The sequence below is a fragment of the Schistocerca cancellata genome, chromosome 5 (assembly GCF_023864275.1).
Source record: "Schistocerca cancellata isolate TAMUIC-IGC-003103 chromosome 5, iqSchCanc2.1, whole genome shotgun sequence".
Lineage (NCBI taxonomy): Eukaryota > Metazoa > Arthropoda > Insecta > Orthoptera > Acrididae > Schistocerca > Schistocerca cancellata.
Window position 1 is genome coordinate 481,509,893 of NC_064630.1, and position 72,089 is coordinate 481,581,981.

Consider the following 72,089-nt stretch of genomic DNA (forward strand, 5'->3'; position numbering starts at 1 on the left):
GGCGCTCGCTGTATTGCAGTAGTTCGAGTAATGAAGATTTTTGTGAGGTAAGTTATTTGTGAAAGGTATAGTTTAATGTTAGTCAGGGCCATTCTTTTGTAGGGATTTTTTAAAGTCAGATTGCGTTGCGCTAAAAAAATATTGTGTGTCAGTTTAAGCACAATCTTGTATAATTTTTCTAAGGGGACGTTTCATATGGTAACCTGAATATTTTCAATATTAAACTCCCGCCAAACGTTGCTATTCGCTCATTGGTCGATCTGTCACGGTTTTTTATATCTTTTTGCTAGTGTTAAGTACATTGAGAGCAGCAGAAAAATACTCGTCATCTTCTAGTATGGCCCAGGTAAGATCAAACGTTGGACACCCCTGGATTAGAGAATTCTATTTCTCCCATACATAATCTTTTTCCTTATATACAGTCTTAAACAAAAATTGTATGCACAGCCATGTGCTGTTTCGTTTTTTTTTTCCTAGTACTCGGTTTTTACAGAAAAGGGAAAGTTATGTTTATAGTTTATGAGCTTATGATTAGAATACTACTACAGAATCTGAAAGTACGAAACTTTCTAATCCTACACGTTTGCAGAATAAAACTATGTGAAATACTGTCATTGAAGGTACTATCTTCACAGATCCAGAAGAAGAACAGGTCTCTCGAACCCCGTGCACTAACAATACCAGCCGATTTACCCATTGATTTTAAGTAACTTCAATTCGCAATCACGTTTTGTTGGCTGTAACAATAAACAAGGCGCAGGGTCAGCGAGAAGGGGGAAGAAGAGAGAGAGATGGACGGGGAGAAAGTTGATATACAGAGAGTAAAGAAGTAGTTGAACAGAGAGAGGACGGAGGAGGAAGTGGAGAAGTGGAGAGAGAGATAGAGAGGGGGGGGGATAGGGACATCATGGCGTATATCCATATCTCATACATATTTAGCAATTGGGAAGAATTGCCCGCTTCGCAAGTAATTATATAATTGTGAGAACGCCAAATGCAATGAAAGAACCTTTCAGAAACATTAACCTACACTGGTCCAGAAGGAGCAAATCTTAAGTTGATTTGACGAATAGATAGATCAGGAGAGAATTTACAGGCTGTGTGTCAGCAAAAACAGCTGGGAACGGATTTACTCTTAAGCTGAATTTTACAGTGTTGTCATACACTGTTTACCACCGATATTATATCAGAGAGAACGGAGACTTACACGGTATATCGTCTGAATCGGCTGGAGCCTTGAGTGGCATTCCGCGGTGTTCATCGATGAATCTTAATTTTGTCGGTGATGGTCACATCGACGCCAGTGTTCCTGTGAACGACCTGGTGAAAGGTCACAGGCAGTAGCGATACTCTAGATCAGTGCTCATCAAACTGCGGCCTGAGGCTCGCATGATGTCCGAATGAAACGTTCGCTCGGCTCACGGAAATTTTGGAAATTTCTGGTGACATCTTACGGGACCAAGCTGATGAGGTCATCGGTCCCTAAGCTTACACACTACTTAATCTAACTTAAACTAACTTACGCTAAGTACAACACACACACACACACACCCATGCCCTAGGGAGGCTCCGACGGGGAGAGCCGCGCGGACCGTGACAAGGCGCCTGAGACCGCGCGGCTTTTACAAGATGAGTCTGAAAAGATGGTGAACAGTCTCAGAAAATAAAGACAATAAGAGTTGCAAATTACCTTTCTGGCCTTCAGAGTAATCACTATTAGTCTTAATATGCTTCTGACGTCCGTTGTAAGGCTGTTGGCAACTCTCAGCAAACGCTTCTTGTGGAATCGCTCATAGCACGGTGGTCACGCGGAACGTCTGCGAAGCGTAAGCTTTAAGGGGCTAATTTACTGAGAGACATCAGAAAGAAGTCTGCTGGTGCCAAATCTGGAGAATAAGGAAGATGTTGAAGAACAGTCACCTTGCGTTGAACGAGAAAGTTGAGAACGCAGACGTTGTGGATATTCAACTACCCGTGAGGTGCTTCGAATGGTTTCACAAGAGGTGTTCGCTGACAGATTCCAACCGCTTTACAGCAGATATCAGAAGTATGTTCTATCTGATGCTGATTACTTTGAAGGCCGGTAAAGGCATTTTGTTTGTAACTCTCCTTTTCATAGTTTTCTGAGATCATTCATAACACTCTTTCCTACCAGTATTATTAGTCCTGTCATGGGAAAAGCCGCGTACAACACTACCGGCTACTACTAAATTAGAAATGCACCGACAGTGTTACTTCTGTGAAAGGATACTTATTTCATCGCGATCGTGCATAATAGAAAGGTATCGGACTGTTTATGTTTGTCTAAGGATTTCTATTGAAAGGAAGCAGAAGTGAAACAAACAGTAATCAATCACCCTTCTATTAGTAATCACGTAAACAGTAATTATGAAAAATGTAAACAGGCGCCATCCGAATTAGGCAAAATTGTACCAAATAATAGCGTCGTTCATAAAGGAAGTTAACTACTGGGACTGACTTGTTTAATACTGAAATTCTGTTTTGCTGGTAAGATACAAGGTAGTAGCGCAAGTTAGCAAGTAATATACCAGTGATTTGACATGCACTATGCAGGTGGGATATTAATACTTTTAGGCAACAACTGGCTCTTAATAACACAAATTATCAGTATATTACAGTAGGAAGTACATTACAGTAGGAAATACATTACAGGTAAATAATTACTAATGGTGGAGCACTAATAACTTGAACAAGGGGTTCCTTTGTCAGTTTAATTATTGGAAATTAGTACCATTGAAATAGTTGCGCGCTAAACGTCTTTCTCGCTTGCATTCCTGACCTGTGCTGCTCGTCTGCTTGTTTGTTTGGTGCTCGTACACTAGTATGATACAGTATTCTTATCTGCCATACTGGATGCAGCGTGATAATATTTCGTGATAATATTTCGTGTGAGTACGACCCTGATTTTTAACTACTGATGAAATAGTAGTGCACGCAACGGATAACAAGACACACATACAAAACCAACGCTCTCAGCAACGGAGTCGGTGACCGCTAGCATTTTTTTCAGACTTACGCCCGTATTGCTACTGGGTTATCAAAAGGGGGAATGCTGGGCGATTTGGCATTATTTACTGAGGTAATAAGGGTTTTCTTACTCTTACAGTTATGGATTTGAACTTTGAGAGACGAGAGGTGATTGTCTGAAAATTCCAACTCTGTTTCCCTTAGGCGACTGAAATTTTATTACAAATTTAGGTGTTATAATTGAACATAATCTGGAATGACTGGTCCATACTATTATCGGTGCTGACACGTACTGAAATAGCTAATTGGTCTCGTATTATCAGCCGATCTATGGTCACACCGCAGGGAGGCTGAAAGGAATTCATTATCACACACCAGGGCGCAACACTTCCATGCGCCGACAAGCTGATGCACACCACGAAACACTACGGGAAAAGCCGCTACTACATAAAATAATGCACAAGCACGACTGCACAGAACTGAGAAGGTATCCACAGAGATGCTTGAGCACATGATTTTCAAGTACCCTCATGAGACGAGCCAAAGAGAGGAAGCTGGTTCGCGAACTGTGTGCACTGTGATACACTGCATTTCACATCTCACCACCTTCCAGACGGAGCGTCTCCACACTGCATCCTCTCCTCGCCACGTCCCGGCTACCTTCCTCTCCGCCATGCTACCGACCGGCCACCGCGGCCGTTATTCGAACTGCCACGTTCCTATTGGCTGAAAGCCAACCTCCGCCCTTTACACTTCTCAGTACCTCGAGCAGTCCCTTTGTTTACCTTCCCAAGTTTCTCTTTTGAGAAGCCTACCGCATCTACTGACAATCTCTTTAAACAGTCCTTTACCTTTCTAAGTCCAACACACGCACACAGCATGCCCTCATACATACTGGAAAGTTACAGAAAGGACAAGAAAGTGTGACACATTAAAAAAATAATCGAAATAAAAAACTTAGTTGCCTTCTACATGTCCATTACCTGGGGTTTTCATGCAGCGTATTCACAGTAACGCTTCATAGTTTTCAAGTAACTGTATCATTTGTACTGCTTATTATTTGTAGTCTCAAGCAGTATTCACTTCATTATACTATTTAGCTTAGATGGAACATGGGATACCTGAATCTAGTATAGTTTGAATAGTTGTAGCTGCTTGCTTAGTATAGTCCACACAAGAAACAGGAATGCCTGTTCTACTGTTAATGTAAAATGAAATTTAAATCTGGCTCAACTGTTAGGGTGGCCACCTAGAAACTAGTCTATCAATCAATAAACTCGGATCCAGTCTGAACATTTGTCACATCACAGTATTAGAAACACTGTCAGCTATATAACACATGAAGCTATAAACACCGTTATGTCCAAACCTGCACAATGGTTAATCCTTATGCTGGGCCTTCATTTAATGCTTGTGCTGGCCCTTCAATTTTACTAGCCACTAACTATTACGAATCAGCACAGTTTTTTCATTTAACTGTAATACTGTACTGTGATTTCAATAAGAAGAATCTTGAATCTGAATACTTTAAATCTTCTCTTAGTGACTGTACTTTGGTGGAACTTCAACTACCCTTTCATCAAAATTATGTGGAGTATTTCAAAACTTATGCTCACTAAATAATTATGTACTTTACAACTACACAAAGCTTATTACCTTCTGTTAAGGAAGGTAATTGCTGTTCACTTCAGTAAAATAGGATACCCGGAATTATTGTAGCACTTGGGAGAGGATCCTGTTTAGGTAAAGGACTGAGGACAAAATACGGGCACTCGTCACAAAGTTTAGAGAACACAGACTTCTTATTGATAAAGAAACCACATAATTGGTACATGCAGTTATACAGTGCTCAACTAACAATTTGAGATGAAGATGGTGCCAGTATCGATCACCTGTGCTATTAAAGAAAGGGGAGACAAAAGTATCCAAGCGTCTTCCTGTGTAAAGAGCTCTGAAAATTCTTCTCTTAGCATCGGATTTCGTAATTCAGAGCTAACCACCTTGGTTCAAAATGGTTCAAATGGCTCTGAGCACTATGGGACTTAACATCTGAGGTCATCAGTCCCCTAGACTTAGAACTACTTAAACCTAACTAACCTAAGGACATCACACACATCCATGCCCGAGGCAGGATTCGAACCTACAACCGTAGCGGTCGCGCGGTTCAAGACTGAGCGCCTAGAACCGCTCGGCCACAACGGCCGGCTAACCACCTTGTACCGATCAGCTGCCATGGTATAAATATTGACACAGAAATAACTTGAATTGCCGGCCTGAGTGGCCGAGCGGTTCTAGGCGCTACAGGCTGGAACCGCGCGACCGCTACGGTCGCAGGTTCGAATCCTGTCTCGGGCATGAATGTGTGTGATGTCCTTAGGTTAGTTAGGTTTAAGAAGTTCTAAGTTCTACGTGACTGACGATCTCAGCAGTTAAGTCCCATAGTGCTCAGAGCCATTTGAACCAATAACTTGAATACGTAAATATGCATTTGCAATCGTGTCTCGTATTGTACGATGTATTTAAATGTGAGTACAATTACTGTTAATAAACAATAACCTACTCCCACAAACAACACAGTACATCGCCAGGCAACTATAGTGTCACTATTTTGGGATCGGCCAAGGTGGCAGCAATCTGATAGAGAGAACAGTCGATAGAAAGTGTCCCGAAGAGCGCCGGCTTTTAACGATCAGTACTTGGGGGACTGCGCAAACTTTTCGCGCCGTTAGTATAGTTATTCTGTTGGGTGCTCACAACATACCAATTTACGTAGGTCATCAAGTATTAATAAGATCGGTACATATGCGGCCCAACGTGCCTTTCCACACTGTGAGTATTGCCTCTCGAGCAAAACAGTTTGACGACCACTGCTCTAGACGCAGACCTCCCAGAATAATAGTACGGGAAGGTATTGGATATGACAACAGGACTGATTTGGCAATTGTTGAAGACAGGCTGAATGCTTAACAGTAACTGCCAACCATAGTAAACACCGTTGTCATGTCATACCCTTCCTTTCCAGAGTATCAAATAACCTAATATTGCCACACATCGACATCGAGAACTCGACATTCTTTCCGATAGCTATTTATTTTGCATTATTCTCATGAGGAGCTTTCTGCTTGACACTACACCAGCTTATCTCAGTACTTTGTTTTGTGAAATTCCGGCACATCCTGGAGACGTCAACGTTTGCCCCACTTGCTGACAAAGGCATAAAGCGGGCAGGCGACCACCAGCTGCGCCCTAATGAAGTCGCTCACCGCCCTCATTGCGTGCCACGCGACTCGAGTTTTACCCGCTTCTTCGCTTCTCCCGTGTCACGCGTTTTTGCGCGTCACAGTAACCCATTTGCAGCTGCTCTCCGAGCTTCATACGGCGGCAGAAACCTTTTCTTGTGCTTCCTTTTTTTCCCTCTCGGCTACCGCCCCTTCTTCTTCCTTTTTTTACGAGTCCTCGTCACTGACGTATCTTCCCACCGCCCGCTCGGTACTTTGCCGCGTCACACTCCCCAACCCCCCCTCCGCCCCCCCCACTTCCGCCACCCCTCCCCCTCCCATGAATAGCCATTTACCGTGAAATGTTTCTTTCAGAGCAGTCTGCTCTCCAGTCCGCGACAGAGGGCCGTTGTTAATGGCACCTGTCTCCGCGACGTCGCGCACAACACTTTTTTAATTCTTCATTCGTGCCCACTTTAAGCGGCCTTCAGCGGCTTTGCTGCAGGAATTACGTAAAGAGCTCCTAGACTGGACTCCTTGTAACTAACTTCCCTCTTTTTAATCCGATTTTCAGTTTGCTGCAGTAGGACTTCTGCAGTCTTTAATTCACACAGGAGTAACGTTCGTTTTTTTGCTATTGTGACGTCATTAAATCCCGTTTAGCAACAATGACCACCTAAGAGACATTGCGGGACTCAAAATATGTTCTGACTACCGACATTACTACTGCCGTCTTGCGTTGTACGTATTGACCACCCCCGAGGACCACAGAACACTTTCCTGAGGCAACTGTTGCACTGTAGTCTAGTGTCTCAACTGTTTTCACTTCATATTCATTTTGTCAGTTTCGTTTTAGATGCAGCAGTATTTTATTTGTGCTTAATTCCGTCGAACTTTGGTGAAACATTGACTTATTAAAAAGTCAAATACACACTATTAGTGTTCCACAATAATATTTATTTCATATTTCGTTATGAAGCGGCTTTCGGGTTTCTACGCCATCCTCAGACAATTTACACAGGTAGTCCGCACAAGATCACCGAGAGTTTATAGCTGTACAAAGGTTCTTTTTCCAAATATATGTGACATTTTACAATCACAATTCCGTAAAAGAAATCGCAACACTAAGAAGGAGTTGTGCGATATTAACGGAAGTTGGTAGGCGTGTTCCTACATCTGAAAGATAACGTTTATACAAATTTTGCGCCAGTTGCGTAAGAGCGGAGCTCAAGAAAATGATGATTTTTTTGTAATTATCACCAAGGAATCATCATGACAAATAGAGTCCCATGTGGAACAAGATTCACTGCAGTGTATTATCGTAACTTCATGCAAAATCTTGTGACAGATACTCTGGAAGAAATAAAAACTGACCTCAGTTGCTAGAGGCTGGCCCACTCATTTTCCACGACATTCCTCGCTGGCATATCGGCAATGTCGTAGCCCAGAAACATCACCTGTACGGGTGGAAACTGTTGCCGTATCGTCCCTACAGCCCGGACATGAGTCCACCAGACTTCGACTTGTTCCCGAAGTTGAAGAAACCTATGCGTGCACGTTGTTATCTTTCTCTGGAAAAGCTTTCTACAACTGTTACCCGATCCATTCGACTGGTGGACAGAAGTGGTGTCCTGGATGGAATAATACAGCTTCCGAGACGTTGGGATTCAGTCATAGAGAAGCACAGAGAAGGACTGCAAAGAGATATATGAGAAAAAAGTGTAAGTCAGTGATTAACATTGCAATATCACAGGTTAATGCAAGCGCGGGATAAGCCATTGCAACTGAGAAATGCTGCTTCGTTAATAAACGACGTAACCACCAAAACGTTGAATGCAACATGCGACCATGAATCCATTGTGTTGTACAGCTGCCGGATATCTGTTTGTGGGATGGAGTTCCATACTTGTTGCACTTGGTCAATACAGAGACGGTCAATTTTGCTTATGGATGGTACTGGAGTTGTCGTCCGATGCTGTCCCATATGAGCACGCTTGGAAACGTATCTGGTGATCGAGTAGGCCAAGTAACATGTCAAGACTTTGTAGAGCATGTCGGGTTACAAGAGCCTGGAATGCTGTTCATGAATGGCAGAACAACAGGTCGAATCACCAGACTGACCTACAGATTTGCAGCCAGGGTGTATGGGATAACCATGAAAGTACTCCTGTTGTCATACGATATCGCATCCGGGACCATAACTCCAGTTCCAGGTACACTGAGTCTAGCACGCAGACAGGTTGGTTGCAGACCATCAACTGGACTCCTAATCAACACACTTGGACCGAGGCAGAACCAGTTATTATCAGAAAACTCAACAGATCTCCACCCCGACCTCCAACGAGCTCGCACTTGACACTACTAAGTCGCAAATGACGATGGTTTGGGGTCAGTAGACTGCACGATACAAGGCGTCTGGCTCGGAGCATCCTTGAGGTAACCTATTTGTAACAGTTAGTTATGTCACTGTGGTACCAACTGCTGCTGCAGATACATTACGATGCGCCAGAACCACACGCCGGACACAGTGGTCTTCCCTCTCGGTAGTACCATGAGCCCGTCTGGAGCCCGATCTTCTTGTAAACATACATTCTCGTGACCACTGCAGCCAGCAGTTATGTACAGTGGCTACATTTCTGCCAAGAGTTTCTGCAGTGTCACAGAAGGAACACATAGCTTCTAGTAGCCCTATTATAAGACATCGTTCATGCTCTGTGAGGTGTTTAATGGCATCTTTGTCGCCTTAAAGGCATTATTGACTAACATCAACTTACTACGTCAGATCTCAAAGTAACAGTCACACACTTACAGTGCTATTTAAAGCAAACCTGATTTGCATCTTCATAGTGGAGCTTTACAGTCCTTCTCTTTGCTTCTCTATGACTGAATCCCAACGTCTCGGAAGATCTCTTATTCTATCCAGCACACCACTTCTGTCCACCAGTCGAATGGATCGGGTAACAGAAAGCTTTTCCAGAGAAAGATAACAACGTCCACGCATGGGTTTCTTCAACTTCGGGAACAAATCGAAGTATGGTGGACTCATGTAAAGGCTGTAGGGACGATACGGCAACACATTCCACCCGTACAGGTGATGTTTCTGGGCTACGACATTGCCGATATGCGAGCGAGCATTGTCGTGGAAAACGAGTGGGCCAGCCTCTAGCAACTGAGGTCAGATTTTGCATGAAATGACGATAATACACTGCTGTGAATCTTGTTCCACATGCGACTCTATTTGTCATGATGATTCCTTGGTGCTAATTACAAAAAATCATCATTTCCTTGAGCTTTGATTGAGCACGTCGAAATTATTATGGACGTGGAGAATCTGAAGCTCTCCACTATTGGACCATGATTCCAACTCCATTTCAATGTCTCTAATCCACGTTTCATCAATGCGACGATTCGACACAAGAATCCTTGACCTTCACGGCCGTATCGTTGTTTGAGCAAGGTTGCAATTTCCAGGTATTTCTGCTTCTCTTCAGCAGTTAAATACTGTGAGATTCATCTCGCAGAAATGTTTCTCTTCTTCAAATCATAGATCAGATGGGGGAATTTCCTTGGCTTCTGAGAGTACCTCACAAGTCACACTGCGATCTTCTTCTAGAGCATCTGCCACAACTTTCCACTTCGTTCATCTGTTGACGTTTTTGGCCTTCCAGATCTTGCATTACTCTCTATGCTCATACGACCACCACGAAAACGATTAACCCAACGTGAAACTGTGCTGCGATCCACTGTAAACTCAGCACAAACTTCACTTAACGCAATGTGGATTTCTGTTGGGTTTTTGCCGCGTAAAGTTTCAATCTTGATGTATGATCTCTAGTCGTCAACAGCCGCAGACCCGAGACTCCTGCAACGTCCATTTCTACCTCTCGCCAATTTTATATGAAAGAACATAGCGAAAGAACAAAAACACCTGCTTCTTTCTCAAGCTCTCAACTACATCTGACATAATTTTCATTGTTGTTGCATCAAAGAACCCACAGTAACAGTAACCTGTGCACTATTTATGAAATGTTCCTCGTATCTTAGCTAGACAAATGTATACCCGAACTTTCATTACTCTTCATTAATTAGTTTTTGATGCTGCGATTTTTTTTCTTCGGTCACAGGCTCGATGAAATTCACAAAGAAACGATGAGCGAGTAAACTTATTATACATTCAAAGATTAAAAATATAAGAATGTACAGACAAAAACGGTACACAGGTAAGTACGTAAAAGGCACAGACTACTATGTAATACGGACAAAGTATCTGATCAATGTGATGAACATTCCCCCAGAAGAAGGGGGAGGAGTGGGAGAGTGAAAAAGAATCAATGGAATATGGTTGGGGAACGATTATACTACCTAGTACAAGCATATTGTCTTATGGTGAGAAAAATATATCTTATTGAGAGAAAATGCTGACTTAATCCATACCGATCAAATACGGTTACGTTATTCACCCTTACAGAAGTAGCAGCAGCCAGTTAATACGAGGGTTATTCGGAAAGTAAGGAACGATCGCTAGCGAAATGGAAACCACATTGAAAATCCAATGTAGTTTTGCACAGGTGTGTTGGGCAGTGTCTCTAGTATATCCGTCGATCGTGTTACGTTGTTCGTTTTAGTTCTGAGTGTACAGGAAGCAGACAAAGATATCTAGAAAAATAATGTCTCCCACCAAGTACGAGGGACTGGTGAGAAATTTCGCCTGAAGCTATGCAGCCAACATTTCATAACTGTCATGCGTTTTCTTCTTCAAGCAATTCTTAGATGCATTCTGCGGGGCAATGAAGATGCTCCTGCGTCGTTTTCAATTGCAAATGTTTGATTACCCACAATACAGCCCGTAATTGTCTCCTTCTGAGTTTCATCTCTGCTCACATGAACCGCTGGCTATGAAGACAACATTTTGGCACAGACAACGAGCTGTAGGCCAGTGTAGAAATGGTTCAAATGGCTCTGAGCACTATGGGACTTAACATCTATGGTCATCAGTCCCCTAGAACTTAGAACTACTTAAACCTAAATAACCTAAGGACAGCACACAACACCCAGTCATCACGAGGCAGAGAAAACCCCTGACCCCGCCGGGAATCGAACCCGGGAACCCGGGCGTGGGAAGCGAGAACGCTACCGCACGACCACGAGCTGCGGACCCAGCGTAGAGAATTGGTGGAAATCACTAGTGGCTGCCTTCTATAACGAGGGTATTGGAAAGTTGGTACAACGCTACGACAAACTTCTAAGTCGGATCGGCGACTATGGAGATAAGTAGCTCGAAGTTGCGGCTAACTGTTGCAAATAAAACCCTTTTGATTTTCACTGAGGTTTCCAATTCGCGATCTGTCGTTCCTCACTTTCCGAATAGCTCTCGTACTTTTGAACCATAAGATACACTGATTGAGTATATTATACTACAAAAATACCCTCAAGGTACCCTCGTACTGTGTGGGTGAGGGTACTTTTTGTACATACCATTTCCCCGTCCTGTTCCAGTCTCGGATGGTGTGGGGAAATAACGATTCTTGATGGGCTTCCGTGTGAGCTCTAATGTTTCTAATTTTACCTTCAGGAATTTTTTTTTATCAGGAAATACACGTAGGAGGCAGTAATATATTGGTCAACCCTTATCGGTGTTTTCGAAATTTTTACAGTAAACGACGCTTCTCTTGTAGCTTCTGCCACTTAAGTTGGATGCGCATCTCCGAGACTTTTCGAGTTCACTATATGAGCCACTCTTCTTTGGATCTTCTCTGTCTTCTCTGTCGGTCCTGACTGATGACCAATACTCAGGTATCAGTCGGACAACGTTCTGATTCTGCTTATTCTCACTCATTGCCTATCAAAGTGCGAGATTCGTAGAAGCCTTTGCAAGAAAAGGAGGTTTCATGCATGAAGAAACAGATGTTGTATTCCTTGCAGACGGTACGAGATGAGCCAGCTGTGGAGGACGGGGGCAGCTGTGGTGGCGCTGCTGGCGGCCTGCGGGGGCCGCTGCCAGCTGGTGCCGGGGGCGGGCGCCGTGCTGGACTGGGAGGCGGCGGCGCACGGACAGACACACATCGCGAGGGACGCGCTAGGGGCTGCTCTCAGGTGAGCGTCCACATCTCCACAAAAAAATCACTCACCGTACACAGTGAAACCTTCTGTGTGTATAGTTCTTCGTAGATGTCTAACGATATTATTATAAAAGACATTGTCATCATTGTCATTAGCAGCAGCAATAACATTGTCATTCATGACAACGACAGTATCGTCACTGACACCATCATCATCATCATCAACATCATCAACAAAAGAAACCACACAATCATCATCAACAACAACAAAAACTACAGTAACAGCAACAGTAACATGATAATCGTTGACAGCTGAATGTTCATGATCATCATCGTCAATGACAGCAACATCATCATTATGACCAGCAACAGCAATACCGTCGTCATCAATGACAGCAATATAATCATACCCAACATTCAGTCTGTTCTTCTGCTCAGTATACCCTTGATCCCTGGGATCTCTGCTGCCAGTAGATCTTCAAGCTTCAACATAGTACCAGATTCGTGGCATACGATTTGTTTCACACTCATACAGTTCTTGTTCTCATTTATTTTGTCTATTATATTGCATATGTGTATTTCTTTATACTTTGCTTGATTTTTCATTTTATTTATTTATTTTTTTATTTACACGTCAAGTTCCGTAGGACCAAATTAAGGAGCAACTCTCCAAGGTCATGGAACGTGTCTGTACATGAACTTACAACATAAAAGTAATAACAGATAAAAATAAATGTTCATGAACCTGAAAAAAGTCAGTCCATAAATTTAAGTACACGCTATCAGCAATACAATAAGAATCAGCTTAATTTTTCAAGGAACACCTCGACAGAATAGAAGGAGTGACCCATGAGGAAATTCTTCAATTTCGATTTGAAAGCGCATGGATTACTGCTAAGATTTTTGAATTCGAGTGGTAGCTTATTGAAAATGGATGCAACAGTATACTGCACACCTTCTTGCACAAGAGTTAAGGAAGTCCGATCCATATGGAGGTTTGATTTCTGCCGAGTATTAACCGAGTGAAAGCTGCTTGTTCTTGGAAATAAACTAATATTGGTAACAAGAAACGACAATAAGGAGCATACATATTGAGAGGCCAATGTCAAAATACCCAGACTCGTGAACAGAGGTCGACAAGAGGTTCGTGAACTCACACCACTTATTGCCCGAACCGCCCGTTTCTGAGCCAAAATTATCCTTCTAGAATGGGAAGAGTTACCCCAAAACATAATACCATACGACATAAGTGAATGAAAATAAGCAAAGTAGACTAATTTACGTGTCGACGTATCACTCACTTTTGATACCGTTCGAATAGTGAAAATGGCAGTATTAAGTCTTTGAACACGATCCTGAACGTGGGCTTTCCACGACAACTTACTATCTATCTGAACACCTAGAAATTTGAACTGTTCAGTTTCACTAATCATATGCCCGTTCTGTGAGATTAAAACGTCAGGTTTTGTTGAATTGTGTGTTAGAAACTGTAAAAACTGTGTCTTACTGTGATTTAACGTTAGTTTATTTTCTACAAGCTATGAACTAAGGTCATGTACTGCGCTACTTGAAACCGAGTCAATGTTACACACAACATCCTTTACTACCAAGCTAGTGTCACACTATAGGGCGTATCATTTATATAAATAAGGAACAGGAACAGCTCCAACACTGATCCCTGGGGCACCCCCCACTTGACAGTACCCCACTCAGATCCCACATCACAGCCGTTGTCAACATCGTGTATAATGACCTTTTGCTGCCTGTTGCTAAAGTAAGAGATGAACCAATTGTCAGCTACTCCCCTTATTCCGTAATGATCAACACAGTCGAATGCCTTTGTTAACTCAAAAAATACGCCAAGCGTTCGAAACTTTTTGTTTAGCCCATCCAGTACCTCACAGAGAAAAGAGAATATAACATTTTCAGTTGTCAAACGACTTCTTTATGAGAGTCCTTAGTCTTCAGTGATTTAATTATTGACTCACTCTCCCTCTTGTCTGTATCACAGAGGAGTATTTCAGACGTCAATCTAGGAAAGGCATTTGCTAAGAAATTTATATGATTTCCTGTAGAAACTACATCTCTCAGAGAATGATTGTTAAATACTGTACATATATCTGATTTATCAGTAACAGAAATATTATTACTGTGAACTGACCTTGTGCTGCTGACCAGACACTTCCTTCACAACTGACTATATGGCTTTAATTTTATCCTGTGAATTATCTATTCTATTTGCATACCACATACTTTTTGCCTTGCTAATAACATTTTTAAGCACCTTACAATACTGTTTGTAATGGGCTACTATAGCTTGATTGTGACTACTTCTAACATTTTGATATAATTTCTGCTTTGTTCTACATGATAACCTTATCCCACTAGTCAGCTAGTACCCCGTTTAGAATGTTCTAATGGAAAGCAACTTTCAAAGAGCATGAGAAATGTGTTATGGAAAACATTGTATTTAACATCTATATTATCGGCACTATGAACATCTTGCCACTCTTGTTCCTTGACAAGATTTAAAAAACTCTCTATTGCTGTTGGATTAACTTTCCTACGTAGTTTTTAATTAAATATGACATTGGTTTGAGTACAAAAACCTTTTAGTGTTAAAATTTGTGCATCATGGTCTGAAAGGCCATTCACACTTTTACTAACAGAATGCCCATCTAGTAATGAAGAATGAATAAAAATATTGTCTATGACTGTGCTACTGTTCCCCTGTATCCTAGTTGGAAAAAAAACACAGTTTGCATCAGATCATATGAATTTAGGAGATCTACCAACATCCTTTTTCTTGCACAATCATACACAAAATTAATATTGAAGTCACCACATATAACTGCTTTCTGGTACTTCCCACAAAGTGAATCAAGAACCCTCCTAACTTAAGCAAAAATGCTCTGAAGTCGGAGTTAGGGGACCTATAAACAACAGCAATTAGAAGTTTGCTGCACAACTTTCAAATATCTGTTCAGTGCAGTGTCGTGTCTCCGGATTCAAATGAAATACTGTTTTTTATGTACAGAGCCACTCCACTTCCCTACCCCGCAAGGAACTCCTTGAGAAACAGCCAGCTAATCTGTAGCCTGGTAAAGGAAGCCTCTGAATTATCAAATTATTTAAGTGCTGCTCTGATATACCAATAATTTCAGAGTTAACATCTATTACCAGTTCACTAACTTTATCACTAATACCTCTTATATTTTGATGTAATAAGCTTACTTGGAAACATTACATCCTCTGGAGGTGAACCCTTAGTTAGAGGCAGTTCCTTTAAGCAGGTATACCTATCAGCTGACTTCAGTCTAAAAAAGGTGCAGCTCTGACACTAACTCCCACAGGAATTTTTCCATGAGTGACATCACTACCACCACCACCCACTACACTGTCACCTATAAGCTTAGCCAGCCTCCCCTTCCCATACCTATTGAGGTGTAGGCCATGCCTAGTGAAACCCCATCTACTGATAGACCCAACTGGCACCACTGAGATGTGATCCATGCTCTCCACCATCAGTGCCATCCCCAGCCCCACATTAACGCGTCTAACAGCGCCATTAAGGTGAAGCCGATCATGACGCTGAAACAGCTGCACAAAATGCACATTAGTAGCACCAGTTTGAGTAGCTATCTTAACTAAGTCACCGCTGACATCATATTCCCCGTCCCTATCGAGACTGTTACCTGCTCCACCCATTATCACTACCTGATCCTCCTTCGTAAAATTCTTACATAACTCCCCTATGCTTTCAGTCACCTAAGCCAATCCTGCACTAGGTTTCACAATGCTGGTGACCTGGTACTCACTCCCCAACACTTCCTGCAACTGCTGGGCCACACCTCTACCGTGGGAACTACCTAGCTCCAGAACCTTCTTTCTGCTAGAGTTTGCAACTAACCTAGGCCTCCTAATTGCTGAGGACTGCTGCAAGTTACCTACATCTACAGCTACACGAGGCTCCTCTCCACTCAGCTCTGACAGTTGGTCGTATCTGTCTGAATAGCTCCTCTTCCTAGCTACCTTCTTGCCAACTGCCAGTTCCCATTCCCCACCACCCTCCACCCTCCTCAACCTATCTAGCTCCTCCTTTGCGCATTGTAACTGCACCTGAAGGGCACAGATCTTACGCTCCTGCTCCTTTATTAACTTGTTTCTACTACAGATTCTACATTCCCAGGAGAGGATCTCCCTAAAATGACCACTGGCTTCCCCAGTGCATTCCCCCCAATGAAAATACTTTGAGCAAATCCCACACCGTAATCCACTACTCACAAACCTACGACAGAGCCCACACTTTTCACTCATGGTAAAATTTTACAGTTACTGAAAAAAAACTATACGTCTACGTTACCAAAGTTCAGTTACACCAGTAGAACTATTTAAGAACTAACAATAATGGTCTCGAAATTCTCTGCCTACTAAGAAAGCAGCTACTTGTATTAATACTACTGCAACACAGCCGATACCAATAACAGCAAAACTTCACAAAATTATTAGCTAAAAGCAAAAAATTAAAACGACCACTGTAACACTAAGCGAAGTTAAAACACTGAATGAAAATTTTATTGTCACTACAACATCCATTCTGATTTCCAATGTATTTCATTTCAATCGACCTGTAGGATGTCCGGTCGTCTCGACGACTCTGTTTCGCTGTTCCGTGTCTTGACCTTGCCATCTATCACAAAGCGAAAAAAGGCGTCCAACTAAAACATTCATATTTCTTTACGTACTAAACTAATATGTAATAAAAATGGGGGTTCCTGTTTAAAAAAAAACGCAGTTGATATCCATTTGACCTATGGCAGCGCCATCTGGCAGGCCCTCCATAGCGCCATCTGGTTTCCCCCTTCAAGCTAGACGAGTTTCGTTCTCTGTAGTTTTTTCGTTTGATGCTTATTTCGTGAATTATTTGCCCGGTCACTATCAACGAACCACCCTGTAGATTCAAAGAAGGTAGTTGAGAAGAAACCATAGGTAACGGAAGCGTCACTTCAGCTGCTCTAAGAAAGAAGGAAGTACTCTAATTTTCACGGAAAGACAAGAATACAGTAATCTAAGGCCATTAAAACTGAAAGTGAATGCAAAAAGTCCTTGGATAACAGGAGGAACACTTCAATTAATCGAAGAAAGTAAAAAAAAGTCTAAGTAAAGACAGGAATACTGCAACATAAACCCCTTGGGAGCGAAATAAATAGAAAGTGCAGGGGAACCTAAAGGACAAATGGGTGCAGGAAAGATGTGAAGAAATAAAAAAAATTATGATCGTCGGGATGACTCAGCATACTGAACTTTCTGTGAAATTAAAAGCGAGCGTGGTAACATTAGGAGTGCAACAGGAATTCCACTCTTAAATGCAGGAGGGGAGGATGTATGTATTGGAAGAGTACACTGAAGGACTTTTTAAGGGGAGGGCTTGTCTGACAACGTGACAGTAGAAGAAATGGGTGTCGATGTGAAAGAGATACGGGATCCAGTTGTAGGGTCAAAATTTGAAAGAGCTCTGGAAATCATTAGACCAGGTAAAGATGAAGGAGCATACAACATTCCACCGGAATTTCTAAGACCTTTGGGGGAAGTAGCAACCAAACGACTATTCAGATTGATGGGTAGAATCTATGAGACTAGGCTTTCCGAAAAATATCATCCACACAAAAGTAAAGGTAGCAAGGGTAAACAAGTGGGGAAGCTATTGCACAGTCAGCGTAACAACTCTTGCATCTGACAAGAATAATATACTGGAGAATGGAAAAGAAAAATGAGGATCTGTTAGACAACGATCAGTTTGGTTTTAAGAAAAGTTAAGGCACCAGAGGCATTTTTGATCATTTGCTTAATAATAGAAGCAAAACTGAAGAAAAAGCAGGACGCGCTCATACCATTTGTGGCCCTAGAAAAAGCGTTCCACGGCGTAAAATGGTGCAAGATGTTCGAAATTCTGCTTAAAATAGGAGTCAGCTACGGGGACTGAAAGTAGTAATGCACACAACGTACAAGACAGAACAATAAGATTGCAAGACCAACATCGAAGTGTTCGGATTAAAGAGGGTTAAGACAGGTATGCTGTAATTCGTCCCGACTGTTCAGTCCGTACATAGAAGACGAAACGGAAGGGGAAAAAAAAGAAACTTTCAATGGTTAGATTCAAATTCAGTATGAAAGGGTATCAATGACAAGATTCGCTGGTGACATTGCTATCCCTAGTGAAAGTTATGAACAACTGCAAGACACAGTCAATGGATTGAAGAGCCTAATGACTACAGAACTTGGTCTGAGAGCAAACCGAAGAAATATGAAAATGTCGAGAAGTATCAGAGTTGAGAACAGCGAGATGCTTAACAAGTAAATTAATGCTCACAAAGTAGACGAAGTTAAGGAATTCTGCTATTTCGAAAGAAGTTCAACCCGTGACAGAGGAAACAGAGAGAAATTGAAAAGCTGACTTGCACAGGCAAAGAGGGTATTCCTGGCCGAGAGTAGTCTGTCAGTATCGAACGTAAGCTTTAATTTGAGGAAGAAATTTCTGAGAATGTGCGTTTGGGGCTCGGCATTTTATGAGAGTGAGTCACTGACTGTAAGAAAATCGGAATAGAAGAGAATCCAAGAGTCTGAGATGTGGTACTACAGAAGAATGTTGAAAATTAGGTAGACTGACGAGATATCGAAACAGAAGGTTCTCTTCAGAATCGATGAAAAAAGGAACAGTTGAAAAACACCGACGAGAAGATCGGTCAGAACGATATTACATGTGTTAAAAAATCAGCGAATAACTTCCATTGTACCAGAGGGAGCTACAGAGGGTAAAAGGTGTGGGTCGAGATAGATGTTGGAATACACCCAACAACTAACTGAGGACGTAGTGAGAAAATGCTACTCACAAGGAAACATCACCAACTTGGCTTCAAGGTATTAGGAGAAAAAGAAAACACCTGAGTGGGAAGTCTATGCAGTGAAGTGAGTAAAAGATTTGTGATGTAATGTTTTCATGTTGTTTTCAATGTTTTGTTCACTAGGTCAAAGTGTGCGATATCCATACCTGCAGCAGGTGCCAAAATTTCTTTGCTTTGAACATTTTTATGTTGCTACTCACAAATGCGGTATAAATGAATAAATTGGTGTATCACTGAAGAAGTCGAGTAGCTCTATCCCATTGCTAGCATCGCTGTTGTGCGTTATTTTCTTTAGATTGTAAAGCTCGCATTTGTGCTGTTAAGTACATTTGTAGGAGATTTACTATTCTTCAGTGTGATTAGCACGATTGAGTTGTAAATCGAAAATCATTACCCTCATTTCATAATAACTCTTCAGTCGCATAAGTTTATTCATTTTCATTTTGAGGCGCTTAATTTTATGTATTGCTGCAGAATATCAGATCGAGAATATTGTTTAAATAGTACTGAACACATACGTGCTTAAGATTTACATATTATGTACTCATATTACTTACTGTTTTTCGCGAAGAGTAGAGTGTTTCAGAACAAGATTTCCAAACACTTTTGGCAATGGTTTTCACCTCTCGCCTCCCTCACTTTCAACATCCCGTGAATATGAAGGTCTGGTGGTCACTCCAGTACCTTACGTTCGGACATTAAGTGACTGCAATGGGCCGGAGCGAGTGACAGCTGGTACGCGGGAATGTTTAGAAGCTGTACTTTCAGAAGGCCATAACTGCGTACTGGTAGAATTATGGCCCAAATTTTCAAACGGGATTGATTGTTGAGGTCTATGTAACGTCAGTTGACCAATGTGTCTAATATCACAGAGTAAAAACATAAGGAGATCTATAATACAGTGCCGGCCTGAGTGGCCGAGTGGTTATAGGCGCTACAGTCTGGAAGCGCGCGACCGCTACGGTCGTAGGTTCGAATCCTGCCTCGGGCATGGATGTGTGTGATGTCCTTAGGTTAGTTAGGTTTAAGTAGTTCTAAGTTCTAGGGGACTGATGACCTCAGAAGTTAAGTCCCATAGTGCTCAGAGCCATTTGAACCATTTCGTAATATAGCCTTCGGTGGATTCAGAGGGAAAACTTGTTAAAGAGACTAATTTCAATGTTCGCACCATGTAGTTACTATCAACAAACAGCGCTGTATGACTGTAACATAAGGGAAACAAGTTATGGACGACGCTGTCTTGCACAATATGCCAATAAAGTAAAATGTACATTCGAAATTAACGTCTTGTTAGAGCAATATAAAGACAGAAAAGACATTTGTATATATTATTGCGATAAATAAGGTGATATCAAGATTATGTAGCAATGATACAATATCAAGCATCACCAATAAAATTTATATCAACGAACATAATATACAGTGAATGAATTTTTTCGCCAAGTCACATATTAGATGAATGAATGAACATTTACGTAATAATCATAAACTAAAACTTTTTTATTATACCTTAGACATGAATTAATACAAAACAGCGAGTTCAAATTATTGTATAAATAATACAAAAAGTTAATACACAATTGTAGAAACAAAGGATGTCACAGAATTACATTAGATAATAAATTTACATTACAAATAAGTAAGACATTCTTGTAGAAAATCGTAGATGTTGGGCTACAGGTGACATGAAACTAAGACTTTAGGCCACCACTGACATAAAACGGAGACCTCGAGCTTTGGCTGAAATATGTATGGGGTGTGACTCATAATAGAAAAGAAAACACAGCATTTACATTTCCCTAATGATACAAAACAGAAATCTGTAAGTGACAATGTATACAGAAATATCATTGTACACAATTAGTCAGTTATATTAACTAAAATACACACAAATTAAAAAAAAAGGTTTGTGTAAAAATGGACCCACATACTGGCTAATCTGAACCTTACATGTGTCAAGAAATAGACCTGAAACTAAATATGGCCCAAAACTAGGATCTAGGGCTACTAACAACATGAAAATTTTGACTTTGGGCTACTGCTGAAATATACATTAGGTGTCAATGACTGTAAATTTACTACATTTAGACAGCAATAATAATACAAACACAAAAATCATATACAGTAATATCATTTGCACATCATTGTATCAATATTATAGATCAAAAGAAACTTGCAGATCAAAATCAATGAATTTCTGTACTAATAGAAATACAAATGGATCAAAAGTGAACACATTATAGGTTTAGAAAAACGTAGGTTACTGTCCTGAGAAAATTACTTCGGAGAGCATTAGATATAGCGAAGATAAGGGGTCCTTTAATTAAAATAATACAAGAAGTATATGAAGATAACATAAATCATAATTGGTAATACAGTTTCACAGAAATTTAGGACTAGCAAGGATCTGTTACAAGGTTGCCCAGTGGCACCAGTGTAGCCAGTCAGGGTTTAGTGACTCTAGATATTGAGCGCCAGTGACTGATAGGAGCAGTTCATTATTTTGTCAGGGATGGCGGGAAGGAAGCGACACTTTGTGGGCGGTGGAGTAGGCTCTTTCCTTGGCTCAGTGGGTGAGGTGTGAGTGAGACATTGGTGCTTCCACTAACAGTCATTTATTGAGACATACAACCCTTTAAACGAACAGACTAATGCATTGTGTGTTAATTCGCTCAATTTCTCGCGGCGGCGGAGCGACGCAACCGTAGCGTGGTGATTCCGGTGACAGCTGATGCGGCGACGGCTCGTGTTGGAGCGCCATGCCGGAGGCTTATTCTTCCAGCCACAACAGTGCCCATGATTCACTGCGGTGGCGGCTCGACCTTGCATTCGCTCGTTGCGTTATTAAGAAGCGGCTACGGCGTGACGTGAAGTGCTCCGTCCCGGAATCGAACCAGCGACCCTCAGGTTTGGCTTCTGACGGATTTCATCAGCTTCTAAGTTCACAGGTGACCCATTTGGTGAGGCCACAGTCCCTTCGTCCTCACCAGCCACCTGCGTTAATACCACACGAACTTCTTTCTGGTAACATCTGGGATGCCATCTTCTGCGTTGACGTATTTGCGCGGTACCGACATAATCTGTCGAGCAGAGTAGCGGCTAAGTCGTTTTAGCGAAGTATGACGTACATTTGACGTTTTTTCGTGTCTTCTTTCTCCCCTCGAAGGACCTCTTCAAAAGACCACCTCAGAGGGCCCCTCACGCCCGTTTGCCGGCTGTAGTTATTCGGTGTTTTTGCCACTCTGCGGTCGTTGATCTATGGCTTCTCACGTTGGGCAGAAACGTGACCAATGTCACACACGTGCCGGTCTTCCTTGTTCGACTGCTGCCGCTTCCGAATATTGTGGCTTAACGTGTCGAAGTCTCTAAAATGTTCATTTAACCTATAATAAGTCTTTACGTATTTTTCTGCTTTCAACAACCATAAATAATACATAATTATTTTACACAATTATTATACACTCTACATCAACGTTATTTAAAATCTATTTAGACATTAGTCTTAAGACTTGGTCTTGTAAATGAAATGGGATGTGGCTAGACATTAAAGATGGAGTTTATTTACACTGCCTACTATTTGCTGATGGTCAAGTAGTTCTAGCACAAGACGAGGAGGATGCAAATAATATATGTAATCAGTGGCATTGGAATACAGCAACAGAGGACTGAAGTTTAAGTATCAGAAAACAGCCTACCTCACAAATTATCCAGATGACTTGTACACAGAGGGAAAGAGAATTAAGAAGATCAATACTTTCTGTTATTAGGGATCTATTTTAGAGATGGAGGGAAAATCAGAGTAGAAATTAATAAACGAATTAGCAATGGAAAGAAGGTCATTGGATGCTCAACTCAATCTCATGGAGCAGAAATGTAATAAACCGTACCAAAAGAATCATATATAAATCGATACAAGAGACCATAGCTATATATGAAGTGGAAATATGGACTACTAATCAGAAACACATAAAAAAACTGTAAGCAGTGGAAATCGATGTCTGGAGAAGATCACTAAGAATTTCTAGTAAAGGGAAAATAAGAAACGACGAAATAATAAAGAGAATGGAATTAAGAGAAAGAACACATGACGTGACGGATAGAAGAAAGCTACAATGGTACGAGCATGTAAGAAGAATGGAGGAAACCAGAATACTGAAAACGATCGTGGAATGGGAACCGGGGGGAAAGAAAAGAAATGGACGCGCTATGACGACATGACTCCAAAATGTACAATTAGCAACCAGAAGACTTGGCGCAGAGAAAGAAGATATATAAGGTCGAAACACCTGGAGGGACATCCTGAGGAGGTAAATTAAGGTCTTATGTAAAGGATGTAATAATTTCCAGGTATCTATTACGTTGGAGGAAAAGCTTTGTATGTAAGAAAACTTTAATATATCAAAATGAAAAAAATAATTGGAAACAAAGCAGAAGTACTATCGTTCCAGGGAAAAGATATCGTACATTACAAAGTTCTGAAAGAAAGTACTGTTAAAAAAAACATTTATTTATATATATATATTCTTTTCTCAAAAAGTTTTGACCCACCAATAGTTACTCTAGTGGTACGAAAGCCTACATTTTCATTCCTCAAGTCGCCTATAAGAATCATCTACATTCATCTCTCTGTGCACGACGCCCCATGTAATGTGGACACCCGTTATACACGACCTGATCAAAAGTGAAACATCCAGAAGACGTGGTTGCATGTCACTCGAACTTCGCACGCACACTCCATCGGCGGGTATGTAAATTCCCTGTGACAATCGACGAAACCACCAGAGTACGTTAGTGTAGTTCGTGGTTAGTGCTGTTACCAGGCGTGGCAGGGCATGTAAGAGGTGTAAACAACATCAGCTGTTGAGTGATTGTTGTGAAGGACATGGAGATGCTGCATACACATGAGAACAGGCTTATCAGCACATGAAAGTTTGATGGGGTCTCATTGTAGGTCTTCATTCAGCCAGTTGGTCGAATCGCGCAATATCCGGGTTTTGCAGGGATTCAGATGTGATAATACCCCGACACAGACTACACGGGAACGTGAGGGACAGGTACGCTCGTCGTCAAAATTTCAGTCGAACACGAGGGAGAATCGCCGTGTGGTGTTCGCCAGGTACGTCGTAGCCCCTTCACGTGTGCGCCAGCCATCCGAGAACAGGGCTTGGACTCCCTGCAGTATTCTGTGTCATTGCACATCATTGGTTCGTTGGTCTTAGACAACCAAGAGCCGGACTAGGGAAATATCAACCCGAGCATAGGCTGCCACAAACACCACAACACAAACGGCTGCGTTTGGAATGGTGCCCTGACTAGGAAGCATGGACTGGTTATGAAACGCGCCTCATTGTATTCAGCAATGAATCATGGTTCTCCACTACCCAGAGATGTCCATCATCGGTGAGTATGGCGGAGGGGTCCCATTCTTCCAGTGATCTGGAGAGGCACAGCGTACCCATGGCATCATGGTATTAGGGTACGAGGGTTGCCCAGAAAGTTAGTTCCGATCGGTCGCGAAATGGAAACCACAGTGAAAACCAGAAACGTTTTATTTGCAACAGTTAGGTACACCTTCCACCTGCTTCTCTACGTAGTCGCCGCTCCAACTTCGAGTTTTGTCGTAGTGTTGTATCAACGTTCCAATATCCTCGTCATAGAAAGTAGCCGCCTGTGCTTTCGGCCAGTTTTCTGCAGTGGTCTGCAGTTTGTTGTCTGTGGAGAAATTCTGTCTTCATAGCTAACGGTTCTTGTGAGCAGAGATGAAACTCAGGGGAAGCCAATCACGGACTGTATTGTGGGTGATCAAAGACTTCTCATCGGAAACGCTGCAGGAGCGTCTTCATTGCCCCTGCAGTGTGCGGCCGAGAATTGGCATGAAGAAGGAACTGCTCGACAGTTGTGTACTGTGTGCTTCATGATACAGGCGAAATCTCTAAGCAGGCGCTCATACTTGGCGGGAGACGCTATTCCCTATGCATCTTTACGTGCTCACTGTTCACTCAAAACTGAAAAGAGCAACGCTACACGATCGACGGGCATACTAGAGACACTGACCAAAACATCTGTGCAAAGCTTTACCGTATTTTCCCAGTGGTTTCCATTTCGCGATCGGTCGGAACTTACTTTCTGGACAACCCTCGTATATAACAGCAGGTCACGGCTGATAGATATTGAGAGAACTTTGATGGCACAATGGTACGTCGCTGACGTCTTAGACATCTTACATCCTCACGTGTCATGTAACTTTGTCGTGGAGCCGATTTTCAACAGGAAAGTGCTCGTGTACACAATGCACGTGTCTCTATCGACTGTCTGCGTGACTTTGAGGTACTCCTGTAACCAGCTAGCCCCCAGATCCGTTCCCAATACAACACGTTGGGCCCAGCTCGTTTATCACCTATGTATCGGCGTCAGTATCCTCAGCTTCAACAGTTGTGGACCAGCTTTCCTCAGGTGAGGATACAATAGCTTACGACACTCTACCTAACCCAATCGGTACATGTATCCAGGACAGAGGAGGTGCAGCGTCATAGCTATAAGTGGGATTATGCTACAGTGTTATTTGTAAAATGACTCGGTATTTCAAGCACAGGAATGAGATCACTTATCGTCTCATTTCGTTTCCTGCTGCCAGTTCTGGGTGCTTAACCGTTTGATAACTTTCTTATGCTGATACTGAGATAAAGACGCCACGCCAAGGTGTTTACCAAAATTATAATGTTTGTAATCATATGGATGCCCTTCTTAGACAAGACAGTATGGTAAGATCTTCTTAGTTTCCTCAGTCCATCACACGCGTCTCAAAAGCACTGTTTGCACTAGGTAGGTCGCGAAAGACAAAAATGTTCTCGACCCTACTTACTGCGCAAAATATATAGATTTTTCAGATGAAATAAGTGGATGTTCGGTAGTAAAATAACTTTTTTATTCTGAGACGACGAAGGAGTCAAATAATTGAACAGTTAATGACACAAACTACATTTTCTCGGTCTTCTTGTGTTTGTGATTCACAGCTTTTAGGAGTTGAATTTCACTGTTTCATGTTTTGCTATATTTCATAACATGTGTGATACAGAGCGAAAAATTACAAAGATTGATAAGGGTCTCCTATAAGCGATACACATTTACTTACTAATTATTTTGTGTAGGTGATTTGGATGAGCCATGTGTTAGTCTTGTGCTGCATTTGTGTTTTTGGTGGTGGTGGTGGTGGTGGTGATGGAGGCGGTGTCGATGCTGCTGTTGATGCTGATGATTATGTTGATGATAATAATGAAAAGAGAAAGGAGAAGTTGAAACTTGAAGCCAATACATACTCTTTTCGAATAGTACACTGAGGTTCAGTAAGGTCAACATCTCTTGTCGATGAACGGACCATCTATAACATCTCACTTCCAGACCGTGCCTATATGCCCTCCCTTTGGCCTTTGTTGGCGATACGGTCGTGTTTCTGTGAGGAGGAGGCTTGCTTGGACGTGGAGCTGGGTTTTCCACTAATCCTCCTCGATGGTCTGTGAGTGGAGCCTAAAAGGCGGATTTTAATAGCGAAAAATTTACCCATGGCGAACGTTTGTTGAAAGTGTCCTTAGTATCCTGTCAAAAGGTGCAATTTACAGAAGCGCTATTAGGGCAAACATGGATTGACCAACGAAACTGCCTGCATGCGGCCACCGAATTTCAAATCCGATTCGCCAGAGGGACTGTAGATTAAACAGTTTCTAGAGCGGTTGTATACTCGTGAAATAGACCAGTCGACTGTCATCACTCGTGAGGTTGATGTGGCAAGTCGTGCTCCCTCTGGGGCGGAGTTCGGTTTTAATGTAGCTATGACTTCGGAGTCCTGGAGTGAGGTATCCTCAGTGATCAAATAGATTACTTTTACGCTACGCTGAAACTGCGTACCCATGCGCGGGCATCGAATTCTGCTTTGACGCTTCCTGATTTTGTCGGTGAGTGTTGTGAGTCAGAGAAGGGGCTTTGGTCGCTAAACTGCGGCCTCAGGGATGAGCATGAGGCCGTTAGCTAGCTGGAGCTGGTGTTAGATAAAAGTGACGGACTTGGCTTGTTCTAGTTGATACCAGCAAACTTCATTCGATCGTGTGTAAATCTAAGTAAGATTTTATGTGTGAATATAGGCTTTCCCGGTGTATACTGCTGATGAAATCCTCTTAGGCTTCCACCCGGGTAGCTACGTCGAAAATCAGCAAGATTTTATGTGTTTCTTTTACTGAGTTTGAATGTATTCCGGTTTGTTGATGTGTTTGTCGGCCGAAATTGCTAATAGCCATTTGATGGTAGTGTATTAAACTGTTAGCGGGAACCATATTCCAGTCCAGACCTTGTAATCCTTCCTGAAAATAGTTGTATAGCTATGGGGCTGTCGTTACTGTCTTTTGGTGTGTGAAGTTTACCCTGTCTCGCCGACTAAAGCAAGGATGGAGACACTTATTTACATTAAGTGGTAATGTAACATAGCATACAGTTACTTCATATCCGTCAATATACGTTTCCAATCAAATCCGTGGAGCAGTACGCCAGGGCATTGCTCTCGCTCGCTGCACATCGGTAGGAGTATGTGGATTCTGGTCACGGCGGCATCACGCGACGCCACGGAAGCTTCAAGGAGGGGTCTTTTCACGTCATTTGTAGTATCACACGTCCGAACTCAATGAGAGACTGCGGAGAGGATTGAAATGTACGTCAGGGCGTTTGCACAAAGTCTGGTGGTTAGGAATTTTGCAGGACTACTACTCCCACAGCTGCACTAAGGATTCATTCTCCACTTCAAACACCAATTCTCTTAACAGATTTTTTTGAAGCAACAAGTGTGTAGAATATCATATCAAAACCCCAAGTTGATATGTGAAGTAGGAACAAAGATACGCGTCATTTAGTTTGGGTGCGCAGGATCTCGGTGCGACGCGTCGGAGAGCAGATGCGAATGTGGGCACGCTCGGAAATCTCGCTGAAATATGTGATAGTGTACATGAATACGAGTCGGTATGGCTCATCTGGCAGTTTGCTCGAAAACACATCAATCGCGCCTGGAGAAGCACTGCTTAGCATTTCAATGAAGATTTCAGTCCCATTTTGAAAGTTCTGCAAATCGTGTGAGTCGAAGGTGGAAACCACGGAGAAACATTTGCGATCGATCGTAACAATAATCGCCTGCAGGACGCTCACTGCCGCGCGCTACACGATCTCCGCGAAGCGCTGGCGGCGAGGTACCATGTGAAAACTGTGCAGCAGGGAGATTTAGAGGTCGTGGAAGGACTCGTGTACGCTTCTGCGACAGTATAATAGCTGTGAGTATGAAAATTTTTACACAAATTCGCTTTTAATCTGATTGAAACACTTTTCTTTTATCTTTAAACGCTTATTTGTCGGTTCAGTGTTTCTCAAGAAGACGGAACGGATTGTGGGCCCCCCGACAAAGATATCTTCCTAAATTTGGGTGAAATACTCCTCGAGCACATCCACAAAGAGTAATAGGCTATTTTTTTTATATTTTACTTTATTAATTAGTTACTGCAAAAAACCAAACACATTTTTGTTTCAAACGTCAGGAACTTTCTTATTCTTTTTCGACTTACCGAAAACTGTTCTGTTACACCGTGTGCGACATCCTGTAGACAAACAAAATTGTTTTTTCTTGATTTCAAATAAGATTTGCAAACTGCAGGACTTCCATCATAGACACAACTCATTTCGGACATCTACATTTACATCTACATGGATACTCAGCAAATCAGCCTGGCAGAGGGTTCATCGAACCGCCTTCACAATAATTATCTATTTTTCCAATCTGGACAGCGTGCGGAGAAAACCAACATCGATATCTTTCGATCCCAGCTATAATTTCCCTTATTTTATTATGATGATCCTTTCTCCCTGATCCTTTCTCCCCATGCAGATCGGTGCCAGCAAAATATTTTCGATTTTTGAGGAGAAATTGGGATTGAAATTTCGTGAGAACATTCCGGCGCAAAGAGGAAACCCTTGTTTTAACGTTGACCACTCCAAATGCTGTATAATGTCAGTGGCAACTCGCTTCTATTTCACGATAATACAAAACGTAATTCTCTTTTTTGAACTTTCTTGGTGTATTCCGTTAATCCTATCTGGTAAGGATTCCAGACCGCGTAGCAGTCCTCCGAAATAGGACGGACAAGCTCAGTGGCGGCAGTCTCTGTAGTATATCTGTTACACAGTCTAAGAGTTCTGCCAATAAATCGCAGTCTTTGGTTTGCCTTCCCCACAATATTTTCTGTGTGTTCTTTCCAATTTTAGTTGTTTGTTATTGTAATTGCTAGGCATTTAGTTGAATTTACTACCTTTAGATTTGACTGATTTATCGTGTAACGGAAGTTTAACGGATTCCTTTTAGCACTCTTGTGGATGACTTTACACTTTTCGTTATTTAGGGTCAATTTCCAAGTTTTGCACCATACAGATATCGTTTGTAAATCGTTTTGCAGTTTGTTTGATCTCCTAATCACTTTACTAGTCGATAAACGACAGCGTCATCTGCAAACAACCTAAGACAGCTGCCCAGATTGTCTCCTAAATAGCTTTTATACGAGGGTTGTTCGGAAAGTAAGGAACGATCGGTCGCGAAATGGAAACCACAGTGAAAATCAAAACTGTTTTCTTTGCACATTTAGCTACACCTTCCAGATACTTCTCTACACAGTTGACGCTCCGACTTAGACATTTGTCGGAGCGTTATACCAAGTTTCCAGCACCATCTTCATAGAAGGCAGCCGCCTGTGCTTTTCGATAATTCTCTACGCTGGTCTATAGCGCGTAGCCTGCTTCCAAGTGTTGTCTTCGTATCCAGCGTTTCATGTGAACAGAGATGATACTCAGGACGAGCCAATTAGGGCTGTATTGTGGGTGATCGAATACATCCCCGAAAAGGCTGCAGGAGCGTCTTCACTGCCCCTGCAGAGTGCGGCTGAGAATTGCCATGAAGAAAGAAGTGCGTGGCAGTTGCGTTATGTGGGCTGCATTCATTAAGGCGAAGTCTCTCAGCGGGCCCTCCTACTTGGCGGGAGACATTGTTGTTCTAGGCACCTTTACTCGCTTACAGTGCGGTCACAACTGAAAAGAACTTCTTGATGCGATCGACGGGCATACTAGAGACACTGCCCAAAATGTCTGTGAAAAGCCTGGTCGGATTTTCACAGTGGTTTCCATTTCGCGACCGATCGCTCCTCACTTTCCGAATAGTCCTCGTAGAGAGGAACTGCAACGGGCCTATAACACTACCTTGGGGAACGCCAGAAATCACTTCCGTTTTACTCGATGACGTTCCGTCAATTACTACGAACTGTGACCTCTCCTGAAGAAAATCGCGAATCCAGTCACATAACTGAAAAGCCGCTTGTGTGGTACAGTGTCAAAAGCCTTCTGGAAATCGAGAAATACGGGATCAGTTTTAAATCCCTTGTCAAAATCACAAGAAAGATGTTTTCTATATTCCTGTAGACGCATTCTGCGAGGTAATTCATAATTTTCGAACACATTGTATGTACCAAATCCTGCTGCATACCAGCGTGATATGGGCCTGTAATTTAGTGGATATTGTTACGGCCTATGCTGAATATTGGTGTAACATGTCCAACTTCCCAGTCTTTGGGTATGGATCTTTCCTCGAGCGAGCGGTTGTGTATGACTGTTAAGTACGGAGCTATTGCAACAGCATACTCTGAAAGTAACGTTATTGGTATACACTAAAGACCGGAAAACTTTCTATTATTAAGTGATTTAAGTTGGATCCCTACTCCGAGGATATCTACTTTTAAATTACTCACGTTGGCAGCTATTCTTGATTCTAATGCTGTAATATTTACTTCGTCTTCTTTGGTGAAGGAATTTCGGAAGGCTGTGTTTAGTAACTCTGCTTTAGCAGCACTGTCATCGATAATATTCCCATTGCTATCGCGCAGAGAAGGCCCTGATTGTGACTTGCATACTTTACATACAACCAGCATCTCTTTGGATTTTCTGCCGGGTTTCGAGATAAACTTCCGTTGTGGAAACTACAATCCTGGAAATGGAAAAAAGAACACATTGACACCGGTGTGTCAGACCCACCATACTTGCTCCGGACACTGCGAGAGGGCTGTACAAGCAATGATCACACGCACGGCGTAGCGGACACACCAGGAACCGCGATGTTGGCCGTCGAATGGCGCTAGCTGCGCAGCATTTGTGCACCGCCGCCGTCAGTGTCAGCCAGTTTGCCGTGGCATACGGAGCTCCATCGCATTCTTTAACACTGGTAGCATGCCGCGACAGCGTGGACGTGAACCGTATGTGCAGTTGACGGACTTTGAGCGAGGGCGTATAGTGGGCATGCGGGAGGCCGGGTGGACGTACCGCCGAATTGCTCAACACGTGGGGCGTGAGGTCTCCACAGTACATCGATGTTGTCGCCAGTGGTCGGCGGAAGGTGCACGTGCCCGTCGACCTGGGACCGGACCGCAGCGACGCACGGATGCACGCCAAGACCGTAGGACCCTACGCAGTGCCGTAGGGGACCGCACCGCCACTTCCCAGCAAATTAGGGACACTGTTGCTCCTGGGGTATCGGCGAGGACCAGTCGCAACCGTCTCCATGAAGCTGGGCTACGGTCCCGCACACCGTTAGGCCGTCTTCCGCTCACGCCCCAACATCGTGCAGCCCGCCTCCAGTGGTGTCGTGACAGGCGTGAATGGAGGGACGAATGGAGACGTGTCGTCTTCAGCGATGAGAGTCGCTTCTGCCTTGGTGCCAATGATGGTCGTATGCGTGTTTGGCGCCGTGCAGGTGAGCGCCACAATCAGGACTGCATACGACCGAGGCACACAGGGCCAACACCCGGCATCATGGTGTGGGGAGCGATCTCCTACACTGGCCGTACACCACTGGTGATCGTCGAGGGGACACTGAATAGTGCACGGTACATCCAAACCGTCATCGAACCCATCGTTCCACCATTCCTAGACCGGCAAGGGAACTTGCTGTTCCAACAGGACAATGCACATCCGCATGTATCCCGTGCCACCCAACGTGCTCTAGAAGGTGTAAGTCAACTACCCTGGCCAGCAAGATCTCCGGATCTGTCCCCCATTGAGCATGTTTGGGACTGGATGAAGCGTCGTCTCACGCGGTCTGCACGTCCAGCACGAACGCTGGTCCAACTGAGGCGCCAGGTGGAAATGGCATGGCAAGCCGTTCCACAGGACTACATCCAGCATCTCTACGATCGTCTCCATGGGAGAATAGCAGCCTGCATTGCTGCGAAAGGTGGATATACACTGTATTAGTGCCGACATTGTGCATGCTCTGTTCCCTGTGTCTATGTGCCTGTGGTTCTGTCAGTGTGATCATGTGATGTATCTGACCCCAGGAATGTGTCAATAAAGTTTCCCCTTCCTGGGACAATGAATTCACGGTGTTCTTATTTCAATTTCCAGGAGTGTATTACAAGCATCTCGTAATGAAGTCCACGTTAAATTTTAATATTTTGTAAAAGATCGCCTGTCTTGGAGATTTTGCGTTTGTTTGGATTTGGCATGCTTTTTTCGTTGCTGCAACAGTGTTCTGACAAGTTTCGTGTACCAAGGGGGAACAGCTTGGTCGTTTGTTAATTTCTTCAAATGTGTGTGAAATCGTATGGAACTTAACTGCTAAAGTCATCAGTCCCTAAGCTTACACACTACTTATCCTAAATTATCCTAAGGACAAACTCACACACCCATGCCCGAGGGAGGACTTGAACCTCCGCCGGGATCAGCCGCACAGTCCATGACTGCAGCGCCTTAGACCGATCGGCTAATCCCACGCGGCGTTTGTTAATTTATTTGGTACAGATCTCTCAACTGCTGTCGATACTATTTCTTTGAATTAAAGTCACGTCTGGTCTACACTTTCAGATTTAAAATTTAAAAAGTGGGAATTGTCTCTCAGGAAGGCGTCAAGTTAATTTTTGTCTGCGTTTTGATCTGGTATACTTTCCGTTTGTTTTTAGAGGTTTTGGGAGTTACAATAATCAATCTCGCAACGACAACCCTGTGTTCATTAATACCTGTATCGGTTTCGATGCTCGTTATCAAGTGTTTTTTCATAACAGTTTACTATTCGTGTGGGTTCATGAACTAACTGCTCGAAATAATTTTCAGAGAATGCGTTTAGCACAATTTCGGATGATATTTTATCCATACCTCCTGAATTAAATACTTTCGCCAACATATCGAGGGAAAATTAAAGTCACCACCAACTATAGTTGTGTGAGTCGGGTACGTGTTTGAAATCAAGCTCAAGTTTTCTTTGAACGTTTCAGCGATTATATCATCTGTGTTGGGAGTTCGGTAAAAGGATAGAATTATTGTTTTATTCTGGTTGCCAAGAATAACCTCTGCCCATAGTAACTCATTGTAACTATCTACTTCAATTCCGCTACAAGATAAATTACTTCTAATAGCAACAAATACGCCACCGTCAACCATGTTTAGCCTATCCTTTCTGAACACCGTTAGGGTTTTCGCAAAACTTTCGTCTGAACTTATCTCCGGCTTTAGCCAGCTTTCAGTGCTTATAACGATTTGTGAATCAGTGCTTTCTGTTAGCGCTTGAAGCTCTGGTACTTTCCCAACACAGCTACGACAGTTTACAATTGTTATATCAATGGTTCCTGGATCTACGTTCTTCATGTGTTCGAGCCTTTGAGATTGAAGGCCTTTTTGTGTTTTCCCTAATAAACCGTCCAGTTCACTCCACACTGCCCCTGCTACCCGTGTAGTGACCTCCTGCGTGTAATGGACTGACCTATTCAGCGGAACCCGAAACGCAATTATCCTATGGTGCAAGTCGAGCAATCTGCAGACTACACGGTCGCACGACCGTCTGAGCTTCTGATTCGGACCATCCACTCGGCTCTGTACCAGAGGTCGACAATCGGTCCTGTCGACTAAGCTGGAAATGGCGAGCAACTTTAACTGCTCGGATGCAGGCTTACTGATTGAATTTCTTACAAAAATCTGAAAATTTTGCTCAAGAATCAATAAATAAAGTTGTAAAAAAATTAAATTGATTACTTAATTAGCTCTTTTAAAAACTCGCAAAAGCATCTTATTTTATAGGCTGACTGAGGAGAATAAACCGTTCATTTCTAGCCGAGTCTAGCGGCACCACACAACGGGATGTCAGCAACGTTGATTATGCCGTCGTTTAGTAACTAGAACACTGATCAAGTGAAAAACATTCTGAATTAGAACACAGGCGCCCCAGAATGGTCATCTGGCAATTTTTAAGAAGTAGCATTCAACTGGTACGTCGTTAATATTTAACTGTAATGGCAAACTACTTCAATCTATTATGAAACTTCCTGGCAGATTAAAACTGTGTGCCGGACCGAGACTCGGACTCGGGACCTCTGCCTTTCGCGGGCAAGTGCTCTACCATTCTCTCATTCTGCTTCACTCTACGTACAAAATACATAACGAAGATCAGAGCATGAAGAACTGCTGAATAAGAAAACCAATAATAATATGTTCTTAGAATTAGTTTTGTGGTTTCATTTTCCAGTGTTTTACTAACTTCGTTTCTCTTTCCTCAGCATGATGACAAATTGTTAATAATTCGAAGTTGGTGATGTTTCCATTCGAGTGAGTAGGCTTGACAAAAGATTTGCCTTTCCTACATGGCGTTTTGACTGAAGCCCTAGCTAGTGAAAACAGAATTTGATGGCTCTCTGCTGCAGGGACAGACTGCGAGGCTCGCCTGAGTCGGTAGGCAGCCTGCAGGACATCCTGACGCAGGCGCAGCAGCCGCGCCAGCAGCAGCAGCAGCAGCAGCTGACGCAGCACCAGTCGCGGAGTAGAGCGGAGGCATGGACGCAGTCACCGGTAAGCTGCTCTGCCCCACCTTTATCGTCACGTAAAGTACGATGACGACTACACCATTACACTGCGATTCAAACACCCTGTGATTCGGCGCACATGCATTCAGTGGCAGCAGACACTACCACCTAGAAGACCTTTAACTACAGGCCTTCGTGGATGCAGGTGTCCATAGTAATAATTACTCTATGCACAGGAGGCTGTGCCGACGACGATATATGTGGGTGTATCTACAGATATCCGCACATAAGATTACTTCGTGATTCATAGCTGCAGGACAATGTCAGTTGTTGGTTTCACGTCTGTTAATGAGTCTAAATACATTAAAGCTGTACCTTTTTTAGCATTTAATTTTAAACTTTAAGCCACTTATGCACTACTGGCCATTAAAATTGCTACACGTCGAAGAAATGAGGATGATAAACGGGTATTCATTGGACAAATATATTATACTAGAACTGACACGAGATTGCATTTGCACGCAATTTGTGAGCATAGATCCAGAGAAATCAGTACCCAGAACAACCACCTCTGGCCGTAATAACGGCCTTGATACGCCTGGACATTGAGTGAAACAGAGCTTTGATGGCACGTACAGGTACAGCTGCCATGCAGCTTCAACACGATACCACAGTGCATCAAGAGTAGTGACTGGCGTATTGTGACGAGCCAGTTGCTCGGCCACCATTGACCAGACGTTTTCAGTTGGTGAGAGATCTGGAGAATGTGGTAGCCAGGGCAGCAGTCGAACATTTTCTGTATCCGGAAAGGCACGTACAGGATCTGCAATATGCAATCGTGCATTATCCTGCTGAAATGTAGGGTTTCGCAGGGATCGAATGAAGGGTAGAGCCACGGGTCGTAACACATCTGAAATGTAACGTCCACTGTTCAAAGTGCCGTCAATGTGAACAAGAGGTGACCGAGACGTGTAACCAATGGCACCCCATACCATCACACCGGGTGATGAAGAATACACCCTTCCAGTGTGCGTTCACCGCGATGTCACCAAACACGGATGCGACCATCATGATGCTGTAAACAGAACCTGGACTCATCCGAAAAAATAACGTTTTGCCATTCGTGCACCCAGGTTCGTCGTTGAGTACACCATCGCAGTCGCTCCTGTCTGTGATGCAGCGTCAAGGGTAACCGCAACCATGGTCTCCTAGCCGATAGTCCATGCTGCTGCAAACGTCGTCGAATTGTTCGTGCAGATGGTTGCTGTCTTCCAAACGTCTACATCCCTTGACTCAGGGATCGAGACGTGGCTGCACTATCCGTTACAGCCATGCGGATAAGATGCCTGTGCCGGCCGTTGTGGTCGAGCGGTTCTAGGCGCTGCAGTCTGGAACCGCGTGACCGCTACGGTCGCAGGTTCGAATCCTGCCTCGGGCTTGGATGTGTGTGATGTCTTTAGGTTAGTTAGGTTTAAGTAGTTCTAAGTTCTAGGGGACTGATGACCTCAGAAGTTAAGTCCCATAGTGCTCAGAGCCATTTGAACCATTTTTTAAGATACCTGTCATCTCGACTGCTAGTGATACGAGGCTGTTGGGATCCAGCACGGCGTTCCGTATTACCCTCCTGAACCCACCGATTCCATATTCTACTAACAATCATTGGATCTCGACCAACACGAGCAGCAATGTCGCGATACGATAAACCGCAATCGCAATAGGCTACAATCCGACCTTTATCAGCGTGGGAAACGTGATGGTACGCATTTCTCCTCCTTACACGAGGCATCGCAACAACGTTTCGCCAGGCAACGTCGGTCAGCTGTTGCTTGTGTATGAGAAATCGGTTGGAAACTTTCCTCATGTCAGCATGTTGTAGGTGTCGCCACCGGCGCCAACCTTGTGTGAATGCTCTGAAAAGCTAATCATTTGAATATCACAGCATCTTGTTCCTGTCGGTTAAATTTCGCGTCTGTAGCACGTCACCTTCGTGGTGTAGCAATTTTAATGGCGAGTACTGTAACAGTCTGGACAACTCACTTTGAAGTTGGAAAGAAATATAGCATACCACTTCGAAAGGTACCATATCTGACAAAGCAAACCAATATTTGTACCAAAATTTTTCCCAGAGAGATCACACTTTAACACACATGGTTAATGCGATGTCCAATAGTGACATTATTTTTCAATATTACATTTGTTAATGAATCTTAAGGAAAAACACGCCGATTCGTTTGTGAATCAATAGTGTTAAAGGTACCCAAATGTTACTCAGGGTAGTACAAACCATCAATCATTCACTTGTAAGTCAGTCCATCTTAGATCTTTATTGCTATCAGCTAGAGCAAACCAGTTGTCTAGGGTGCGAATCCAATTGCCTAAATTTTGAACAAAAAACATCAGCGACGCCGGTCGAAGGTTTCCGGCGTACTTTGTCACTCTCGTTACCCGACATTCTTGTCAAAGAGGACTGAGCAGCGGACGCAAATTAAGGCGGCAGTTTTGTACTTGGAGAGGAAAACTAGCCCTAATAGAAGGAAGAATCAGCAATGGTAATGGCATGCAGATGTAGCAACCATATACACGTAATTCTGCCCCGTTCGAACTCGCTCACAAGCCGACTTGGCTCCCTTTGAGGTCGACGAGGCATACTGGCACTCACTGTGCAGTTTCCACCTTGTGTGACAGCTCTGAACCGACTACACTAGGCGCAACGTCTATCCTGCCGGACCGATACGAGAGGGCTCTGCTCGGCCTACGTGTACCCTATCTCGCTGCAAAACGTATCACGTATTGCTTGCACACCCGTCCCCACTTTCACAAAGAGTGCCGCTATTCGGGTAGTTCCTTCTCGGTGTTGCACTTTTCACAAACGGCAGTGTATTTACAATAAAATAGTAGCCAAAAGACAACAGGAAATTGGGTCTCTCAGGATTAGTAATATAAAAGATAGTAACAGCTATATGGCAAAATCAGCACTAGAGTGGCATACGTTTTTAAATAGCGTTAAAGTTGTGTTTTTTTTTTCGACTACTAATAGCCTTGCTTGTATCTTAATTAATATTGTGGATAAAAGGAATATTTATCATGAATCAGATGTTTACAGGATGGATTGTCCTCATTGCGTGGTTCTTGTTATGTGGGGCAGGTGGAAAAGCGACTCATAATGAGGTCTGATGAACACATTGCCTTGGAGAGGAAGGATGCGGCTGAAATGTCTAATTTCGTTGCCCACCTAATCGAATTCGTTGCCCGCTATGCTCGTTGCAGCCATGACTTCGCCCATGAAGATGCTTAGTAGAGGGGAGAAACACGGATTTATGGGCGTGGTGGAGGAGACGAAAATTTTTCGTTACGTGAGGCCATCTCGCACTACTCTGCTCAATGAGCAGGTAGCACTCAATTTTAGGAGCTATTTGAAAACCACCTTTTTGCTGGCGGATAAAGCCAGGATCCGGGCTTTCTCTCTATATAAAAACCCTCGATAGGTTCTCAAGCGAGAATAAATTCGCCAATGACAAATATTACGATGCGTTTCCCGTAACTCTTGGTAACAGCTGCAGCGTACGTAACATTAAACTAAGACGGTAGTTGCTAAATAAAGTTGTCAATAAACCTCTTACAATGGGCTCTAACATTTGTCATATAATCTTGGTAGGCAGGAGGCTGTAACCCGATGATTTAATTACGAATGTTGTTAACATATAAGTATTGTTCTGATGTATACAATAAGGTATTTTTCAAACCAATATGCGATATCTGTTTTGTTAACATATTTAATTATAGACTAATTTAGCATCAAACATGGACAGTTCGCACTATTTCTCATTAATAAGATAGCACTATACTACGTAAACTTCAAATGTGCATAATTTCAGTCGGGTTTCGTTTATTCAGTGCAACGTTTATAATTTTATGTTAAGTCTTTTAGTTTAATATTTTACTTTTTATGTGGGCTTGATATAATCTGCAATTTGTAACCAAAAGGTAACAAGTACAGGGGCGCCTTTTACTATCTACGACGTACATTGTGATTTGCTCTGTGGGCTTGTAAATAGCAACCTCAGTTTGACTTGGGGTATTGACAATTTAAGGTAGTTTTAACAACCGGTGTATATACATGCTTTCTGCACCTCTACGTTCGATATCTTTGTCTTGCCAAATAATCTTCAGTTTCTGTAGCTGGTTAATGCTTTTTGATATAATCAATTCAAGTGTCTAACTACTATGTTTCTTATTCCTTTTAGCTCTGAGGATGACTACACTGCAGCTGACTGCTGTGTTCATTCCTCACTCTAACTGAAATTTATGGCAGAAGTCAATTAGTCTCTCTTTTCTCTCGTTCTTGTTACCAAGCCCACACTCTCCCGTAACCCTTTTTTTCTGTTCTGTTCTATATAACGGCGTTCCAGTCCGGGATGACCATTAGATTTTCATCTCCCTTTACGTACTGAATTACCAGTTCAATATCCTCACATAGTTGCTCTATCTCCATCTCTTCTGCTTGCGATATCGGCTTTTATACCTGAACTATTATTGTCAGCGTCGATTCGCTGTCGAGTTTGGTGAGAATAATCCTACTATTGAACCGTTCTCAGAAACCCACACTGTGGCCTGGATTCCTGTTCATAGCGAATACTACTCTCATACAAAATTCTGCTGCTGTTGATATTACCGCATATTCGTCTGATTACAAATTTCTTATTTTCTTTGCATTTCACTTAACTGAACTCCCCTATAACTAAACTGAGTCTTTACATATACGTTTTTAGTGTTTTCCAACTTCCCTACCTCGCTTAAGCTTTTGACTTTCCATACTCGACTCGTATAATGTTACCCTTTCGCCTGTTATTCAATCGTTCACTCATGGTCACCTCTCCCTCAGAAGGCCCGACCCAGAGATCAGGATGGGTGACTAACACGGAAACTTTTTCCAGTGGAGACATCATAACATCATTTTTTCCTGACACTTTTTAAATTACAGGATACAGGTGCTATGTATACACATCTGTAATTCAGTTGTTTCTGTAGCTTTCTGCATCCTCATGCCGTTGATCACTGCCGATTTTTCCGCCTTTTAGGGGCAGCATCCCACACCAAGGGTGTGAACATCTGTCCGCTAATCCGACCTCTTTGCCAAGGCTGTTGGAATACAAATAACTGAGGATGTTGAGTACAAGTTCTGCCCTGAGAAAAAGAGGTTGGCAATAATTGCATGAAACGTTTCAGAAAACTAATGACGAGAGGAAGGAAAAAATAGAGAAAACAAGTCGATCGCGTTAGGGAAATTAGCATTTCACAAAATTTGGAATGTAGCTTTTTATCTTTTTCCACTTAATTCAGTAAATTAGTCCACAGTTAATAGACTACCAGAATCATTACTTACGAATGTTGGTATCTCAACCTCATATTTTGTTTGTTCGTCACAGCAATGACTGCATAGGCTTCTTAGTTGGTAGCGGCGTAGGGCAGGTCATTTCCACAACTCGTCGTGATGACTTGGGGATATACTGGATGAGACATTTAGTACAGGGAGCTATCACCTCTGGCAGCAACACTACCTCAAACCGGAGAACAGCCTCTCTGTCGAGGTAGGTCAGAACAGGGAGACAATGCGCAGTAATGCGCTATGTTGTTGACCTCGAGAAAATATGGCTCAGATAACGGCCTCAGCATTTCAGAAATGTAACGAATGCCTTTGAAATTACCGGCTACGTGAACTGGAGGTGACCATGTCATGTAGTGAGTAACGCCGCACACATTCATGCCAGATGCTGTGGCTGTTATGAAGACGACGGACGTTATCTGGCAACGTTTATTCTTCTTGGAGACTCCATACGCCGATACATATATTGTCTTGTTCACCGAACGAGGATCTGATTGAAAATATCATGTGGTCCAACTTTTGCGTGATGTCCTTTCGTTGGGCATCCCACTATCACCGCGCCTCTGTCTGCGTTGTCTCGTAAAGAGGACCCGCTACAATAGTCTCCTTGTTGACAGTTCGCAGTTTTCCAAACGTTACCGCACTATAAATGTGGATACTTGACACTCTGCAAAGAAACCCATTTCCCAACGCAATGTGTGTGGCGTGGTTGTACTATCCTGCACATCCGAGAAAATAAAAAAAATCTCATTCTGACTGAGTGTTTAACGAGACCAATCAGCTAGGGCCAAAAGTCTCCTATTTACCTCCCTCCCCCCCTTTTCCCCATACAGCACGGAAGCAATATTCCCAATCCGTATGTGTATAGAGCAGATGCTGTGTGCACGTATGAGCAAGTGTATCTGAGGCGAACTTGGCAACCAGCCCGGTATTCACCTAGTGGGACGTGGGAAACCGCCTGAAAACCCTCATCCAGGCTGGCCGACACGCCGACCCCTCGGCATTAATCTGCCGGTCGAATTCGATACAGAGTCCTCGAACCTCCCTGTCCCGGAACGTGTCACATCGACGAGGGCGGCTAGAGGGATGGGTGAATAATCTCTCTGTCCCGTCCTGCGCTGGATGCATGGAGTCGCTAAGAACCTCCATGACGCTGAGTACTGCCCTGTTGAACCAATCGATTCCATGTTCACATCATAGTTGTGGCATCCAGGCCAACAAGAAACAGTAGCGTCGATATGACACAATTCTGTCGCTGGTGTTGCTGTTAGAAGTTTCAGTTTCTTACATGTAGCATAATGCAATGTTCTCACAACAAAAATTCAAAAGAGATTTCTCAATGAGCAGCTCTCTGTGTAATCTTTCTTTTATACAAAACGTACATAGCGTCACACCGACCTAGTTTGTGCGACTGCACTGAAATGCTAGTCATTTGCATTGTCTATAGAAGCATATAGTACCCTTCAGGCTAGTTTGATGTTTGTTGCATGCCGTCTTCAAGGTGTTGCAGTTTTAATTGAGAGCAGTGTATTTTGTGCGAAGAGTGGTTCAAATGGTTCAAATGGCTCTGAGCACTATGCGACTTAACTTCTGAGGTCATCAGTCGCCTAGAACTTAGGACTAATTAAATCTAACTATCCTAAGGACATCACACACATCCATGCCCGAGGCAGGATTCGAACCTGCGACCGTAGCGGTCGCTCGGTTCCAGACTGTAGCGCCTAGAACCGCACGGCCACTCCGACCGAGCCCGCATCTCGTGGTCGTGCGGTAGCGTTCTCGCTTCCCACGCCCGGGTTCCCGGGTTCGATTCCCGGCGGGGTCAGGGATTTTCTCTGCCTCGTGATGGCTGGGTGTTGTGTGGTGTCCTTAGGTTAGTTAGGTTTAAGTAGTTCTAAGTTCTAGGGGACTGATGACCATAGATGTTGAGTCCCATAGTGCTCAGAGCCATTTGAACCATTTGAACTCCGACCGACGCGAAGATTGGTTCTACACATCCTCAGAAGTAACAACAAGATAATTGTGGGTGAACACTACATATCATTTTTTCTTACCTTTGTACAATCAATACTTCCATTCCAAGTGATTAGTCACCCCACAAAAATATTTCGTAAAACATTGAGTGAAAATATGTTACGAGATTGATTCTTTTGTTTCCAAGACGAGTTAAAATTAACTGTTAGAGTATCTCAGTAATATCGTTTTGTAGTTGAAGTTGTCATCAATAAGAGCACTAAAAATATGGATCATTCTACGTTGTTTACGGGCTCCTGTTCATGCGCTACTTCAATCGTTGGTCTGACCCTAAGCTATGATATGGAAAAGGACGTAGATAATAAGAATAACAAATGTCAGTAAATGTATGGAATGATAAACAAAACATTCCAAAAATATCGAAGGAAACAAAATTAAAATTTTATGAAAATATGGTTACATCTGTATTGGTACATGGAAACGAATCACGGTTCCCAAAAAAAGGGATAAAAGTAAACTCCCAACAGCAGAAATGATATTTCTGAGGAAATATCATATATGAAATGAGGATATTAAGAATAAACTAGATATTTACAATGTTAATTAAAAGAGTCAAGAAAATAAAACATTACTGAAACGTCACCTATAAAGAATGAACGTAGGCAGAACATCGCAAGTACTGCAGCCAAGGGGAAGAAGGGATGTACGAAGAACCAGAATGAGGTGCCAATGAAAAGCGAAGATGGAACAGAAACAGGCGCCTGAACCTTATACTGCAGAGAAAGAAGCGCTCTTTATCTCAGTCGGTAAAAAAAGGAATACAGGATCAATTCGTTGTGCGACTGTCCGCCTGTTACGACCCTCTTTTCCCAATTGGAAATTTATATCAATTATATCATTTGTTTATTTGTTTATTTATTATTTGTTTATATCAAGTACTAAGGTCAACGGGCTCTTGGCCGTGTAAAACATTTAAACTTCTAATTCAATGAATCAAATGATACGGCCATTTATGCCAGATATTTTGAGAGTATTGAAGTATATATACAGATGTCAGGACTGGTGGTCCATTGATAAAGCACGTGCCTGCAAACTGGAAGGTCGCAGGATCGAGTCTCAGTTGGACCAAGAGGTTTTCAGTCTTCGTATTAAGCTACCCTTAATCTATCAGCTATGTGAGCAGTCGCCAGAAACGAAACGTGGTTCGGATTGTACAATAACTGATGGTCCCCTTTTCCCCCTTGGATAACTGAGGTAGGGAAGGGAAACGCAAGTCGACTATGTGGCATACATTTCAAGGACGTACTCCACACCATTGAACCACATGAAATTATTATTATTATCATTATTGTTTCATAATTAATTTTGTACGGGACCTTCAGAGTGCGTGACCTACTCGCACTTGTGCTATTTTTTTTTTTTTAACACAAATATGGCCTGCTTCTGCCCACACTTGTGACACCTTTGTTTTCACAAAATAATTGTCAGCTGTCGTGTAGTTGCTTGTGATGTGATGCTGCCACTTGTTAACGTGGCGCCCCCTTCGCAGACAGCGCGGGAGCTCGGGGAGCCCCGGAGGCAGCGGCCAGAGCCCGCGGCGCCTGGACAGGACAGGGTGGCGCCCTCCGCTGCAGCCGCGGCTGTGGACACTGTGGAGCGCCCCTACCAGTACCAGTACCAGTACCAGCCGCAGCACCAGCAGCGCGGCGGTCCGGTAAACAGCATCCAGGACGTGCTGCGACAGGTAGCGCCTCTGGAGGGTGCCGCTGCTGGACCTGGAAGTAGTGGCGGGGGCGGCGACTACGGCTACTCCCCGATGGGGCCGCTCGCTGCATCACCTGTTCTAGCACAGCTCCCAGGGCTCTTCGGCAGGCAACTGAATGCTGGGCCGTTCCCCGCCCAGCAACTGGCCGCAGGTAGGTAATAGTTCTCCATGCACAGGCGTACATACACTATCTGATCAACGGTATCCCGACACCTGTTAGTGGAGATCAATACAGCGTGCGTCCACTGTAAGATTTCATGATGACTCGATCTCTGGTGGGGACAACTTCACTGAGGTATCTAGAAGTCTGCGGAGGGGTGGCAGCCCATTATTCCTCAAGAGCTGAAAGCAGAGAAGGTAGTGTAATGTTGGATGCAGGGGTCTGAAACAAAGTCGCATTCTAACTCATCCCAGAGGCATTCCATTGGGTTCAGATCTGGGCACTGCGCAGGCCAGTCCAATTCAGAATGTTTTGTCCACAAACAATTGCCTCACAGATGCTGCTTTATGACAGGGTGTACTGTCATGTAGACACAATAAGTCATCGCTCCAACAGTTCCTGCTCAGTACACAGTACATAGTGACCGAGCGGTTCTAGGCGCTACAGTCTGGAACTGCGCGACCGCTACGGTCGCAGGTTCGAATCCTGCCTCGGGCATGGATGTGTGTGATGTCCTTAAGTTAGTTAGGTTTAAGTAGTTCTAAGTTCTAGGGGACTGATGACCTCAGCAGTTGTCCCATAGTGCTCAGAGCCATTTGGACCATTTTTGTAAAATGAGTCCATATCCTTCCCACAAGTAGCGTTTCCTTAAGCGCAATAGTGGGACAACAGCCTAACCACGAAAAACAACACCGCCACTTCGTTATTGGAACTATGATGACAGGTAGCGTTCTCCAGGCATTAGCCAAACCAACAGCCCTCCATCGGATTTCCATAAGGTATAATGTGATTCATCATCCCAAATCAATCGTTTCCATTCATCCAATCTCCAGTGGCGTCGGTCTATCCCAAACATCAAGCATCACATAGCATTGTCAACAGAGATGTATAGCTTATGAGGAGCTGCTGCACCATTTTACCCTATTGTTTTTAAATCTCTATAATAGTCATTCTGCTAGCAGTAATGCTTGTAGCAAATTGAAACTCAAGAGTGATCCCTTGCACTGATTTCATCCCATTTCTTACACTTACCGTCCTCAAGGCTTGATGGTCTCTGTGCTTCATGTGTATGCTTCACAGTCCCATCACCAATAACCGACTTGGGCAGCTTTGGAAAGGTCGAGAAATATCAAAGATGGATTCATTACTTTGGTGACATCCAATGAAAACCCCATGTTCGAACTCACTGAATTCTCTCGACCGACCGATTCTACTTCTACTGCTTCTCCATTGACGACACAGTCTCCCTGCCTCCCCTTGTACTGATGGGTCACCTTTAGTGACATCTAGTGCTCAATTCTGCATTACATATGCGTGCCCTGATACTTTTGATCAGAGAATGTATAGTCACGCATCCATCTGTTACGCATATCTCCGCTGTAGGATATAAATACTTTCTGTATAGTGTCGGTGGATACAACACATGATGATTTTGGAGAATTAAGACGATGTATGGAAGACGATCAGTGAAAAATTGGAAATTTGTGGTAAGTTCTATAGGACCAAACTGCCGAGGTCATCGGTCCCTAGGCTTACACACTACTTCATCTAACTTTAACTTATGCCAAGGACAACACAAACACCCATGCCCAAGGGAGGACTCGAACCTGCGACGGAGGCAGCCGCGCAAACAGTTGCAAGGCGCCCTAGACCGCACGGCTACTCCACGCGGCACGATCAGTGAGCGGACACGAAGCTCCATACCATGCAGCACACTCTACCTGCTACCTTCGCAAAAGATTAGAATCGACAATTTTCCAATATCCAGCTGTGCGCTACACAGAATCTTCATTGCACGGTGGCCATGGACCCATCCAAAGGATTAGGTCTCAATGACTGGTGATTATAGTCATGTGAAAAATGTCATCTTTCTACGACTCTTCGAAGGCATGGTGTGTCTGTATTTCCTGTGTGAGGGCAATACAACTGTTAATAATGGTGTTGCAACAACCTTCCATGATACTGTGCAAAGCTACCTCGACACATGGTAGCGTAAAGTTCAGGAGCCTAGTGGGTCAGAGCACAATTTAGGGGCGACACGAAAGACGAGGTTAGCTTTCGATGCAACGGTTAATAAGCTGTGCGTGGGTATATGTCGTGTTCTTCACGGCACAGCCGGGCTTCATTATCTGACAGAAAGTGAATGGACACCAGTAAGTAATGCGAAATTGACGAATAGAGTCAGGGAGTACTGTGCTTCAGTAGGGAAGAGTAACAGCATATTGGGTTGATCACGAGAGCTCAGTGACTTCGAACGTCAAATAGTCACTGGATCTCACCTGAGTTAACAAATCCATCAGGGCCAGTTCAACCCTTTCTAAAGCTGACCAAGTTGACTGTTGACGATGTGACTATGGACACGTGAAGGAGAGGAACAGTCGAGCATTGCGGTACGTGGTTGTAAAAAATCGCATGAAATCTGCAGAAGAAATCACTCGGGAGCTGTAAGTGGTAGTCCTGCTAGCACAATGACTGTGTGTGGGGAGTTAAGAACAGTGGGCTATAATGGCCGATCATCTCATAAGCTACATATTTCTGTTATCAGTGCTCAGAGACACTTGAGGTATTGTGAATATCGATGTCACTGGACAGTGGATGACGGGAATCGAGTGATTTGGAGTGATGAATCACGTTATACCCTGTAGCAATCTGATTGAAAGTTTCGATTTTGGCGAATTCCTGGAGAACATTAACCGCCATCATGTGTAGCGCCAAGAGTGAAGTACGGACGGCACCTCTCGCCGGAGGTTCACTCCTCCCTTGGGCACGGGTGTGTGTGTTCTTCTTAGCCTAACTTAGTTCAAGTAGTGCATAAGTCTAGGGATTGATGACCTCAGCAGTTTGGTCCCTTAGGAATTCACACGCATTTGAACATTCTGAAGTACGGAGGGGGTGGTGTTGTGGTATGGGTTTTTTTCGTAGGTAGTATGTGGTCCACTTATTGCACTTAAGGAAACGCTAAATGCAAGAGGACATGAACACATTTTAGGGCATTGTGTATCGTGTACTGTAGAGGAACTGTTCGGAGACGATGACATTGAGTCAGCATGACAATGCACCTTTCATAAAGCAACATCTGTGAGGCAATGCTGTGTGGGCAGTAACCTTCCTAAAATGAAATAATCTGCCGAGAGTTCCGACTTGAACGGAATGCCACACCTTTGAGATGAGTTACAAAGCCGAATTCCCTGTGCACCCCGGCGTTCAACACCACTGTCTTCTATGGTTTCCGGCCTTGTAAGAGAACAGGCTGCCATTCTCCCACAAACATTCAGACACCTCGCTTAAAGTACTCCCAGTTGAGTTCAAGCAGTCATAACGACGAAGGGTGGACACACCCTATATTAATGTTCATTGATTGGTGTTTTTACACATTCGATCAGATATAATTGTGCGTAGTCACTGTGTAAAGTTCTGTGTATTACGAGGGTTGACTGAAAAGTAATGCCTCAACCTTCGTAACTCTTCAACAGTTGGCAGCATTGGTATGCGGTAGGTACTGGCTTGTTCCGTAGCCTCTCCTCTACAGCTTCAGTTGGCGTGAAGCCTTAGCACTGAACGGTTGTGTTGTTACAGTGTTAAGTATGGAACCCTGCGCAGACTGTCGGTCAATGCGATTTAAGCAACATGCAGTCATTGAACTCTTGACAGCAGAAGGTGTCACCCCAAAGGAGATTCATCAGAGAATGAAAGCAGTTTCTGGTGGCTGTGTTGATGTGAGTACTGTGCGTCGTTGGGCGAGTAAGTTTAAAGATGTTAAGGCGGGAACATCCGACATGCGTGACAAACAAAGAGTTGGACATCCTATGATAGCAACCACCGAGTTTCACAAGCTAAATGTTGACAGATTTATTTAGGACGATTGTCGTATCACTCATAGAGACATTGCAAGCGCAACCGCCATTTCACAAGAACGTGTGGGTCACATAGTTACTCTGCTTGGCTATTGGAAGATCTGTACACGGTGGGAACCCCGGATGCTGACTCCTGAAATGAAAGCACACAGACTTGAAATTTGCCAGGAACTCCTCTCGCTTTACGAGAATGAAGGATACGCCTTTCTCCATTCAATTGTGACAGGAGACGTAACGTGGGTACACCATTACGATTCGGAGTATCGATACAAAGACTCGCCTCAAAATGGTTCAAATGGCTCTGAGCACTATGGGACTTAACATCTGAGGTCATCAGTCCCCTAGAACTTAAAACTACTTAAACGTAACTAACCTAAGGACATCACACAAATCCATTCCCGAGGCAGGATTCGAACCTGCGATCGTAGCAGTCGCGCGGTTCCGGACTACAGCGCCTAGAACCGCATGGCCACCGCTCCCGGCGACTCGCCTCAGAGAAATAAAGTCAAGGCGCAGCCCTCAGCTGGAAATATCATGGTCACAGTGTTCTGGGACGCAGATGGTGTTATCCATGTTGATTTCCTTGATCGTGAAACAACAATAAATTCAGAGCGTTATGTCATAACGCTGCGAACTCTGAAACGACGACTAACAAGGGTCTGAAAGGAATAGGGAAATGTTTTCCTGCAGCATGACAATGCCAGACCACACACTCCACGTGCCACCACAGCAGAACTTCAGAGACTGAATCTCACCACCGTACGGCATCCTCCATACAGTCCAGCTTTAGCACCGTCTGACTTACATCTGTTCCCGATAATGAAAGACGATCTGCGAGGACATCATTATGCTTCTGATGAAGACGTTGAGAGAGCTGTGAGACTGTGGGTGCGGAAACAGAGTGTCGACTTCTTCCGTGACGGGTTCATAAAAGTTGTTCATCTTTGGCAGAAATGTATCCAATTGACTGGTGATTCTGTGGAAAAATGAATATTGGTAATTAAAGATCACATTCTAAGGATTATTTCTGCGTTTGATTTATTAAAATATTCCCGTCCAAACCCAATTAACGAAGGTGGAGGGCCGGCCACGGTGGTCTAGCGGTTCTGGCACTGCAGTCCGGAACCGCGGGACTGCTACGGTCGCAGGTTCGAATCCTGCCTCGGGCATGGGTGTGTGTGATGTCCTTAGGTTAGTTAGGTTTAAGTAGTTCTAAGTTCTAGGGGACTTACGACCTAAGATGTTGAGTCCCATAGTGCTCAGAGCCATTTGAACCATTTGAAGGTGGAGGTATTACTTTTCATTCAACCCTCGAGTTTGTGCTAAGTGATCATCGAGTTATTTTAATGCAGTTATTGTATATAGTAGACACATGAGTATTGCCACTTGTATGAAAGTTTGCAGACCTGTTTTGTTGAAACTTTCGAGAACAACTATGCACCTAATAATCACCGTGAGAGACAATTATAAACATACATAAAATGAACAGCCTATTCCGGCGAAACAGTGTATAATTATTTTAAGAGAACCTATTCAGAATTCTTGCATTTGACGAAAACTTTGTGAAGAAGGCCACCGAGGAAAATTATTGGGATGTCAGTAAACATAAAAGAACTGCCTTGGTTTGTTGCACAATGTTTACCAACAAATTATATGCCAGGAAGAATAAGGCTAAGAATTATTGCCCTCGTCCTCATATTGTTCGCGACCAATTGCCTGTGCCAATAATTTTTGCGATAAATATTAATATTTAATGTAATTGTGCCTTCTGTAAAACACACAACTTGGTTTTGAGGATGTGCCGCTCGTAGCGTGACAGGTCAAATCGTTCATCCTGGAAAATTAGCCCACATCTGTGTTAATAGTCGTTAATAATTCCAGTGTGTATCAATCAAACAAATCGGCGATCGAGGACTCTGTAGATCATGCGCCAACCACACAATGCTACCCCATAGATGGCGAGCTTGTGCACTTTGGATCCATTTATCACGGACAATGCGTATATGTCACCATATTTGGAAAATGCCTAGACTGATGAAATCCTTTCACGTGGTTCTCTAGAGCCTAGGAATTAATATTTCCCTTGATATTTGTTGGACACCTAAAAGCTCTCGTGTCTGCATGAATGGTCTCTGATGCGAACGAAGCCTGTGACGCTATCAGGGAGCAGGGTGGAATGCTCGAACGGGTTAAGCAACCCGTGATGCCACACGTACACGTGTGCTCGGAATCGCTTGGTAGCCAGATTGATAATCAAATGTAAAGTTTACGGTACTACAGTCGTTTGTCGAGTTAGTACAATACACCATCATGAACTTATCGTTCATTGCCTTAGACGAGATCATTGGATTCATCGTTCCTTCTCGTGTCTGGAAAAGCCTCCTGGACTTCTCCCCCCTGTATGTTTCTGCCCGCCCTGTTTCCGTACCTAGGTACATCGTGCTGTGTGATGTTACAGGGGCGCCGCTGATGCACGCGCTGGACGCGCTGGCGACGATGCAGCTGCTGCGGCTGGGCGCGCAGGGCGCCGGCCTGGGCCCCGCGGTCCTGGGTTCGAGCCTCGCGCCGGCCGCCGCCCCACCACCAGACCCGCTCATGGCGCTGCTCGTGGCCATGGCGCAGCCCTTCCCGCCCGTCGGATGAACACTGCGTGCGTCGAACTCCTACGGGACACTGGAACAGTTTGCCGACGGTCACCATCTTCCACACATGTCAGTTGGTGTTCGTTTGGAACCTAATTCCAGCTAAAACTTTCCCACACACACTTTTTTACCAGCACAGTGGGCTGAGCAGTGGTGTGGAAACACAGTGTACCTCCTGACCACAATAACCAAATGTCAACTACCAACGTTACCCATCCAAGAACTACGATACTCCTTTAGCTCGTCCAAATACCGTAATGCAGTAACGAAAAATGTCCACCAAAATAGGAAAAAAAGGAAATAAGTAAACATCTGTTTCTTTTTCATTACATCGACGATGTATACAAGCAGACTGAAGCGACAAATTAGAATTTGTATCAATGCCGGGATTTGAACCAAGGATTCCTGGTCATTAGGCAGATGCACTAACCACCACGGCACCTTGGCACAGTTGCTAAACCATTCTATTTCGTTTCCAAATTACGAGAAAGGTCTTACGTGAACACACTTCCCATAAAACCACATAGGGAATACGGTGATCTATAGCAAGATCTCCAGAATGAATTTCCACTCTGCAGTGGAGTGTTCACTGATCTGAAGCTATCTGGCATATTAAAATTATGTGTCGAAACTTTCAACCTGAGACCATGGACTTCCGTAGGCATATGCTCTCCTGCCTGAGATATCTAAGGATAACTCGCGATCCGTCCACCACATTAGCTGCTCGGTCAGAGGTTTCTCCACTCGGGGACTGGGTGTTGTGCTGCCCTTACTTTCGTGTCGTCATAAATGACGTACTATTGAGATGGCTAAAATTGGAACGGCCCGAAAGCAAAAAAATTGAAAAAGAAAAATAACCTCACTATCCGTTCTTATAGATTAATTTCCGCCAGCAATTCTCTAACCTCCCAAACCCCTCCCGTAAATCTTGAGCGCCTAGCATTCCTGGAAGGAAGGCTGTAGTGGAGAGATGGCTCAGAGCACGCTCCGCTGCAGTGTGAAAATCCATTCTGGTAACAATCCTGAAGCCTATGGATAACCCATTTCTCCGCTATGCCCTTTCTTCCGTAGTGCTAGTCCAGCAAACTACGCAAGGAATGTCTGTGCATTTTGGAAGGTAGGAGATGGTGGAAGTGAAGCAGTGAAAGGGGGAGGGGGGCTGGGCGTCGAGAGGTGGAGAGGGGGGGGGGTGAGTTGTGAGTCGTGTTGCGATAGCTCAGCCGGTAGAGTACTTACCCTTGGAAAACATAAATGCTATTTTCGAATTTCGATGTGACATAGAGTTTTAATGTGCCAGGGAGTGTTAGTTGCAAACTGTCCTAGTGTCACATTTTTTGTAGCCTCTTAGAGAGCATAAAAATTTTTAAGATTATTGCTACAGTTGCTTGGTCGTTATAAAACATAAGAAGTGGCTCTCAAAATTTGTGTTCCCTTAGTGACACAGTCCAACACATCACAGCGGTAGTTGGTCAGGTACATTTAAATAATGCTAATACAATTTACCTATAGAAAGACAGTCTTTTTTGTATATACTGCCTTATTAACATTAATGTTTATAAAATCTAATATGAGTAAATGTATACGCCATTCTCCCCACCTTACAGGAGACTGCCACACTCCACTGCATTTTGTCAACTCGTCATTACTGAAAACATTTAATCAAATAAATACAACACTGTAAAGTAATTTATGGGAAAAAACAAGTAGTTTGCAGTGTTATCAGAGATAGGTCTAGTATTGCAACATTAATTCTTCCGTTGTAAACATTATGATCATTATAGATAATGTGAATTCTAACTTCTCTGTGATTTCGGTAGAGATATGTTCACAGTATGTTTGAAAACTATGAAATAGACTTTGAAGTTAACATTATACGAAAACGTGAAATAATCCTTGCATTCTTTGAGGAACAGTTCGTTCTATTTGCTGTATGTAAATAAAGCTGTTGTCAGTGTGGAGAAAGTGGCTCGTGTTGCCTATTATTCTGAATCATTTAATATTTATAACACCACATGTTATCACCGAATATAAATTTAGGCACTAGAACGTCTTTCCCGAGACGAAAAAGTCCACGATAAGAAGTTCAGAGCTCAGACACAAAGACTGTTGAAGATTTCTAAGTGTTGTGCCACAGGAGAATGCTGAAGACCTGATGGCTAGATTGGATAACTAAAAAAGATGTATTGAATAGAACTGAGGAGAAAAACAGTTTGATACAACTTGACTAAAAGAAGTGGTCAGTTAGTAAACAAATCCTGAGTGATTATTGAATTGTCGATTTTGTAATAGGACAGTGTGTGTGTGTGTGTGTGTGTGTGTGTGTGTGTGTGTGTGTGTGTTGTCTATGAGGTAAAAGAATTGTAAAGAATTGTATCACGCCTGTCTTAAGAATGAAGACCATGACCAATAGCATTTGCTGCTATGAATAAGTCACATGAGTTCCTGTAGATTGGTGGGTCGTAGCTGAAGGGAACGAAAATGTATTACCACAGATGAGAAACCATATTTACTGCGGACATCTGCAAAAGGCTAATCAGTGAATGATGCACCTGTCTCCCACTTAAGCATAATACGATTCTGTTTTATTCACTTGCAAACAGTCGAACTTTTGAAATGCCCACAACGTTCCTTCTTGTTATTGTACATTGGTTTAATTTACAATACGGCAAATGAACAAATAAAATGTTATAATACATTTCATTATGCAAGCGAGGCAGTGAAGATTTTATGTCGTCTCGTTGTTACTGTAGGCTAGTAGCAAGAGAAGCAAGGAGAGGATGTTAATTGGTGGCCAGTATCCTCTTTCTATAACACAAGCTCCATGCATATATTAACTGGGTTTTTTATTCATAAGAAAAGAAAATTACTTAACTCAAGATAGTCCAAGTGTTGCGACACAAGCTCCCCATAATAGACCACATTAGCCTAACTGCTGGTGAAGTACAAGTCCTCTCCTTGCACTGCTCTGGTCGCTATGTGTTGCATACGACTGTCTACGACTGCAAGTGACTGGGCTGCGACTGATGTCTCGGTGACTCACTGGAGGCCGACCGCGGTGGTTCAAAAAAATGGTTCAAATGGCTCTGAGAACTATGGGACTTAACATCTATGGTCATCAGTCCCCTAGAACTTAGAACTACTTAAACCTAACTAACCTAAGGACATCACACAACACCCAGTCACCACGGGGCAGAGAAAATCCCTGACCCCGCCGGGAATCGAACCCGGGAACCCGGGCGCGGGAAGCGAGAACGCTACCGCACAACCACGAGCTGCGGACCGACCGCGGTGGCCAAGCGGTTCTAGGTGCTTCAGTCCGGAACCGCGTGACTGTTACGGTCGTAGGTTCAAAACCTGCCTCGGGTATGGATGTGTGTGATGTCCTTAGGTTAATTAGGTATAAATAGTTCTAAGTTCTAGGGGACTGATGACCTCAGATGTTAAGTCCCATAATGCTCAGAGCCATTTGAACCATTTTTTGACTTGCTGGATGACAAAGTGGGACTAGCTGGGCCCTCCAGTCAACAGCGGCGATCTAAATGCTGGCGGCTGAGAGGGCGTTGGTGGCCCGTTTCTTGCGAGTCTGTCTTTGGCCTCCAACGATCTCCGCAAAACCTCTTTACCGCCTGGCATGCAAATTCGTGAGCTCTTACGAAGTGCCTGATATTCATAGAAAATAATATGTTTAATAGTCTGCACAACCAGTCACATATGAAACTTCCTGGCAGATTAAAACTGTGTGCCCGACAGAGACTCGAACTCGGGACCTTTGCCTTTCGCGGGCAAGTGCTCTACCAACTGAGCTACCGAAGCACGACTCACGTCCGGTACTCACAGCTTTACTTCTGCCAGTACCTCGTCTCCTACCTTCCAAACTTTACAGAAGCTCTCCTGCGAAACTTGCAGAACTGGCACTCCTGAAAGAAAGGATATTGCGGAGACATGGCTTAGCCACAGCCTGGGGGATGTTTCCAGAATGAGATTTTCACTCTGCAGCGGAGTGTGCGCTGATATGAAACTTCCTGGCAGATTAAAACTGTGTACCCGATCGAGACTCGAACTCGGGACCTTTGCCTTTCGCGGGCAAGTGCTCTACCAACTGAGCTACCGAAGCACGACTTTCCTTCAGGAGTGCCAGTTCTGCAAGTTTCGCAGGAGAGCTTCTGTAAAGTTTGGAAGGTAGGAGACGAGGTACTGGCAGAAGTAAAGCTGTGAGTACCGGACGTGAGTCGTGCTTCGGTAGCTCAGTTGGTAGAGCACTTGCCCGCGAAAGGCAAAGGTCCCGAGTTCGAGTCTCGGTCGGGCACACAGTTTTAATCTGCCAGGAAGTTTCATATCAGCGCACACTCCGCTGCAGAGTGAAAATCTCATTCTGGAAACATGCCCCAGGCTGTGGCTAAGCCATGTCTCCGCAATATCCTTTCTTTCAGGAGTGCCAGTTCTGCAAGTTACGCAGGAGAGCTTCTGTAAAGTTTGGAAGGTAGGAGACGAGGTACTGGCAGAAGTAAAGCTGTGAGTACCGGACGTGAGTCGTGCTTCGGTAGCTCAGTTGGTAGAGCACTTGCCCGCGAAAGGCAAAGGTCCCGAGTTCGAGTCTCGGTCGGGCACACAGTTTTAATCTGCCAGGAAGTTTCATATCGGCGCACACTCCGCTGCAGAGTGAAAATCTCATTCTGGAAACATCCCCCAGGCTGTGGCTAAGCCATGTCTCCGCAATATCCTTTCTTTCAGGAGTGCCAGTTCTGCAAGTTTCGCAGGAGAGCTTCTGTAAAGTTTGGAAGGTAGGAGACGAGGTACTGGCAGAAGTAAAGCTGTGAGTACCGGACGTGAGTCGTGCTTCGGTAGCTCAGTTGGTAGAGCACTTGCCCGCGAAAGGCAAAGGTCCCGAGTTCGAGTCTCGGTCGGGCACACAGTTTTAATCTGCCAGGAAGTTTCATATCAGCGCACACTCCGCTGCAGAGTGAAAATCTCATTCTGGAAACATCCCCCAGGCTGTGGCTAAGCCATGTCTCCGCAATATCCTTTCTTTCAGGAGTGCCAGTTCTGCAAGTTTCGCAGGAGAGCTTCTGTAAAGTTTGGAAGGTAGGAGACGAGGTACTGGCAGAAGTAAAGCTGTGAGTACCGGACGTGAGTCGTGCTTCGGTAGCTCAGTTGGTAGAGCACTTGCCCGCGAAAGGCAAAGGTCCCGAGTTCGAGTCTCGGTCGGGCACACAGTTTTAATCTGCCAGGAAGTTTCATATCAGCGCACACTCCGCTGCAGAGTGAAAATCTCATTCTGGAAACATCCCCCAGGCTGTGGCTAAGCCATGTCTCCGCAATATCCTTTCTTTCAGGAGTGCCAGTTCTGCAAGTTTCGCAGGAGAGCTTCTGTAAAGTTTGGAAGGTAGGAGACGAGGTACTGGCAGAAGTAAAGCTGTGAGTACCGGACGTGAGTCGTGCTTCGGTAGCTCAGTTGGTAGAGCACTTGCCCGCGAAAGGCAAAGGTCCCGAGTTCGAGTCTCGGTCGGGCACACAGTTTTAATCTGCCAGGAAGTTTCATATCGGCGCACACTCCGCTGCAGAGTGAAAATCTCATTCTGGAAACATCCCCCAGGCTGTGGCTAAGCCATGTCTCCGCAATATCCTTTCTTTCAGGAGTGCCAGTTCTGCAAGTTTCGCAGGAGAGCTTCTGTAAAGTTTGGAAGGTAGGAGACGAGGTACTGGCAGAAGTAAAGCTGTGAGTACCGGACGTGAGTCGTGCTTCGGTAGCTCAGTTGGTAGAGCACTTGCCCGCGAAAGGCAAAGGTCCCGAGTTCGAGTCTCGGTCGGGCACACAGTTTTAATCTGCCAGGAAGTTTCATATCAGCGCACACTCCGCTGCAGAGTGAAAATCTCATTCTGGAAACATCCCCCAGGCTGTGGCTAAGCCATGTCTCCGCAATATCCTTTCTTTCAGGAGTGCCAGTTCTGCAAGTTTCGCAGGAGAGCTTCTGTAAAGTTTGGAAGGTAGGAGACGAGGTACTGGCAGAAGTAAAGCTGTGAGTACCGGACGTGAGTCGTGCTTCGGTAGCTCAGTTGGTAGAGCACTTGCCCGCGAAAGGCAAAGGTCCCGAGTTCGAGTCTCGGTCGGGCACACAGTTTTAATCTGCCAGGAAGTTTCATATCAGCGCACACTCCGCTGCAGAGTGAAAATCTCATTCTGGAAACGTGCCCCAGGCTGTGGCTAAGCCATGTCTCCGCAATATCCTTTCTTTCAGGAGTGCCAGTTCTGCAAGTTTCGCAGGAGAGCTTCTGTAAAGTTTGGAAGGTAGGAGACGAGGTGCTGGCAGAAGTAAAGCTGTGAGTACCGGACGTGAGTCGTGCTTCGGTAGCTCAGTTGGTAGAGCACTTGCCCGCGAAAGGCAAAGGTCCCGAGTTCGAGTCTCGGTCGGGCACACAGTTTTAATCTGCCAGGAAGTTTCATATCAGCGCACACTCCGCTGCAGAGTGAAAATCTCATTCTGGAAACATCCCCCAGGCTGTGGCTAAGCCATGTCTCCGCAATATCCTTTCTTTCAGGAGTGCCAGTTCTGCAAGTTTCGCAGGAGAGCTTCTGTAAAGTTTGGAAGGTAGGAGACGAGGTACTGGCAGAAGTAAAGCTGTGAGTACCGGACGTGAGTCGTGCTTCGGTAGCTCAGTTGGTAGAGCACTTGCCCGCGAAAGGCAAAGGTCCCGAGTTCGAGTCTCGGTCGGGCACACAGTTTTAATCTGCCAGGAAGTTTCATATCAGCGCACACTCCGCTGCAGAGTGAAAATCTCATTCTGGAAACATCCCCCAGGCTGTGGCTAAGCCATGTCTCCGCAATATCCTTTCTTTCAGGAGTGCCAGTTCTGCAAGTTTCGCAGGAGAGCTTCTGTAAAGTTTGGAAGGTAGGAGACGAGGTACTGGCAGAAGTAAAGCTGTGAGTACCGGACGTGAGTCGTGCTTCGGTAGCTCAGTTGGTAGAGCACTTGCCCGCGAAAGGCAAAGGTCCCGAGTTCGAGTCTCGGTCGGGCACACAGTTTTAATCTGCCAGGAAGTTTCATATCAGCGCACACTCCGCTGCAGAGTGAAAATCTCATTCTGGAAACATCCCCCAGGCTGTGGCTAAGCCATGTCTCCGCAATATCCTTTCTTTCAGGAGTGCCAGTTCTGCAAGTTTCGCAGGAGAGCTTCTGTAAAGTTTGGAAGGTAGGAGACGAGGTACTGGCAGAAGTAAAGCTGTGAGTACCGGACGTGAGTCGTGCTTCGGTAGCTCAGTTGGTAGAGCACTTGCCCGCGAAAGGCAAAGGTCCCGAGTTCGAGTCTCGGTCGGGCACACAGTTTTAATCTGCCAGGAAGTTTCATATCAGCGCACACTCCGCTGCAGAGTGAAAATCTCATTCTGAGTCACATATGAGTCATCCAACGAATCTCTGGTGGTGCAACCGTTTCGTTACCTTGCAAGAAAATGCCTGGTGAGTTTAATGGGTGCAGAAGACTCACACTTCAGGTAGCAATTATCGCAACCACGTCACTCACTGTATGGGACATGCATTGTCACGTTGCAAGTGAACACATACAGAAAGCAATTCAAGTCGTTACCATTTGGTCATAGGCCTAAGAAGAGTTTTTAGGAAATCTGTTTGCCATGCACAAATGACAGAGCATCCCCCCATCCCGCCACAGGTCATGATTCAACACGACACCTTCTTCTTGCAGAAAGGATGTCAGCATAGCCCTCTCTGCTGATGGTTATCTTCGAAACTTTTTCTTCAACGCCCCAAAGAGTTTGCTTAGGCTAATTAACACATTGCTGTTTTAATTGAGGAGTTAGTTGGTGGAGGACCCACCTCAAACACTTTATTGACAGTCGAAGACATTGATTTACAGTCAGTTACACTGAACCATCGCTTTTTTCTCTTTTGTATCACTTTCTGACTGGTTTGATGCAAACCGCCACGAATTCCTCTCCTGTGCCAACCGAATAGCAACTCTTGCAACCTAAACCCTCAATTAATTGCTGGATGTCCTCTAATATATGTCTTCCTCACAGCTTTCACCCTTTACAGCTCTCTCTAGTACCGTGGAAGTAATTCCTTGACGTCTTAACACATGTCTTGTCATCCTGTCGGTACTTCCTGTCAGTGATTTCCGTAAATTACTTTCCTCGACTATAGTTCAGAGAATCTCCTCATTCCATACCTTATCAGTCCACCTAATTTTCAATATTCTTCTGTAGCACCATATCTCAAATGCTTCGATTGTCTTCCGTACCAGTTTTCCCGCAGTCCATATTTCACTACCATATAATACTGTGCTCCAAATGTACATTTTCAGAAATTCTTTCTCAAATTAAGGCTTATGTTTGAGACTAGAAGACTTCCCTTAGCCAGAAATGCCCTTTTTGCCTCTGCTAGTCTGAGTCTGATGTCCTCCCAGTGCTTACAAATACTACAGCGTCATTCAGTGTCGTACAGCAGTTTTGCGTCGTAATAGCATCAACGGCTGAATAGTTTCCCGGCTGCACGACGAGATACGCCTTTCCTGGGCGACGAATATTGGCCACGGATACCACGATATTTACGAACTTCCAACTCCATTCTTAGACTTCCTGCTGTGAGTAACGCAAATTACGGCACCACATCTTCATTCTGCAGTGAATTTCAGTGGGTTTTACGTCTTCAGTATTCTGGAATCTAATAAAAGAGCGGTTTTAGTGAACATTCATCAAAGTTGGGCTCGTGATTACAAACTTACCAGGTACAGGCTTCATTATTCAGTCTTTTCATTGCGTATTTAACATGTTCATTTGACTAAAATCGGTATTATGCTTGTGTCACAAAATAAACAAGACAGACAACAGCAGTGATTTCTCCAAGTTCTACAGCACGTGCAGACTTGGATTTCATTTCAGATTGTCTCATTAGGTGGAAATACATTATTCCTAGAATATTGTGCTTCTTTTTTAGACGGCACGCTACCGGTAGTATACAATTATTGTGACTTCTGAAATTTTCCCGGCGTATTTCTTCTTCTAATAATTTCCGGGTATGCAGCCGGTTCCCGTCGACATTCTGCCACGATATTTCGGCCCAGAGACGTCCGGCCATCATCAGGTGAGTGCACAACTACTGAAGAGCCCAGGTGCAGTCGCGGTATTTATGCCGAATCTCGCGCATGTGAAATGTACTGGCATCCTACAGCGCATGCGTCAGGTGTTGACATGCGCAGCATAGCCGAGTTGTACGTGCTGCCCTCGGTGGTGGAAATAAAGGTTCATCTAGTCATTGAGTATCGAATGACACTGTCGATTCCGCTGTGATTGTATAATTTTAATAACAGGATTCAAATTTTTATCCAGCTGAAAGCCGTTGTCACGTTTTATAAGATTATTGGCAAGACGTATTTCCACTGATTCCTTGATTACGGAATCCCAAAAACCGGAAACCGGGGATAAAATTTTTGTTACATTGTATTCCATTGAATGTCCCAAAGAAATACAGTGCTCTGCTACTGCCGATTTTGACGGTTGCCGCAGACGGGTGTATCTTTCATGTTCTATACATCGTTCGTCGTGGCAGAATGTCGACGGGATCCGGCTGCATACCCGGAAATTATTAGAAGAAAAAGGATATACAATTATTGTTCGTTAACTGAGAGATTTTGCTCATCTGATACCCTGCTGTCTTCGAAAACAATTGTACTGTTGATGTTAGTAACATTTTTAGTTTTTACTACTTGTGTTACTTTTTTTTGGGAAAACAGACAAATCTTAAGCAATATGGGAATCTAACGATCGACCACTTGAAGAACAACATTTTAGATGCTCTGGTTTACTACGAATATATGGTAAACGCTGAGAACATACTGCTGTTCTAGTACCATATTTAAACACAGTACGGAAAAAAGGAACTTATTACGTGTAACGCCCTGCCATCTACGATTTTTAGATTTATATTACGTCTATAATCATAGAAATTAACACTTAACTACAGTTCTTAGGCTGCGCACGACATAGTATATAAGGATCAGATCTTGAAACAGCAGTGTAGGGAACATACCTATAAAAACTGTCACATGATCATAACCATAATCATAACCATCTCACCATTGCACATCTACAAACAGCAGCCAATTAGCGGCTAACGCTAGACTGCCCAGTAAGTGGACTGCGTAACTTGTATCCTAGACCACGGTTTTGTATCACTGAACAACTTTCATGTAGAGTTCTGGTATATGTGCTGCACCCCAACTGTTGACTTTTGCTTTATCGAATATGTTTCATCATAAACAGGTACACAAGGAGATAAGAAAGCTTGGAAAACTTGTATGGGTGTTGCACAGTATAGGTTGTATTGAGAAATAACTGTTACGAAAAAAAATTTGATAAGTTACGTCGTTTCCGTGTTAGTGTTGAAGTTAGCCAATCACGCCGTTGCGCGTGCAAATTCAAACGGTTTGCACTGGTTCTGACCACCCTGTGTAAATAGCAAACCCTTTTACGTTAGCGTTCCTTACGGAACAAGATGTAATGCTGTAGGTGCGAGCAGGCATTATTCACTGCCACGGAAAAATGCAGCACTGTCAAGAACTGTGTTCAGCGGCACCAGGGTATAATATGTGCATACCTAGGCGTAGTAACTTTAGTAATTTAGTTGTCACATCCATTGGAATTCACTGGAGGTCAGGAAGCCTGTCTGTGCACCTCTGTTTTCACTCTGTAACCAGTAACTGTGCTGTGTTTAGAGGTGAACAGTATTTGCGACATTCATTCTAGGATACAATCATGCTCTAGCAACGAGAACGTACTACTCTTGAACAGATTCAACCTTTTGCGCAGGGTTGTCTTACGAGCCTGCAGGAAGCTGGATGGACGTACCGACGGATTGCTGCACTTTTGTACCGGTGGTGTGTCGCTGCTTTCGATAGCACTCTGTGGAACATTCCCACACCTGTAGACCAGGTTCTGGACATCCACGCAGGACAAACGCACGTCAAGAGCGACACATTGTACGAACAGCGGTGGCCGACCGATTATCACCCAGGGACAAATCCCGGCACTTGCACGTGCTGTGTGATCAAGGACCATTGAAAACCTGCTGCTTGCAACAGGATTAAGATTAACGTGTCGCTCTGGCCAGATTACCACTGACACCACGACGATGCGAAGCGTGGTTACTCTGGTGCCGTAAAAGAATCCACTGGAGAGGAGAATGGCGCTCTGTTTTCTGCAGACATAAGAGTAGGTTCTCTCTGTTTGCCTATGACGGACGTGTAAGTGTGTGACTTAGCTCTTGTGGACTGCCTATTCCAGAGCACGTTCATCCACAAAACAGAGGTCTCATTCCATGCTTCATGCTGCGAATGGCCATCAGTTACAATTCGTCGTCACATCTGGTGTTTCTGCAGGGCAAAGTGACCAGTGCCAGCCACACTGCACAGGCTGTTGTCCCCGTACTATTGCCATTCCTTCGACAGGGAGTAGATGTGCCTTCTTAGCAGGACAGGGCACGCCCATTTACGGTTGTTGCGACTTCGTGGTGTACAACAACTGCCCCGGTCAGCAAAATCACCAGATCTCTTGCCAGTTGAACACGTATGGGGCATGATGAAGTGCGAACTTAATCGTTTCCCAGAGCCTGCAAGAACCATTGATGAATGGCAACAAAAGGTGCAAGATGCTTGGGACAGTTTATTGCAGAATTCCATTCTCCACCTTTATGGTCGTTTGTATGCGAGAATACACACCTGGGTTGACGCCAGAGGAGGATACACTGTGTAATGAAGCGACTGTTTGGACACTCTTTACTGTGACATGTGTGTTTCATTTGATCTGAATTCGTTGTCGTATACTTCTAAATGATGGACTACCTATGACCTCACTTCTAAGTTGAATAATCTTGTGTTGATTCTTTTCGGCGGTGCAATAAATAATTCTCTAACAGGAGCTTGTCGTTAGATAAAATCCTGCGGCTTTTGATAAGATTTTCAGAGAAACGGGTACGTTTACACTCAAAAAGGGCAATTTAAGACGTCAAGGACCAATTTACTCCTTTTATGCAGTTGTCTGGCTTACATCCTGCTACAGCTGTGGTGCTTGATGTTACTTGAGCCGCACTGCATGTCTCGTGTAGATGGCTGCAAAAGTGCCAGTGACTGTGTTGTCTTGGTGATGATGGGAGAAGAGATAGAGCGAAAGCCTATGCCGGCACGTAGTCTACTATTCTCGTCGAATAGCACCTAGGAGGCTGCCGAGCATATACTCTCCCATCCGACGAACTGGCCACAACCAACAGTGCCGCATGTCCTCATACCGTGAGGTTATGACGACCGATTTTTAAGTTAATCCAGCGCATTTACGCAATGTCTGCTGATCATAGATTTCGTGCCACTACCTCTCACCCCTTTCACTGCCAAACTCTTCAAAAATTCAAATGGCTCTAAGCACTATGGGACTTGACATCTGAGGTCATCAGTCACCTAGACTTAGAACTACTAAAACCTAACTAACCTAAGGACATCACATTCATCCATGCCCGAAGTAGGATTCGAACCTGCGACTGTAGCGGTCGCGCGTTTCCAGACTCAAGCGCCTAGAACCGCTCGGCCACAGCTGCCGGCTCCAAAATATTCCATTCCGCCAAATTTCCCCCATTCGAGGATTAGATCTAGCTTTCTGTAAGTCGACTACCATCCATTTCGACTACCAAATACAGGAGATGAACAGCAAGGACTACAAAATTTAATAAAGAAGTATTTCAAAGTGTCGAAACCATGTTTTCAGCCAACACCAGAGCAACTAACATTTTATTAACTGCCATTCACGGAGTCGCTGTTACCAGCTCGTGACGTAATATTTACCGCCATCACCTCTCGATCGCAGGGCTTTGGTTCAAAATGGCTCTGAGCACTATGGGACTTAACTTCTAAGGTCATCAGTCCGCTAGAACTTAGAACTACTTAAACCTAGCTAACCTAAAGACATCACACACGTCCATGCCCGAGGCAGGATTCGAACCTGCGACCGTAGAGGTCGCGCGGTTCCAGACTGTATCGCCTCTAACCGCTCGACCACCCATGCCGGCGCAGGGCTCTGGGTTTTATTCGTGTCCGGGTGGAGATTTTCTTTGGTCGGAGCTGGGAGTTTCTGTTTCATCACTCATTTCATCTCAGTCGGACGCGTAAGCTGCCCAAGTGGCGTCCAGTAAAACAACTTGCACCAGGCGGACGAACCAGCTCAGACGGTGTCTTCGCCAGCGTCTGTGGCCGAGCGGTTCTAGGCGCTTCAGACCGGAACCGTGCTGCTGCTACGGTCGCAGGTTCGAATCCGGCCTCGGGCATGGATGTGTGTGATGTCCTTAGGTTAGTTAGGTTTAAGTAGTTCTAAGTCTAGGGACTGATGACCTCAAATGTTAAGTCCCATAGTGCTTAGAGCCATTTTTAACGGTGTCTTCCGGCCAGTAATACCATACGACCAGTTCGGTTCATTGACTATCTTATAATGCCGCAAATCAAACTAGTTTAGTCAGATTTTCAGTATATTTTCGGGCGGAAATCATCGATAACAAACTGACTGAATTCGTGTGTTTTGTCACATACTTTTCTATCAGCCACCTTAATTACGAAAATACAGACTGAATATCTGTTCACGAATACAAGCTACCGCGTCAATAACATGAGACATGACTGTTTTAATCTTCTAGAGAGTGCCATCCCATGCGTTTCCAAAACGTTTTAAATTCAGTTTTTTTTATATTGATTGATACTCTATACATTACTATCTGTATGCAATAAAGTATTATTCTCCCAGCTGTCTTATTTCTTATGGCAAAGAGAAGATAAATTATTTCTTTAGTTTGTTTCATTTTCTCTGTTTTACATTTATTTCCAAAGTGTCATAACTGCGCCTTCAAAAACTTGTACCTAGCTACGAGCTGGGAATGATATAGAGTTGTGTTAAAAAAAACATTTGAACCAGAAAAAGTTATTTATAAGACGGCACTCAAAATACTTATGTATTTCTTCAGTAATTCCGAGAAACGTCAGTAAATGTAAACAATACAATTTTGGAATCAGAAATTGCGCATTTTAACTGAAAAATCACCATATTCAAACAAACGAACAGCACAGTTTTAGAATCCAATAAATATAAGCAGATAGGAATCTTCGGTGACACACATATTGCCTTTTTAAAATTCAAATAGTTGTGTATAAACATGATTTGAAGCAGAACGCCCATGTGGTTTCAAATAAGATAGGAAAATTGAACTCGCCCTTACGTCGAGTATACATTACAGGCACCACTCATAATATTCATGCATTACCCACAGCGCACGAAGACAACAGACAGAAATACGCTTGAAGAAAAACAAAATTTATGAGTTTAACTATCAGTAAATGCCTCTTAGTAACACTGATAGTAACTCAAGCGTAAAACATACATCAAATGAAACTATGTGATTCCAGAGACCGTTTCAGACCTCAAACATCTACGATGTATACAAGCAGATTGAAGCGACGAATTAAAATTTGTACCAATGCCGGAATTTTAACCATAGTCTCCTGGTCTTTAGGCAGCTACACTAACAACCACGGCACCTTGGCACAGTTACTTTGCACAACCTCACGGACTAACATATCATGCTTCCCTACTCAATTCAAATTTCCATTCATGCCTCTGCCTACCTGGTATTCCACATAAACTCGAACAGCGTTCAGTCTGCATAAACGAGGTGTGATTGGAAAGTTTTAAGAATGGGCTTGTAATCGTACAATGGTGGTACTAACATGCTACTGTGATGCATCTCCTTCAAAATAGTCCCCTTCTGACTGAACACACCGATTCCAAGGGCATTTCCACTTTTGTAAACATTTCTGGAAATTTTTTTCCTGAATTATGTTAAGGACGCTCTCCGTATTTCCCTGGATATATTCAATCGAGTCAAATCGCTTCCCTTTCAGTGAAAATTTCAGTTTAGGAAACAGGTAGAAGTCCGCAGTGGCCAAATCAGGGGAATATTGCAGTTGTGAAAGCACAGGAATTTTTAATTTGGTCAAAAATTCAACGATGAAGAGGGCACGATGAGCCGGAGCATTGTCATGGTGTAGCACCCAACTCCTGTCTTTCCACAATGCAGGGCTTTTCTTCCACACCTTTTCGCAGAAACGCTCAAGGACACATTTGTAGTAGTCCTGGTTAATTGTCTATCCTCCAGGGTAAATTCTTGATACACAATACCGGTAGAATCGAAAAAAATCACCAACCTGGAGTCTTACACTGCGAAGACTGCACTTTCGTTTCAGGATCATATCCATACACCAACGATTCGTCACCTGTAATTATCCCATTTAACAAAAGATGTTCAAATGTGTGTGAATTCCTAAGGGACCAAACTGCTGAGGTCATCGGTCCCTAGACTTACACGCTACATAAAGTAACTGAAACTAACTTATGCTAAGACAAACACACACAACCATGCCCGAGGGAGGACTCGAACCTAAGGCGGGAGGGGCCGTGCGATCCGTGACATAGCGCGCTAAACCGCGCGGCCATTTCGTACGGCCCCTATTTAACAAAGCTAGGTCATTTTTAATCCAATTTATCTGTTCTTGGCACACATCAAGTCGGTATTGTCTCATGTTACTTGAAGACACTTTTAGAATGAATTTTGCGGACACTCGACGCATGTTCAGATCTTCAGTTAAAATTGACCGAACTGCACGAAAACTTAAATTAAGTTCATCAGCAATCTCCCTAAGTCGCGAACTTTCACAACATTTTCATTCGGTTTTGAGGTGGAAAGACGGTTGGACCGTGGTTCATTTTCAAATGATTCGCGGCCATTTTTTAATCTGTCGAACCAGACAAAAACATTTGACTGGCTCACAAAATTATCTCCAAAAGCTGTTTTTAATAGTTCGTAAGTCTCAGAATCTGATTTCCCGGTTTTAAAACAAAATTTCACACGAACTCGTTGCTCCGCTTTTACGTCCATTTTCAAGCAGACAGAATCCGGCAACAAGCCCTAACAGACCCACACTCTACCAGCTGCCACAACGAACTGAATAAAGGAAACGCAGTTTCCTGTCAGAGGGCGTTCGAGGATAAGACAATGACTCACTCCCCACCCTCCGTGTATCTGCCTGCCAAACCAGTAAGCAGTAATGGATCTATTCTTAAAACTTTCCAATCACACCTCGTATACTTCACGGAAGTCTGAGACTACAAAAGTTATGTAGAACCATGGCGTTTCATTTTATTAAAGGGTAGGGTAGCTTAAAAAATGGTTCAAATGGCTCTGAGCACTATGGAACTTAACATCTTAGGTCATCAGTCCCCTAGAACTTCGAACTACTTAAGCCTAACTAACCTAAGGATATCACACACAACCATGCCCGAGGCAGGATTCGAACCTGCGACCGTAGCAAGTCCCGCTGTTCCGGACTGCAGTGCCTAGAACCACACGGCCACCGCGGCCGGCACCAGGGTAGCGACGTGGTTAGTGCATCTGCCTAGTGAGCTGGAGACCAGGGTTCAAATTCCGGTTTTGGTACAAACTTTCATTCATCACTTCAGTCTACTTGTATACATCATAAAACACATAGTTTAAGGAAACCATGGCGCAATGGATAACTCCAGATATCTTCTGATACAGTCTACTTATTAAGATGCTCACCAATCAAGTCCACATGGCGGTGCCATTCCACTTTGCATGCGATATCCGTAGACACCAAACAGTAGACGTAATGTCAAGATTATATTTCACCAGATTCGAGCCTCGTGTTTCTCAGACAAGCAAACTTACAGACTGGCCATGCAGACTGTCGTTCAAAGTGCTATCCAATTCTGGCAGTTGCTTGCAGCGTCCATGCCTCATATAACCGCCATCCTCTGCCGTCGGATGGCCATCCTCCTGTAACCGGTGAGAAACAACTGAGACCGAGCTGGTCCAGAGCGGCGTTACGCCTATGCGTCAGGTCACACACGTGCCCCTATGGGGACGCTAAGCACGCCATTACCTAGCTACAGGCAAACAGGCCCAATAGCGCTTTCCATTACATTTTGAAAGTACGCAGGCTCACACCAGCTCAATGTAATGGTCACATGAGTCATCATAGCTCCCCACACATCTCTTGCTGTAAGTATTTTAACCCTGGTGTATTGTTTAAATCTATTTGTCTAAACAAAAAAAATTCATAATTTTGAAGAAGATATGGTGCAGTGCACGCGCCTTTCAGCTATAAAAGGATCTCGAACTACAGCACAATGTATGTAAGCATGCTAATGTATTCTTTCCTGGAAATATCTTACATAAATAATTATGGTTTTTGTCAGGCTTTCTCCTTCTAACAGTTGTAAGGGTTTCCATACGGTTGTTCAGCCTATATTGCGTAAAGCGGCTGAGATGTTTGACGTAACTTTCAGTACTTTCCTAATTTGAGGGCCTGCTGTTTACCAATCAATCAAGCGCTTGGGTGAGTATAAAATGTTACTAAGAACAAGCCTTTTGGCCAATTGAATACTATGGTAATTTCTAAAATTTAAGACAGGTACTTGTTCTTGCCTGTTTCACTTTTAGGCATTAACACGAAAACAGGACTTCAATGTAGCACATATAAAATACGTCTAGATAACAGCAGTATGGGCAAAACTGCTTACTCAAATCTTATCACACATTTTTAAAAGCTGTTTAGATGTGGAAAAGGTGGTCATCTCTTAGCTGAAGTAGAAAGGGAGGGACATTAAAAAACAGGCTGATTCAGGCGCTCTTACCGATGAGATTTTCATACTCTCTCGCTCACTACATGCAAACTATTAGTCCTACAGCAAAAATGATCAGGACCTTATTGTAAGAAATTTAATGTAGATAAATTTTGTACTGGGTTTCGTTTCCGCTGGAGGCCACTGTTTACGAGTTATTCAAGAAAAACATATTTGAAGGTCACTTTGGTACGCTTCTCTTCAATAATTCGAAAACTAGGGCCACCTGTGAAAACGTATCCCAGTACTAAATTTAACTTAAATAAATTTCCTACGAAAAGGTTCTGTTCACTTTTTCTGTAGGACTAAATGTTTGCACCTAGCGAGTGAGAGAATATTAAAAATCTTGCACATGGTTTTTTTTTCAAGGCATTGCGAGTTGCATAAAACTATCGATATCAGCAAATGAATCACCCTGTATTTTAAATTGCTCTTTTGAAATTGTAGTAGAATATAATTTTACTTTCGCTTTGTGAAGGAGAGTTACTAATTTTTGAGCTTTCGTCACGTCAAGTGCTTCTCTTTGACTGAGAGAAACGAGTATAGACGGCACCAAGAAGAAATCCGATTGCACTGGGGGAGGGAAGGGGGAAGTGGGGGAAGTGTGAATGGAATAACAAGATATCCGATATGAAGAAATAGCAAACGAGTTGCGTTAAAAAACAATGTTTAACGTAACTAGTGTGCTATTTCTTCAAATCTGCATTCTTCAAAAACTGTTGCTGAAACTGATGAACAAAAGTCTAAATGATAAGATGGACTTTGCAGTGGGCGGAGACGCGTGAGAGAAATGCTGACATAATTGGCGCTCGGCGCTACCTACAGAAACTACAACGTTTAACTTCAACACGTAGTTTTTACACTACGACTGCTAGGTCGCTGGCGTTTGCAGAAATGAAAAAAAAAAAAACAGTGAGGTCAACATGAAGTGTTCCAGACAAATCCGGTATGTGACGAAACTGAACGACAGACACATAGGACACCTTTTAGAGTGCCACTTACATGCAGTTACCATTGTTATCTAAGTGGTTATCGCCAAGCATGAAAGTGCTTTATTTTCCTTTCAGTTCTTGCTTTAAGGGGCATAAGCAGGCTATTAGCTCGTTAATGTACAGGCTAGATAATAATAAACCAATACTTAAATATACAGCCCTTAAACTGGCAGTATATTAACAATGTGCAGCCGATATTTATTCCACAAATATATCTATATATATCGATAATTTTTCCGATATATAGAGAGCAGGTAATGATACTTTTTAAATATCAATATATCGGATCCCAACATTTTTAAAAATATCAACAGTCCTAGTGTAAAATATTGAATGAAAACATTATCTTCATTTTTCTTGCGGGAGAACGGAAACTCCAAGATCATCATCATCTAATTGATCATCTCTCGTCACGACCACAAAGGCTTCGATATGTGCGCTGCTTTTGTCTTCATCGTCTGGTAAAGAAATTATGATATTTTCTACGAATTCATCTCTTACACTTTCTTCTCTGTTCGACCTTGTAATCTTTTTCCATGTATGGTCTACGACGTTGTTCCAATGTTAGGGCGCTATTGTGGGACAATATCAGTTACCTACTCCTCGGCGACATCTGCTTTTATTTAAGCACAGACAAGTTCGATGGCATTGTAATGGCAGTGGTACGATGGAAGACATAACTTTGTGGCTGTGGTTCTCTACTAACGTATGAATTACACACTGCATCTTTGTGCCTTGCGTCGTTTCTCTAAGCCCAGAAGTTCCGATTTTCGAATATTCTGTTCAAAGCCTACTTTATTACCTTTCAACCAGTTGGCTATTCCTTCTCTCCTTGCAGCAGTCGCTGGTACCTTATTTAATTGTACGGAATGATACCGCTCTTTTTTCATTGGAAAAACACAACCAGAACTCACATTTGGTAACAATCTAGTAATGAACCAGTCCTTAGAAATAATTTCATTGATTTCCTCGTGGCAATCGTCAGCTTTTTTTCTGAGAAACATCATCATAGTACCAGGCACAAAACTGTTCGTAGAGCCAGCATGAACAATAGTTTCTCGCCCTCCCTTACTAATTGGCACACTCATAGTTGTGTGGCACTGGTTGTCCGTTCACATGACCGACCGTTGATGACGTACGTTGACCCATGTTTCGTCAGTCCATATTACATTCTCCGGATTCACTGCTACCAACTCACGCAGAAAATATCATCTTCATGATACAATGTCTCTGCATTCCATTAGTAACTTTCTTCCGTAGAACTTTTTCCATCGGAAGTCAATTTTTTTAAAAACATTGAAGAGATTTGTCGTCCTATCTGTGAACAAACCATTGCCCGAGAGTGATGCTATCAATCTTTTAAGCTCTGGTACTCCTTCCTGGTGTACTACGCGTAAATACGTTGCCTGATAGCACTTTTGTCAAAGCTACCTGTTTAATTCGAAAGACACGACATCTTCCTTGAATTTCCAGGCGTTGCAGTAACAGGGCTCCGAGCTGAAATGGCTGTCTTTTTATTATTTGTGACTCTTTTCACTGTCGCGGTAGAGATGTACAGTGCTCCTACCAACTGGTCTCTCACTTTACTCACTGGCATCAAAGGCCCAATATTGTCCCTTTCCCTCTCAAAGTAAGCACGCAGTCTGTATATAAATTCGCGTGCTTGAGATTTCAGCTTAGCTCCTTTTTCAAAAGTCCTCGTCTCTACGCTACAGGAAACTGTTTTCCAAACACCCGGCTATAAACTTACAGAATTTGAAAAATGCACATGTACACACACACACATACCTGAACGAAGCACACGGAACAACTGACTGAAAGCAGGGTTCACCTAACACTTCGACGCACTGCGTCGTTGCCAGGGCAACTTAAAATCTCATGATCTGACTGGCCGCCGTGGACCCGCGAAGCACGTGCGCCAAGACCAACTGTCAGAGGTCTTCTCTTGCCGTACTAGTATAGCGTCTTGTGCGCGATTTCCTTTACAGGTGCACTGCACTTTTCGAGAACCTTCCCGACAAATCTACGTTTATCACACGCCTTACCAAATACTGGCAAGCCGGTGTGGCCGAGCGGTTCTAGGCGCTTCAGTCTGGAACCGCGCGACCGCTGCGGTCGGAGATTCGAATCCTCTCTCGGGAGTGGATGTGTGTGATGTCCTTAGGTCAGTTAGGTTTAAGTAGTTCTAAGGGGACTGATGACCTCAGATGTTAAGTCCCATAGTGCTCAGAGCCATTTGAACCATTTTTTGAACCAAATACTGATTATAAATGAACGCCACATTTCATGCCGCTCCTTAGTATAATTATACGAGACATGTGCAAGATACTCATCACTAATCTCGTAATCAGGCCCCATCGAGTCGTTTCTTTTTGTTATGGACATCACTAGTTTAGACAACGGTTCTCTCAGATCGGCGACCTTCTTTAGCACTGCATGGTAATATTCTTGTTTCGGTCGCTAATATAATTTATTTTCATTTTTTTCTCATCTTATAATGCGTTTCAGGATAACCCCATCATCAGATCTGTGGTGTTAAACATACAGTATAAGACAAGATATT

At 43.7% G+C, this 72,089-nt stretch overlaps 1 protein-coding gene across 1 annotated transcript; it reads left to right on the forward strand.

Annotated features, from left to right (window-relative positions):
- Positions 1-12,138: 12,138 nt before the first annotated feature.
- On the forward strand, positions 12,139-50,794 carry LOC126188613 (uncharacterized). The gene is made up of 4 exons (XM_049930215.1): positions 12,139-12,299; positions 34,917-35,061; positions 43,922-44,288; positions 50,610-50,794. The coding sequence occupies exons 1-4, from the start codon at positions 12,139-12,141 to the stop codon at positions 50,792-50,794; spliced, it is 858 nt and encodes a 285-aa protein (XP_049786172.1).
- Positions 50,795-72,089: the final 21,295 nt, after the last annotated feature.

Excerpts from the sequence above, each read along its gene's own strand:
- LOC126188613 (XM_049930215.1), top strand. The coding sequence starts at position 12,139 with ATGAGCCAGCTGTGGAGGACGGGGGCAGCTGTGGTGGCGCTGCTGGCG. Across the intron at positions 12,300-34,916 it reads GCGCTAGGGGCTGCTCTCAG|GGACAGACTGCGAGGCTCGC; the intron begins GTGAGCGTCCAC and ends TCTCTGCTGCAG. Across the intron at positions 35,062-43,921 it reads AGGCATGGACGCAGTCACCG|ACAGCGCGGGAGCTCGGGGA; the intron begins GTAAGCTGCTCT and ends CCCCCTTCGCAG.